This window comes from Lotus japonicus, chromosome 2 (assembly GCF_012489685.1).
Source record: "Lotus japonicus ecotype B-129 chromosome 2, LjGifu_v1.2".
NCBI lineage: Eukaryota > Viridiplantae > Streptophyta > Magnoliopsida > Fabales > Fabaceae > Lotus > Lotus japonicus.
Window position 1 is genome coordinate 21306631 of NC_080042.1, and position 70707 is coordinate 21377337.

Genomic DNA, 70707 nt, shown 5'->3' on the forward strand with positions numbered 1-70707 from the left:
ACGACCGTAGGCGAGAAGACCGCCAATATGACGACCTTCGCCACAGTGACCGGCGAGATGGGGACCGGCGGGAAATCAGGAAAAGGATGCACAGGCGATTGAGGAGCGAAGCTCAAATAAGACTTTCATGCACAGCCTAGGACCGCCAGCAAGAACCATAAACACCATTGCTGGAGGATTTGGCGGCGGGGGCGACACCCAAGCGGCGAGAAAAAGGTACGTGCGGGCGGCGAACTCTGTCCATGAGATTCCTTTTGGATTTGAGCATCCAGACATTACAATTTCGATGGCGGACTTCGACGGAGTTAAACACCACAAGGACGATCCGATAGTGGTCCAGCTGAGGGTAAACAGTTTTAATGCCAGGCGAGTGCTTCTAGACCAGGGAATTTCAGCTGATATCATTTATGGGGATGCGTTCGACAAGTTGGGGTTGTCCGACAGCGATTTGACACCTTATGCAGGAATGCTTGTAGGTTTTGCCGGCGAGCAGGTCATGGCTTAGGGCTATATCGCGGCAGTCGATCATCATTGTTACGAGATCGAAACGCCATATGACAATGTTACGAGATCGAAACGCCATATTACAATAATTGCCTGGATCTGTACAAAAAGAAAAGCGCGGCAGTCGGTCATCATTGTTAAACGCCATATGACAATGTAGACCCAAGGGGCGAGGGGCGGCTAAACAAACCCACACCGATCGAAGAAACTAAGGCGTTACAGTTTGGTGATCGAGTGTTAAAGATCGGAACCAAGCTTTCTAGCGAACAGGAGGGGCGCCTGGGAAAGTTGCTCGGTGAAAATTTAGACCTCTTCGCGTGGATCTATAAAGACATGCCTGGAATAGACCCAAATTTCATCTGCCACCGACTCGCGCTGAATCCTAACATTAAGCCGGTCTCACAGCTTCGGCGTCGCATGGGTGGCGACAAAGGAAAGGCGGCACTACTGGAAGTCGACAAACTCCTAGCCGCAGAATTTATCAAAGAGGTCAAGTATCCAACATGGCTGGCAAATTTCGTAATGGTGAAAAAGGCGAATGGGAAGTGGCGAATGTGCGTAGACTATACTGATCTCAATACACTACCACAAAAAAGGGCTTGGGTAGCGGTTATGTTCAATGTTGGGTAGCGGTTAAGTGGGTGATGCTAAACTCAGCGTTGCTAAAATTGGGTAGCGGTTCTGAACCGCTACTCAATTAAAAAGATGGGTAGCGGTTCCGCGACCGCTTCGCATTAAAAGATAGGTAGTGGTTTTCAACCGCTACGCATATAGGCATAAAACCGCTACCCATCTTTTTTTTTTTTGCAGGAACCGCTGCCTTACTCTATTTTTTTTTTTATAAAAAAAGCAGGCAAATGAATCAGAACCCAATTAACCCTTGATACCCAATGTGAAATATAACAGTAAGATCGAAAACTAAATAAAGAACAACTCAATATCCATATAATTGTGCTGAAACCGAAAAATTAAAAATTGTGCACCAAAACAACAAATTCAATCTGATATCCAAATACACTTGTTTTGTTTACAAAAAGAACAAATCCATCCCTAAGTTATACCTAGCTAAAAGATTTTGAATGGAGGAATCACGTTTATTCTTCAAAGACATGTGACCCTGCAATACAAATTAGAGACAAAATTACAAACAACATTCCTCATGACTGGATGTCAGTATAGGCAACATGTGTATCAATTCATTTACCTCTGCTTCTATTTGTAGCTTGCTAATCTCCCAGATGGAATCATCTTCTTAAGGAAAGAACTTTGGGTGTCATTCATCTCTCTTTCCAACTTGCTTATTTTGTAACATTGCAACATTGCAATCCTTTCTTTAAACTTGGTCTTGCAATTCATCAACTCTTCATCAGTGTCTAATCAATACAAGAAGCAGAAAAAAGCATGAGAAACATACAAATATAACTAGCAATTCATAGAAAACTACAAACCTAATACAGATCTAAAACTACAATAAAGCTATATTAATAAGTCACCTGCAACAATACTTAAAACTATAATCCTAATAAACAAAATGACATAGTCAGTAAGACAAGAGCCTGCCACCTAAATGTTTCCTAGCCAACACAACAGAGTCTTCAAATAGCCATAAAATGAAGCCAAATAATGCCAAAAGCAGGAACGAGAATAAGACAGCAACTACAAATTCCCTACATTCCAATGACTAAGCAACCTCCCAAGGAACTCAAAGCTTTTCAATGTAGCACTCCACTGTTGAAACTCACTAGACATGAATCTTTACTCATGAGGCTCAAATCTGCTATAAAATCCAAATAGCAGTCAACTAACATCTCAGCATTAAATTCTCCAAATCCCCAATAAGGGCTTCCCAATTTGGAATCAACATATTAAGACAGTAACAAAATGTAAGAAGAAACCTCACATAGAGACAGCCAAACGAGCCAACCCAGAAAACAGGACCAGCTATGGGGGTATCCACCCAACAGTCATCGTTATATGTTAAAATTACTCAGGGAACTTAATGGGTTTCTTACTCTAGAAAAAGTATATCATTCATATAAAGAGCAATTGAAATCCTTCCCCATAACATGTTCTAATTAGATTTTTGGGACTTGCAAGCACTAGTAAAATAACAGTAACGATAAAGTATATTTTATAAAATGGGAAACAAAACACATGTTAAGAGATATTTGATTAAGTTACATCTATTTCAGGTTAGCCTTAATTATCACATCTTATTTTTCACACATTCATCACAAACTAAGTTCAAAAAGCCTCTTACAATTTTAGTTCACTTCTGCCTCATGTTGTACAATTTTCCAAAAAAACACAAAAAAAAAGAACTGAAATAGTAACAAATCTGCCAAACGAAACATCATCTAAGGTGCAAAATATTTGAGATATGAATTCAAATAATCAATACTCTAATAACATTAAAGAGAGAAAAATAAACAAATCAGAGTTCAGTTAACGAAACAAAGCCATGTCCATTTGAGTCCACAATCCAATCCAATATAATTTACACCACAACTGACCTTTTTTTTCAGCATCATTCTGTGAATAAAAAAAAACAAGAAATCGCAAATGAGATAGATTAATGCAATGACTAATTAGCTTTTGTGAAGAAAACACTGAGTTGAGTGAATTTTTTTGACTAATCAAGCATAACCAAACTGGAACCCGAGCTCAATTAGTCATGGAATCAATTGCAAACAAAGCCAAATTATATCAGAATTTTGACCTTCAACAGATATATTCTTCTTGTTTTCATTAGCACAATCAGAAGAAATCCTTAAAAATCAATATAGTCAGGACCCAAGTCAATGAATTGGAAACAAATAAGTAGGTGATCTAGGCACATAAACAAATCATAAGAACAGAATTTATAGCAGCAAGAGCTAGCATGTCAGTACAAGAAATACAATCAAATTTTCGATTTCGATTTATCATGATGCTGAAACTGAGCTTCACCGAATTCAATTCAATAGCCCAATCAACAAAATGAAAATGATACCTGTAATCGGTGAAGCTGATTTGGCTATGGGGAATCATGGTGCAGAAGAGAATTGAAGTGTTGTGAGCCGGTGACGAAGCAGCAGAACGGAACCAAGGCTCGGCGAAGAGAGAGAGACGACGTAGAACTAGGGCTCCCTGAGATGCGGCGCGGAACTACGACTCTCTAGATGCAGAGACGGTGATGGCAACGAGGAAGGGTTGAGATCAGGATCGTGAAAGTAGGAAGATTGGTGAGTAACAGAAGCAGCGTCGAGCCCCAGTAAAAAAAGAAGGTAAGATGAAAGAAAAGGGAGATGTCACCTGCAGAACTTGCGCCCATGTCGAGCACCAAGCACTGCCAGAAGGGGAGCAGTAGTCAGTCAAGGCTTGTGGTTCAGATGCGGAGACGGTTACGGCAGGGAGCAAGGGTTATTGCGTTCACGACAGAGGGAAAGGGAAAAGGATTTCCCAGGTAGGGTTTTGATAAATTAGGGAAAAAAAGGTTCAATTTGGGTAGCGGTTAATGTAAGCGCTACCTAGCACCGAGAAATTTTACTTGGGTAGCGGTTTCACTATAAGATTGATTTTTTCTTTTCTTTTTTAATGTTACAATAGTTGCTTTCCATATTTTTTTTTCTATAAAAAGCTTGGGTAGCGGTAAACAGTGAACCGCTACCCCATAGCCGCTGCCCAATGCCCTTTTTGTGGTAGTGATAAGGTCTGCCCAAAAGATTCTTATCCCATTCCCAGCATCGATAAATTGGTCGATGGTGCCTCTGGGAACGAGTTACTCAGCTTGATGGACGCCTATTCGGGGTATCATCAAATTCGGATGCACCCGTTAGACGAAGACAAGACAGCGTTCATGAAAACCAGGGTTAACTATTGCTACTGAACCATGCCTTTTGGTTTGAAAAATGCTGGTGCTACTTATCAAAGGTTGATGGATAGGTCTTTGCTAAACAGATCGGAAAAAACATGGAGGTCTACGGAGACGATTTGATAGTAAAATCAGCTTTGGGGGTGGACCATCACCAAGACCTATCAGAGGCGTTCGCAGAAATCTGCAAGCACAACATGCGACTCAACCCAGAGAAATGCGCGTTTGGCATACTGGCCGGGACGTTTTTGGGCTTCATGATCACTTCGAGAGGAATTGAGATCAACCGTGACAAGTGCAAGGCGATTCAGCAAATGAAAAGTCCAACCACGGCGAAGGAAGTACAACGTCTGACGGGGCGGGTGGCGGCTCTATCAAGATTCTTCCCCCGGTCAGGCGACAGGTCAGCTCCTTTTTACAGGTGTCTTAGGAAAAATGCTATGTTCGAGTGGACGGCGGAGTGTGAAGAGGCTTTCACTCGTTTGAAAGAGCTCATATCAACCCCGCCGGTTCTGTCTCGCCTAGAGCAAGGGTCCCCACTCCACTTATATTTCTCCATAAGCGCCAACGCGATTAGCCCCGTCATCCTTCAAGAGATCAACGGCGAGCAGAAGATAGTGTACTTTGTAAGTCACACCTTACAAGGCGCGGAAGTCAGGTATCAAAAGATCGAGAAAGCAGCGTTGGCGGTCTTGGTAACGGCTCGCCGACTAAGGCCTTATTTCCAAAGTTTTCCAGTAAGGGTGCGAACGGATCTGCCGTTGAGACAGGTTCTGCTAAAGCCCGATTTGTTCGGAAGGTTGGTCGCATGGTCTGTAGAGCTGTCATAATATGGGTTACAATATGACAAGCGTGGGACTATGAGCGCTCAGTCACTGGTGGATTTTTTTGTGGAATTAACTCCTGATTCCGGTGAACAGGTGAGTACTCAATGGACCCTGTTCGTTGATGGCTCCTCCAATAGCAGCGGCAGCGGCGCGGGAGTTACGCTTGAGGGGCCGGGGGAGTTCGCCCTGGAGCAATCTTTGAAGTTTGAATTTTAGGCTACAAACAATCAGGCGGAGTATGTGGCTTTAATCGTCGGGCTCAAGTTGGCGATCGAAGTTAAAATCGAAAATTTGCTTATTAGGACAGACTAGCAGTTGGTGGCGAGCCAGGTAACGGGGGCCTTCCAAGTAAAGGAGCCCAATTTGATCAAATACTTAGAGCGTGTGAGGTATCTCATGGCCCGACTTCGAGAAGTTGTTGTGGAGCATGTCCCTAGGACACAGAACCAAAGAGCGGACGCCCTGGCCAAGTTAGCAAGCACTCGGAAGCCGGGAAACAATCGGAGCGTGATACAAGAGACACTAGCACACCCCAGCATCGAGGGAGAGCTGGTGGGTTGTGTAGTGTGTGAGCCACCTGGATGGAACCTATACGCGACATACTCGCTGGAGACCCAGCCAAGGTCGAACAATACACGAAGGAGCAAAGGAGAGAGGCCAGCCACTACATGCTCGTCGACGGCCACTTGTTCCGGCGGGGATTCTCATCGCCCCTGCTGAGGTGTTTGCCCCCGGAGAAATATGAGGCCATCATGTTTGAGGTTCACGAGGGGGTCTGTTCTAGTCACATAGGAGGAAGGTCTTTGGCGGGCAAGGTGTTGAGAGCACGATTTTACTGGCCAACGTTAAGGAAGGATTGCACGGAATATGCACGGAGGTGCAACAAGTGTCAGGTATTCGCTGATCTGATAAAGGCCCCGCCGGAACAGTTGACAACTATAAGCGCTCCTTGGTCGTTCGCCATGTGGGGAGTGGATTTGGTCGGATCTTTTCCAGTTGCTAGGTCACAAATGAAGTTTATCCTCGTGGCGGTTGATTACTTTACAAAATGTATTGAGGCGGAGCCGCTTGCCAAGATTACTTCGGCGAAAATTTTTAATTTTTACTGGCGACGGATAATCTGCAGATTTGGAGTACCACGGACGTTAGTATCTGACAACGGGACCCAATTCACGAGCAAGCAAACACGAGAATTCTACAAGGAGATGGGAATTCAAATGAGGTTCGCCTCAATGGAACACCCGCAAACAACGGGCAGGTAGAGTCAGCTAACAAGGTAATTTTGCGAGGTTTGAAGCGGCGGCTGGATGAAGCTAGTGGAGCATGGCTGGATGAGCTCCCAGTAGTTTTATGGTCTTACAACACCACCGAGGGAAACTTCATTCAGAATGACTTACGGGCGGATGCTATGCTACCTGTGGAGATCGATAACTTGTCTTGGAGAACTGCGTCGCGCCTGGAGGGCGAGAATCAGGCTAATATGGCGATGAAGCTTGATCTGCTATTCGAGACTCGGGAAGAAGCCCGTGTACGAGAGACAGCGAGTCGCAGGCAAATATGATTCGAAGGTTCCCCCCAGGGCGATGAAGGTGGGAGACTTGGTCCTTAAATGGCGAACAGGCACTACAGGAAACAAGTTGAGCCCAAACTGGGAAGGACCCTACAGAGTTGCAAAGGTTCTAGGCAAAGGAGCTTACCATCTCGAAGAGCTGGACGGAAGGCGGGTGCCGCGTTCATGGAATGTTGCAAGCCTCCGCTATTACTACAGTTAGTCAAGAAGAGGACAATTTTCTTTTTTGATGAATAAAGGCGTGCTCTTTTTCTCCCAAAGTGGAGTTTTTTAATGAGGCGCCATAAACAGAAATGTAATGGAATATTGAAGTATAAATAGCATGATATTTTCAGATTTCTTGGTGTCAAAATCGCCATCTCCGGTCGCCGACGCTAAAGCTAAAGTACTAAATTGTGGTAGGCTGCTCGATGGGACAAGCTTGATCCCCAAAGAAGCTGGCTGGAACCCTAAAGGAGGCGATTCCATAACGACCTTTGACGTCTGGGAATCGCCCCAGGGAGTCCGATGCAGTCGCCGAACACATTTAACGACGCATAGGGTAAGTCTTCCCAGAATACGGGCGAGCTCCACGGGCTAGGCAAAAGTCTTGGGCGCCCAATTGGCCATTGGGTCCCATGCATCGTAAGCCCCGCGTGGGCAAAGCCCCGGGCAAAGTCCTCAAAAATAGAGGTCGTTTTTCCCTAAGGGGGTGGCGTTTTAAAAGCCCAGGAAAGAAAAACCAAGCACGAAGCTCTAGCCAATAAACCATGCGCTTATGTCGTTAAAATGTAAAACTACCCGAAAAGGCGTGCAGGAAATGATAGGCGAACATCTGTTAATGCCGGGATTAATTAAAGCGATGAAGTTAAATTCGAAAAACCCCGACGGGCGAGGCTACACAATAAAAAGACAAAGGCATAAAGAGCGACAATATCACGGCGCAAGGAAAAGATGTAACGCCCCGATTTCTCGAGTGTCACACAGTAACCAATCACATTTATTTTCACAAAGAATTTTCGCCGTTCATTTAATTAATCTTCAATTAATGACAAAAACTCAATTATTGCGAAACTCTTGAAACTTTACGAACGAATTTGCGGAATAAATAAATCATGCATTTCTGATTAAAAATAACCTTTAATTAAAACGAGGAAAATAATCCAAAAACATAACTCCGAATCCGAGGGCGAAGCCCTATACCAAAATACATAAATGATCTCTAAACAGAAATAAATAAGGTTCCAACAATTACGTAAAATAAAGGCAAAATCCGATGTAGCTCTCATAGGACACTCCAACACATGAAGATCTCGACTCTACTCCTCATCATCGCTAGAAATGTATATGATCTCCGAAGTCTCGGTAACTCGACTCTTCCATGGATAAGTTGGTTCCCCCTCAGATCCCAAAAGCCATCCACATTGCCTCTTCCTAGGCGGTCTTTCTTCAGTGGCATCCGTAACAGGCTCCAGTGCGGGCATTTCTACATAGTCACCAACTGGGCTAGCTTCCTTGGGCTCTGGTGGAGAGGACTCCGCATCCTCCTTCTCCTCTATCAACGGTGACTCAGCTGTAGTCTCTTCTGAAGGATCCTCTTCCTCCTCGTCCTCCAAGGACTCGAGCGGCTTCTCCACGGTAGTCTAATCAAATCTAGCACGAGGGTGAGGCAACATGTAGTGTGGTTTCAGTGTTCTTCTGCTATCTTAAAATGATGTCCCTTCCCTTACGTTCAGATTGATGTTAGTAGATCAAAACACATATATATTAGAGCATGAGTTTTTAGTTGAAAAATTAGAGAGTTTGTCTTGAGTGCGAGGAGAGGACTTGTGCTTAATTCAAGTAGCGGGAGTGATCGAGTTGGAGAAAGAGCAAGTTTCGCGTTACAAAACTAGACGAAGCACAGGTAAGGGCAACTTACTTGCTAGATAATGCTTTAGGCGTCGATAATTTCGACTTGTATATTGCTTATATTGATTGTTCTGGGGTTTTCGCCAAATATTTATTTTTGAGGCTTCGACCGTCTTCATGATTATGTTGAGCTAAATTACATCGTATTGTTCATGTAAGGCCCTTGATAATTTTGTATACATCCTGTTGGATTGTATTAACTCAAATTAATGATATTTATGCAAATGCGGAGTGTGGGAAACAATAGGTTATGTCATGTGGTGACAGGGTTTTCTTAGAAGAATTTTGGGTAGGCTCTGACCAGGGATCTGAGCTATAGCCGTGTTGAGTTTCGAGACTTTTCCCGGGGACGACACTTGGGGTTATTGGGAACTTTTGAATAGTTAGGATTCTGAAACAAAAAGATAAATGAAACCTTGACTTTATCAATCAATTCCATAATGAACTAACTCAAAGGGGAACGTTTTAAGTAATAATCAGAACATTCTGAAAAAGACTTAGGAGTTGCAAATGTTTTGGAAAAGGGAAAAGTCGACGATCCGAGTGCTAAGGGAGTGCAAATAGCACCTTCCTTTGCTCATTGAGCAGTTTGTTTGCTACCCAAAGGATAAGCATGAGTGACTGGAGAAGCCACTGAGTGCGGTTAGCACTCTTGCTTTTAAAAGCTTTTGTTGATGAATCGACGTCTACCTTCGAGTGTTTTTTTGAGACAATACTCTTAACTAGACATTTGGCGTGGTGAGGACGATATTTTGGTTGGCTAATCATATTGCACCATGCACACATTTTGAGGTCAAATGCGATGGGATGTCGGGCCTCGGTGAAGCCGTAAACGGTCATAAGATCGGGTATTCACATGAGAAGAACACCAAAAGTATTTCTTCGGCATAGCAAACGGAAATGGTTAACCCAGGTGGGTTAGGACTGATCCGACTATGCCAGGGATAGTAAGCGACACCCGAGCGGAAATGGTTAAACTCAAGGCCTGTGTTAGGACTGACTCGATGGTGCCCAGCCCATATTTTTCGGAGCATGTTTTTAGCATAACATTGCACTTCATACCATGCACCTAGTTATATTATGGTTTGATATTGATGAATATTGTTAACTGTAACATGATGACTTGATAATTATATGCTTATGATAAGCCTTATTGAACCTATGTATCTATCCCCTTTATCTTGTACCTGTTGTTTGTAATATACTTTATTCTGTGAGTTGACCCTCGCACCTGCCTTGTTTGTATGTTTGTGTTTGGGCGGTCGGCAAACTGCCAGATGAGCCTGAACGGTTGGTTCGAGACGGCCCACCACACGGGGCGGAACCGATACGAGATGCTTGATAGGCTCGACCCCACTGCTTCGGTGATCGACCCCGCCGGTCACCGAGCACAGTACACGGGGAGAGTCATTGAGGAGCGAACAAATGAGCATGGACACTTGACTAGGGGAGTGCTACGACGGATGACGCTGAGCTTCAACCTACCACCATCAGTGAGCAGTGGACCCGGCTCCGGTGTGCCGCCACCTTCATCACCTCCATCTTCCGAGGAGGAAGAGGACCCCGTAGAGGATCTTTCTACCTTTGGTGCACCTCACGGACAGACCCCTCAGGCCGTCGTCAACCCAGTGGACATTCCTTCCACCTCGAGGCTCGTAGAGCCGAAGAGGGAGCCAGTCGTCGCATCTCCTTCTCAGCTCTGTGCATCATCTTCCTCACGTGGCTACCGCGTGGAACCTTTGGTACGCATGGAGGAGAGGCTTGTACGATCTGAGGTGATTGACGTGGAGACTGGCGTGGCTAGGGCTCAGTTCAGGGTGGCGAGACGCGAGGTCGTAGACTTGGACGCAGATGTGATTACCGTGGAGGACTCCGTCACAGAGGAGATTACACCAGCGAGGAGGAGGAGGAGGGTAGGCAGACCTGCTTCTTTGAGTGATTGGGTAGGTGTTTTAGTCGTAGCTCTGATTAGTCGTGTCTGTATTTTGGGGCAGGGTAGGTCCTCGACTTTTTGTGTGGTTCCATGCGATGGGAACCACAGGGAGTAGTCGGACGTAGGAGGTCAGGAGGAGGCCATTTTGGGCTAACTCTCCCACTTTTGAGAACTTGTACTTATGACTTTATCACTCTGATCACTAGGCTTGTACATATTGCCTCCGAGCTCACTCTTGTAACTTTTGCTACTTATGGTTACAACGGGACTGTATATATATTGTACATTAGTTTATGTTGCGAAATCTTGGGTTGAGTCTTTTATTTTAAAAGGAAAAGAAAACAAAAAATAAATTTACTTGCATTTTCTGCTTAATTTATTTATGGTTACTAAAGTGACCCTCGAGAAATCGGGGTGTTACACTTCTCATCTTTCTCGGACTTGTGGACTTGTGGACTTGTAGACTTGTGGTCTGGGGAACTTGCGGGCCTTCGGCGGTTTTTCATTAGAACGCCGTGTTGGCGACCTATAATTCTTTTTCATTAAGAACGCCATGTTGGCGACCTATAATTAAAGCATGCCGTGTTGACGACCTTTAATTCTTTCTCATTAAGAACGCCATGTTGGCGACCTATAATTAAAGCATGTGTAAAAAAACAAATAAGCTTAACAGAGCAAGGGAATTCTTAAAGACACATTCGACTTTGCCTTTCAAAGCCTGGTGTCTTGTGGACTCCTGGACCGGGCGAGCCCTATAGGGGCAACGCCCGGGGGTCGGCCGCCAGTTGGTGGGGTGCTTGGCCACTTCGTAGGGCATGTGTGCGGCCCAAGTGGCCCATCCCAAGGCAAGTTAGTTATGCGGGGCCCATACCCTCCAGCACTATAAATAGGTAGCGGTTATCTATTGTAAGGGCTTTTGACTCAATTGCTAAATAAACAAGTGAAATTCAGAGAATCTCTCCTCCGACTCTCTCTTCTTCTCTCCGTCTTTAAGCATTCATTCTTCTCCACCCGCGGCCGCCACCAAGTCGTTGTTGCGGTTGTCTCCGGCGATGAGTAGTCTAGGAGTAATTTTATTAACCCTTAATTAGCATTTAATTTCTTATTTGAATTATAGATTGATTTACCTTTATTTGAATTCAAATTCTATCTCCATCTCTGTCGAGGTTGACGGTGCACAAAGAAGAAGCAAGGTTTGTATTTCCATGAAGCAAGGATTGTTCCCTATATGTTCTGTTGAATTAATGCACCTCTATGAGTTGTTCTTAAGAATTACAACTACTGGTTGTGATTTTATTTTATGATTTCTATTTTCAGGGGTATGTTGTCAGTGCTCTAGCTTGCCAGTGGCAGAAGAAGGCTGAGATTAAGCATGGGTTGGACACATGTATTGTTTTTATCATTACTGTTTATATATAGCATGAGATTTTGCACATGTGAGGAATTACCGATCTTTTTGCCATCATCTTAATCATATGCCCTGTATTCCATTACTCAACCTTTTTCCCTTTTAGAGCTTCTTTGTTCTCATATCATTTTAGTTGGTTCAGGATCTGGTCTGCATATATATTTCCTGTATTTGGGTCCTCACATAGCCCTGTCTACAATAAAAGGAATGCATTATAGTCGAAATTAATTATTTCACCATCTCTTTTTTTATCAAGAATTTAAGGTTTTCGTCCATGAGTCACTGAATTAAGGTATCAAGTGAAGTATTTTACCACCTGCAATTTGCAGCCTATCATATTGCATAATTGATTAATTCAGATAGAATATCTATCATACAGAATCAGACACCACATAAGAAAAATCCTGTAATGGGAGCCTAGCACATCATATTTTTGTCCATCAAGTATTTATGGTTTCATATAGATTTTTAAGGATAAAAGTATGTTCACAGTCATTTCACCTTTACCCCAATGAAAAAGATTGATAAAGAAAAATGGGAGATATAATTGATGCTGGAGTTAATATTCCTTTTTTTCATGTGATTTTATTTTTTTTTATTTTCAGGTTCTCTTATTAAAAGAGTGTGGTAGGAAAAGCTCCCTGGATAACCAAAGTTCAGAGTTTTAAGATAAGCCACATTGAGCTCTTCCCAACTCCTTTTCATGGATATGCAGGTTTGATATGTTTGCTTTATTTTTTGACATTAGATCATAAGTTTGATTAGATCATAAAATTGGAATAGAAGAGAAGTGATGTAACTGCATAATAATGATTATTGTGAAGATTTATGATACATGTCCAAACCTGTAGCACATCTGGTAGGATATAGATTGCTGCAAATGCATCATTGACCTTGCTTTTACAATCATTCTCTTTTTCCCATTTTTTCTATGTGTAATGCTTGGTTTAGTGATTGGAAATTATGAATGACAACTACAAGGCTTGATTCTAAAGGCACTCCTCATCCAAGCTATAAGCTTTTCAGAAGCAATCTCTTTGTAAACAATATCTTTTAAACAGTTGTTTAGTTTACCTTTAGGAGATCAAGGTTGATCGGATCCTAGAGAAGACAAAGAGAGTGAATCTTAGTGTGAGCTAAGTCAGTGTATTGTTAGTCACTTGTAGGTTTCAAGTGCAGTTGTAACAAATCTCTGATTAGTGAATTGCCTTCATTCTAAGAAGGAAGAAATCACCTTCACGGGTGGACTGGACTAGCTTGAGTGATTCATCAAGTGAACCAGGATAAAATCCTTGTGTGCTTTTCTCATCTCTTATCTTAAGCACTTTACTTGTGTCTCGAAAAATTTGTTAAAATCTTAAGTTATAAGTTTTATTCTGAAAACGCTATTCAAACCCCCCTCTTTCTATCGTTTTCATACCTTTAGTTGCTAGTTCACAGATTTGTTAGTCACCGAGCAACGTGTGCTAGTGCAGTTGTAACAATCTTTGATTAGCGAATTACCTTCATTCTACGAAGGAAGGAATTACCTTAACGGGTGGTGTAAGACCCGAAATTTAATAGACCGCTTATTTACTTAATTTCTTTAAATTAAGGTAACCCGTATTATTTTTTAATTATTTTTGATTGAATATTATTCACGCCACGACGGCGGGAAATACCTTAAGGAATACTTTCCTTACAATCATTTAATCGCGTGTTTATATTTATTATTTCTATATTATTTTCTTAACTCGAATCTAATCGCGATTCGGGAAAATTAATTAAGTAGTAATTAATTTCAATATTTTGATTTTATAAAGTTATTTAAAAGTAAGGATTTAATTATAATTATTTTTTTGTGTATTATTTTATTTTTAATCTTAATATTTTCTACTCTTTATTTATCACTTTCTTTAATGAAAAGATAACCTGCTCTAACAGGTCACCTTTATTATTTACCTATGTTAGCCTATCAAGCATCAAAAAGGAATATTCTTTATTCCTTTTCTTTCCCAACCACTCATTCAAAATATTTATTTTTCCTCTTATCCTCACCCCACATTCAAATTTCTGATCACACTCTCTCTCCACGTAGGACCCACCCCACCAATCAGAATTCAATACTCTCTCTCCCCCAATTCACTCTCATTCACGCTCTCTCCCCTTCCACAATCGACATCTCCCTCTCACTTTCTTTTTCTTCTCCATTTTTCTGCTCCTCCATTTTACACACACCACCTCCTTCTCCTCTCATGGCCGCCGCCACCCAAGGCCAAGCCGCCACCACAGCGAGCCTTCTCCTCTGCTCACGCGAACCACCACTTCCATGCCTCTTCACCGCGAACGCACCACCACCATAGGTGACCGCCGCCGCCTCTCCTCAGTTCTCCAGCAAGCATGGCGGCCACAACCGACATCACCCACTCCCAGCGCCATGAACGGCGCCACCAACGCAAGGACAAGAGAGAAAACGAAACCCTAAAAAAACCGCCACCTTCCAACTCCGATCTCCGGCGAACCACTGAGTTTTTGGAGAAACCAACCACACCATGGAACTCCCCTCGACGTGCGCTGCACAACCCCTAAAGAAATTTCTGATTCCGACAACCTTCGTCGGGTACCGCCGCCGGCCACCGTGACCACCGTCTTCTCCGGCCAACCTTCGCCGGAGATGTCACTGAACTCAGAACCAGGATGCTCTCCTCCTCCTCTTGCTGAATTGATTATCAATTTTGGTTAAGAGATTAATCCTCCCTTCCAATTTCTGCTTTTCCCTTTTCAAAACCCTAATTCCTTTTCCCTCTATCAACTTCTAATTCCCATTCTGTGTTATACACCACTGTTGCTCAGAGCTTGATGGTCCTCAGAGGAAGGCAGAAGCTGCTGTTAGAGAGGATGAAGAAGCAATACAGAACCTTAGCCATGAGGCTTAAGGTAGAAAGGGATATATTTTTCTGTTTTGGGTATGTTTTAATTCTTGTAGGGGCTGAAAATGTTTTTGAAAATGTAAGGGTATTGGAGATGGTTAATCTCTGGTTAGTTTTGTTGTTTATGTATTGATTACCTCTGGATGAGCATGGGTTCGATATTAGATTAGGAGAAGTTATGCTGTTGTTGTCCTGTGATTATAGTAGCCGCTGTTCTGTCAAATACGTAGGTTTAATGACCGAATTTGAAGTAGTCTTCATAAGAATTGTAGCATTTTCTGTTAGCAAACTTTTGCCACTGGTTTCATGTAATTTCGATTTCTCTAGCTCAAGTTATACGCATTTTAGTGAGCACGGGTTAAGCTGTCCCGTTTCTCACGAACTGCTGTAGTATTCGATTTATCCTGAATTTTGTACTTCGAATTTGGCCTTGAAAATTTATGAGGATTTACAAAACCTGTAGATGAAATCAGGATAAAAATATTAGATTTTTCGGAGTTTATTTGACGTATTTAAAAATTAGCTAAAGTCGGTGTACATTTGATGTTTGTTTTGACAAAATCACTTATTTCAAGCGAAAAGTGTTGTTTATGGAAAAGTTTGAGAAAACCTTTCATTTTAAAATTGTATTACAATGTTTGGTGTAGGAAAACATCTTTCGAAACTTACTTACGCATGTTGTTTATTCGTTTATGAAAATCAAGAACGTTCGAGTCTTTACGCACATTTATTCGTTAAAAAGCGATTGCGAAAAGTTTTGAAAGTCGAACGAGTTTTTTTGAGTGTTATAGAATAAGTGTTCGCATTTGAGGTTTTGGGTAGGTTCCGGTGCATTGCTTTCCTATGGTTACCAGTGTGGAAATCAGGGGGAGTATATCGGATCTATGGAGTCATTGCATAGTGGGTCCGTTGTTGGATCTTATTTTATTTGTCCTGTCTTTTACGTTGTGCCTTAGTCAAGGCCAGATGTAAATTATTACGGTTGGGAGTATGCATTACATGTTTTAGAAACACTTTGAAAAGGAAAAAAAATATATACTCACATTTATAAATCACTTTTGGAAAAGAGTGCATATTTACTTTAACATGTTACTACCGTGTCACTCGAAAATCGGGGTGTTACATTGTGGTATCAGAGCTATGGTTGCGATAACTAGAGCTTGTTGGGGAATAGGTCTTCTGTTCTAGGTTGTGTGAACTCTGTAATCGATCAATTGAGTTTTGATCGATTGACTGAGTGTTACTTTATAGATCGTTTGAATTGTTTCCTAAGGAAACAATGTGTAGTTATTAGGGTATCATTGAGGGTTGCTTGCTGAGAGCAATCCTGTTGACTGCTTGTTTTCTTTCTTTAGCGTAGCATAAAGCTTCTTGCTTACTGTCACTGCTTTGAGCACTGACTGCTTGCTTTGACTTGGTGGTTACTGCTTCCACCAAGACTTTAACCGTTATTGTTAGTTTCCTGCACTGCCATGTGATATTTCAAACAGAGATTGTTGTGCTTCCGATAGTAATAGGGTTTAGAGAAGTTTTCTAAGTCTTGAAGTTTGTCTTAGACGAGTACGAGTTAGTAAGAAGAGATAGATGATAAGGAATGAATCATAGTGGAATGTAATATGAGTTTTAGAAGTGAGATGTAAAAGTTATGTAATCTATAAGGTGAAATTGTTAGAGATTGAATAGATTAAGAGATGATCTCCGTTCAGATGTGACTACTTGATGCGATAGACTCATTGGCCTTACTAGTAGGTTTTTCTGAATTTTCCTCGCCAAGATATTGAGCCTGATCAACTTGATATCGAGGGGGTGATATTTGGAATTACAACTGGCATGGACTATGATAGGAGGATTGAATAGATTTGATCGATGATTAGTCGAGTTGATATGTAAGTTATGTTAAGCACTTGATTGTAGAGGATTAAGATTTAAATCTTTGGAAGTTGATGATCGTCGTATAGTCATTAAATGGTTAGTTCGCATGAGAGGTAAACTAAGCCAAGCGATTCAACGTTGGAGAGTCTTAGGTATTCCTTCGAAAGCTATGAAGCTATAGGTTATGTGATTTTGTGCTAATTTTACTAAGAGACTAGACTTAGTGGTTACCGCCTAGTTAGACTCTAGAGGTGTAAGTGTTGATCAAGGAAAGATTCTAGATGTTGGGGAAACATGTTAAGTTGGCAACTGAGAGTTACTAAGTTGAATTGAAACCTTAGGGATTAAGACTGACCTTGAGAGTTGAGGATTTAGTATGAATAAGAGATTTAATGGTTTTAGTAATAACGATAGCAATTAAATCTTAGAAGCTTAAAGATCTGAAGATGAGTTCCAGGTTAAGCCCTTTGAGGTATAGTATATGGTTTGATCTTAAAGGGAATGAATTCTGAGTTGTATAGAGAGTTCAGACTTAAGAAAAGTTTTTATTTGATCCGTGACTAGGTAGAAGATTGATTGTGTTGTTTGAATGATGATAGTTTCGAATAAAGAGATGACAATGATGGATTGTTTGATATTAATATGATGATTTGCTTTTAAGCTGTTGATCGAATGTTTTTGGATATAAGATAGTTGGCCGATGAGCCATGCGATGAGATTTGAATGGTACTAGCATGATGATTTATGGACGTGTTTATTATGGTTCAGCTGTTTTTGTGAGAGCATGACGACACTATCAGGTCGTTCATGTAAGCGATGGAGTTAGGATTTGGATTTCAGTGCCTAGCGCACTAGCATAAGCGAGGTATCTAGGTTTATTTGGAGATGATTGCTAGATATATAAGCGTTGTCGTTGTTTTGTATGTCACCTTCGAGGTGAATTTGTTCGACGTCTCCCAGGTTTTGGGATGCGTGCCGACGCAACTTTTAAGTTTGAAGAAAAAGTGAGGGAATGATGTTCCTGAACCTTCTCTGACTTCGTGTTTCGAGGACGAAACTCCCTTTTAGGAGGGTAGTATTGTAAGACCCGAAATTTAATAGACCGCTTATTTACTTAATTTCTTTAAATTAAGGTAACCCGTATTATTTTTTAATTATTTTTGATTGAATATTATTCACGCCACGACGGCGGGAAATACCTTAAGGAATACTTTCCTTACAATCATTTAATCGCGTGTTTATATTTATTATTTCTATATTATTTTTTTAACTCGAATCTAATCGTGATTCGGGAAAATTAATTAAGTAGTAATTAATTTCAATGTTTTGATTTTATAAAGTTATTTAAAAGTAAGGATTTAATTATAATTATTTTTGTGTGTATTATTTTATTTTTAATCTTAATAATTTCTACTCTTTATTTATCTCTTTCTTTAATGAAGAGATGGCCTGCTCTAACAGGTCACCTTTGTTATTTACCTATGTTAGCCTATCAAGCATCACAAAGGAATATTCTTTATTCATTTTCTTTCCTAACCACTCATTCAAAATATCTATTTTTCCTCTCATCCTCACCACACATTCAAATTTCTAATCACACTCTCTCTCCACGTGGGCCCCAGCCCACCAATCAGAATTCAATACTCTCTCTCCCCCAATTCACTCTCATTCACGCTCTCTCCCCTTCCACTCTCGACATCTCCCTCTCACTTTCTTTTTCTTTTCCATTTTTCTGCTCCTCCATTTTCCTCTGCAACCCTAAGCCACACACCACCTCCTTCTCCTCTCATGGTCGCTGCCACCCAAGGCCAAGCCGCCACCACAGCGAGCCTTCTCCCTGCTCACGCGAACCACCACTTCCATGCCTCTTCACCGCCACTTATGCTTATATATAGCTTATTTTCAATTTATTTCAATAAGTTTTTTAAAATAGCTTATGAATAAGCACTTATATCATAAGCGCTTATGGTCGCGCTTATGACCATAAACTCTTAATTAAGCTGTTTTCCCAAACGAGGCTTAAATGAAAGAAGTTAGTGGGAGAGATAAATGGGATGAAGAAATAAATAAAAAATAATAAAATAATAGGTGAGGGATAGTGGGAGAGAGAAATGAAATGAAGAGATGAATAAAAACTAATTAAATAATAGTGGATGGATAGTGTGTGTGTGTGTGTGTGCGTGCGTGCGTGTGCGTGTGTGTGGAAATTTTTAATTTTTCATTTAACACACAATTAAAACTCTTATTCTTATTCTTGTTCTTCCCCGGATTTTATTCTTTATCGTCAATCTTCATATTCTCTAGTTCAGATTCAAACGTGGTCGTTTTCAAAACCCTGAAGCTGCAACTATGGATTTGGCATCCAATCTCGGTGGCAAGATTGACAAAGCTGAAGTTCTTTCTGCGGTGGAAAAGTGTGTCTTTCTCTCTTTAGCTCGTTTCTTTTCAAAATACATTGTGATTTTAAACTTCGTTTCTTAGTTTTGCTGATCGTTTGTGTTACTTACTCACTTCACTCATTGTCTTTTTTCCCCTCAGTTTCAATCACGCAGTGTAAGAGTTGTGTGAGTGATGATGTTTAACAAAACAAAACAAAATGTTTGCAATTGTTTTTTGGCTTAATCCTCATATTAGTCCCTGTCTTTGTCTCGCCGTCTGAGGTAGGTCCCTGACCGGAAAAATTTGTGAAAAACGTCCTCATCAATGCAAAACGTTTGGAGCAGGTCCTCGCCGGAGCCTAGAGCTCCGGCAAGTGATGAAGTGGCACGCTGACTGTGTTAATGATGCTTACGTGGATTTTTAAAAAAATTAAAAATTAAAAATAAATAACAAATCAGAAGTTTTAATTTAATTAACAAAAATAAAAATAACTAACAAAACTAACCCTAATTTAATTAATAGAAATTAAATTAAATTAAAAACCTAAATCCAAACAAAAATACGGTGAAATTGAAAAACCTAAATCAACATCTCCTTCTTCACCATCTTCATCTTTTCCATCTCATCATCTTCATCCCTTTCAACCTATGTCTCTTCCTTTCTTCCTCCACACACCTTCTCTGCGGATCTCTCTTTCTTCCCTTTTTTCTTTCTGGCTCCAATTTCAAGTTTCTGGGTGGTGGTGGCTCGGTGGCTGGGTTTGGGTGGTGGTGGAGGTGGTGGCTCAGTTTGGGTGGTATTAGTGGTGGCTGGAGGTTGAGTGACGTTCGCGGTTGGGTTTGGGTAGTGATGAACCCAGATCTGGTAAAGGAGGAACAGAGGCGATCTCTCTCGATCTCTTCCTCTTCTCTTCTGTGGCTGAAACGACGAGGGGATTCAGAGATTGAGCACCGGATCTACCCTTCTTCCCTACGATTCAAGCTTTTTCTTCTTCTTTTGGCTTCAATCAATGTTTTTCTAGGTTGAGTTTTTATGGATTGAGATTGGAGGCTAAGGTGGATCGCTGGTTCTGAGGTTGAAGGTGGCTTGGCTGTTGTTGGGTCTTGGAGCTATAGTTTTGGGGTTTTAATCATTGAGGTTGGGGATTGGGGTGGGGTTGAGGTTGAGGTTGCAGGTGGATGGGGGTGAGGTTGCTGGTTGGGGTGTTGATGTCATTGGGTTTAGGGTTGGTGTTTGTGTTCTGGGTTGATGATGTTTCTGGGTTGGTGATGTTTGTGTTCTAGGTTGCAGGTTGGGGTGGTGTTGGGGTGTTGATGTAGCATGCTTAAGGTATGACATTATCCCCAATTCCAAATCTGTTCATCTTACATCCCCAAATTGGAAATCATCCCCGTATTCAAATTTGGCATATAGAGATTGAAGGAATTGAATGTGAAGAGAGTGAAAGGGAGTGATTGACATTGGGGGGGGGGGGGGGGATTATAAATGTTTAATTAGTTTTAGGTTAATTATGTTAATTATCATATGTGTAAATTAATTTTATTAAATTTTTTTTTTGGGTGCCATGTCAGCTTCATTTACACAGTCAGCACGCTACATCATCACTCGCTGGAGCTCCAAGCTCTGGCAGGGACTGGCTCCAAACGTTTTTTAAAGAGAGGGATTTAATCCACAAATTTTTCCGGTCAGGGACCTGGTTCAGACGGCGACACAAAGACAGGGACTAATATGAGGATTAAGCCTTGTTTTTTCATGAAAATGCTAATTATTATTCATTTTTGTTATTCATTTCCTCATTGAATCTGACGGTTATTCATTTCTGGTGAAGAAATTTGATGGAGATGGAGATGAAGATGAATATGAAGAATTATGTGTTTTTTATAATTTAAATGAAAAAAGAAAAAAAATCAACATGGGCTTATTAAATGACGTGGTAGCCACACGTGAGACGCCGAAGCTCCGGCGTTGACCAATTCGGCTTGAGGGACTAAAACCAACCATTTCCCCAAAGGTTGGGGACGATCGCCCACATTTAAGCCAGCGAGGGACTAAAACCAAAAGGGGTGTAAAGGTTAGGGACCAAAAACTTAATTAAGCCTTAAACTAAACTAGTTATAAGCCGATTTTCTTTTCCTTCTTTTCTCATGTATTAAGGGTTGGTATACCGCTTGTGCTTCCTTTTAATACAATTATTTGCTTATAAAAAAATGTAGCCTTATGACATCGTACGTTTTTCAATAAATGAATAGTGTTTTTGTCTTAAATTTTTTTTCTTCCTCTTCCTCTGTCCTTTCTTCTTTGGTAAAAACTACCATACCACAGTTGTATCATACCTTAGTGACATGTACCAATTAAAATAGGTTTGACTGTTAGTTTTGACTTTCTTTTGTTCTTTTTTTTTTTATATCTAAAAAAGAAAAATACATAAATGATAATTAAAATTGTCAGGTTGGGTTAAGTTAACCTAGTGTGGTTAACATTTATGATGATTTTGAATATCAACATTGCTATGGAAAATTGAGTTTTTTGTATTTTTCAGAAGAGGGTTATTAGAAGGAGAGTTAGGGTTCATCTTCTGGGGTCATCTTGACGGCGGCGGCGGTCGTTATTTGCACGGCGGTGACGAACGGTTCATGTGGACCAAGGGTTCATCGCGACCAAGGGTTCTTTGATAGTCGCGACCAAGGGTTCATCGTCGGCGACCAAGGGTTCATCGGCGGCGACCAAGGGTTCATCGGCGGTGACTTTGTCTTCTACCATTTTCAGCGTGAGCGTCGTAGGTCCCAAAACCATATTTAGTCTATCAGAAATTTGTTTCCATTTTCTTGCATCTTGTAGTTCTATCTGTTCCATCGTTGAACACAGTTTAGGGTTCGATATTTTTGCCCCTTGCATATGCTATAAGTTGATTGTGTTATTAGTTTGTTGAAATTTTGTTTCTTTGTGGTTTTCACTGATTTAGGGGTTCTGATTAGTGCGGTATTATCCTTTCAATTGAATGAATTATGGTTTTGGGGGATGTTTTAATTTGGGTGAAATGAATTTTCCATTATTGTAAAAAACGAAGTGTTCCTCAATTTGATAGGGTTTAGGGAAAGTAAGAGGCATGAGGAAGAAGACCAGATGCATATAGGTCATCTGCTATTTACAAATTTTAATTCTTAATTGCAAAGTTGTTTGTTTGTGATCAAAATTTCTTTGTTTGTTGAGTTCATTGATTTAGAGTTTTTGATTAGTTTGGGATTTTATTTCCACATGAATGAATTCTGGTTTTGAGGTGTCCATTCCTTTCCATTGTTGATATAACTTATTATGGCTCAATCTCATAGGTAATGGAATGTAAATCGCAAAAGCAAGAAGAACAGGTCCATATAGCTGATGAGATGGTTGTTGGTAATGGAAGTAACGAAGAATCTGGTCCAATGAAATTTAATGGGGAGGAAGATGGTTATGAGTTGAAAGAGGATGAATTGCCACCTGTGGATGAAGTTCGTATGAAATCTTCATATCGGCAATCAAGCGAGGTTGAGAAAGCACAGGTTAATAGCCTTAAGGAACATGGGGTTTGTACTTGCAATATATTGGGGTTGATGCTAAGGCAGGAAGGTTGTCAAGAAGGTTTTGGTTTTTTTAAGAAGGATATGTACAATCATATTAACAAGAATAATTTGGTAAGGGTCGGTAACGGCGAAGCAGTTGCTGCTTCATCATATGTAGATGAAGATGAAGATGAAGATATAGATGAAGATGTAGATGAAGGTGAAGACGGTGGACAATGAAGGGATGCTGGACTAAAAGCTGAATAAGATGCTGATTTAATGAAGTCCCTTTTTTTTTCTTATTAAGTTTTTGAATTCATTTTCTTTTGTACGCTGATATTAGGATTTAATTTTAGTAATGTACTTTTGGTCCGTCTAAGGCATGTTGCTGCCAATTTTGGATGATTTGGGTTGTTAAGTTTTGATAGAAATTTGTGTTGATAAATGGCCTTTGCTTGGTTATTTTGATTTATCTAATGTCTATGGTTGTCTATATTTTTTTGGTTAAAAAAAAGATGGAATTTCCATTTTTTCTTTGTTGAACCCAATTGGTGTACGTGAATGAATTTGGACAAGATCAAAGTCAGTCAAATCCTGAACACAAAAAATGTAGTTGGGTGTTGAACACAAAACCACATTCAGTGCATTTAATAGCAATAAAAGGTGCCTAAAAAAATGTAGTTGGGTGTTGAACCCAAGACCCGTGAGAATTTAAACAAAGCACAAACCGCTGAAGTATGATGACAATTTTGTACTTAATACTATAACATTTGTATTAGTAATGCCCTAAGTCGTATTTAAGATGAAAAAATGAAAGGAAAATGCACGGATCCAGATTCGAACCATGGCCAATTGATTAATCTGCAGCCACAAATACCATTAGGATATAGGTAAAGACAATTAAAATTTTGCAAATCAATATATAATATCTTTTAAACCTTGCGTTAAAACATTTAAGTTTAAGGCATTAGATTAAGGGCATCAACCATAACTTCTTACCGTTCCATTCCCTTATTGCTTATTGGATCTAAGTTTAAGGGATGAACCTTTCCCTCACATCTTAAAAGGGCTTAGTTTGAGGCATGAACCCTAACTTCCTATGATCCCCCTCCATGAGTGCTTAGTAATGGTTAGCTTAAGACATCAACCCTAACTTGTTATGATACCCTAAATACCCCTTCGTCCCTTATAGTCGTAATCAACCCTAAACTACCTTGACTACATTTGCCGTAGTGGTTATTCATGGTTAGTTTAGGGCATCAACCCTAACTTCCTTGAGTGGTCTGTTAATGGATAACTTAAGGTATCAACCCTAACTTCTAATGATACCCTAACTAACTCTTCGTCCCTTTATGTTTAACTGATTAGTCGCCATTAGTTTTGGGTATCAACCCTAACTTCCTTTTTATTTTTTTGTAGTGCTTAGTCGGTGTTAGTTTTAGCCATTAACAGTAGTTATAATTAACTTTTTTTTTGAAGTGAATTATTATCAACTTAAAATGTATAAAGAATTATTTAATTTAAGAATATTTAATATTTTAGATTTTTATCACAGTTATAATATTTGGTTATTTTTTTATGTGTAACAAGTATATTTCAAAAGTATATTTGTTTATTTTCAAATTATTATATTGATTTGATGCTAAATTAGTGGACACTTTCAGAATTAACATTAATGAGGAGAGGGAAAGTATCACGTTTGTATTCTGTGAAGAAGGAAAGGCACCAGAGGGAATTAGAGAGACACAATTCAAGGCAAAAATTTTTAGTGGATTTAGGGTTAACCTCTTGTCACAAGCGGCGGCCGGCGTATTTGATAATCGGAAGCGGCGGCGGTGGCGTTTGTTTGGTTCTTTAAGGGCTGAGTTTTGGCTATCTAATTGGTAAGTTCAAAACTAGTTTTCCCTTTTGCGTTTCAGTTCATGTTAATCTTCTTTCCATCCTTTTACTCATGGTATTGGATTATTTGAGTTTCTCTGTGTTTCCCCGTTTTCGTTTCATTGATTGTATCGTGAGTTAGGGTTTTGGATTGTGATGGTTTTCCTTTATTGTTTTTTGGGTTGATGGTTTCTTCCTGTGGCAATTAAATTTGAAACTATGAAAATAATTCACCAGTTTAAGAACTATGAAGTTGTTAAGCTAAATACTCTTGTGGTTTGTGAATCTTATAGGTAATGGAAACTATATTTGAGGAAGAAGACCAGGTCCAGAAATCTGATGATATGGTTGATGATGATGGAAGTAATCAAGTATCTGGCGGACCTGAAACTGATGGGGAGGATGATGATGCTGAGTATGTGAAGAATATTTTAGAGTTGACAGATGATGACGTAATGGGTCTTGAATTTGATTCGGAGGAAGAAGCAGTAAAGTTTTATGAACGATATGGGCAATGTTTTGGTTTTGGGGTAAGGAAGGATAATGTGTATCGTGGACCCAAGGGTTGTGTTGTTACACGTCAATTAGTTTGCAGTAAAGAGGGGGCAAGGCACAAGAAATACATGGAACGTGGTGATCGGGTTAGAGCTCCAAAGCCAATTACAAGAGTCTCATGTCCGGCCAGATTTCGCGTTCGTTATGAAAGAAACTCAGGTAAGTGGAAAGTAACTCTTTTTGAGAAGTCTCACAATCATGAATTGACTCCGGTTGACAAAGTACATCTGATTTCTTCATTTCGCCAAATAAGTGAGTCTGACAAGGCCCAGATTAATAGCCTTAAGATCCACGGTGTTCGGACATGTAATATAATGGGGTTGATGTTAGGGCAGAAAGGTGGTCATGAATCTTTGGGCTTTACTAAGAAGGATCTGTACAATCATATTGACAAGGAGAAGCGGATAAGAGTTGGGAACGGTGATGCAGTTGCTGCTTTATCCTATTTTGAGGCAAAGTCTGAGAGTGATCCTATGTTTTTTTCTAAGTATACTAAAACTGTTGATGAAAATTTGAAAGACCTGTTTTGGAGTGATGGAGTAAGCAGATTAGATTATCATGCATTTGGTGATGTTGTTGCTTTTGACAGTACATATAAAAGGAACAAGTACAACAAGCCTCTTGTTATTTTCTGTGGCTATAATCATCATGGGCAAACAACAATTTTTGCATGCGCTTTGCTAACAGATGAGTCGGCTAATACATATAAGTGGGTTTTGGAAACTTTTGTTGAATGTATGTTTCAGAAGCATCCGAAAGCAGTTGTTACTGATGGTTGTTTGGCTATGAAAGAAGCCATTCGGTGTATCTTTCCTAATGCCCGTCATAGGTTGTGTTCATGGCACATTCAACAAACTGCAATTGAAAAGTTAAAGCATTCAGAGTTTCTGGATGAATTTTCAGGGCTGATTTATGCTAAAATGAATGCAGAAAAATTGGAGAGATTGTGGGCTGAAGCTGTTGAAAAGTATGATCTTGCTAATAATGAGTGGGTGAGATATATGTATGGGTTGAAGACAATGTGGGCGGCGGCTTATATGAAGGATCTATTCTTCGCAGGCATAAGAACCACTTCAATGTGCGAAGGGATTAACTCATTTATCAAGAGTTATGTGCAGTGTAAAAACAGTTTGATTGATTTTATCCACAATTTTGAAAGGGATGTCAAGGAGTACCGACACAATGAGTTGGTAGCAGATTTTACAACTATGTACACGGAGCCTGTGCTAACAACTCCACTCCGTGAAATTGAAATTGGCTTTTCCAAGCTTTTGACAAGGAAGATGTTTGAAGAAGTGAAATCTCAGATTCAACGTGTGGGTGGCTTAGAAATTACTCAAAGGGCAGAGGTAAATGGTGTGGTCATGTTGAGGATGCATAAGTTTTTGTATGAGCGGCGTGAATACGTTGTTTTATATGATAAGCATTCTGTGAAATTGTATGTGATTGTGGAAACTTTGAGTATTGTGGTATTCCTTGCTCCCACATCATATGTGCGATGAGAAAAGAAAGGGTTGATGAAATTCCTCCTAGTCTTATATGTAAACGCTGGTCAAGGAATGCTAAAGTTGAAATCATGCATCATATTAATAATTCTGTTGCTGAAAATGATGCCAAGAAATTAGCTATGCTGCGCAGGGGTGTGTTGTCAGCTGCTTGCAACATACTGAACGCAGTAGCTTGTGAAAATGTTAATGACTTTTCTGAGGTTATTGTGGATATTTACAAGCTGGCTGAAAAGGTCCAAAGGCGCCGGGCAGGAAACTCTCGACTACGCATTGGTCCATTTTTGATTGGTGATCCCGCTGTGGTTACTACAAGGGGCCGCAAGAAGAATGTTGGGAAGAAAAAAAGGCTATGTGGTAGATGCAGGATGAGTGGGCATACAATCCGCAAGTGCACACAATTGCCTCACCCAGATGGTTCTCTTGATGTTGATACGTGTTGTTACTTTTGGTTGTCTGCATTTTTTCAAAAACAACCTAATGTCGAAGCAGATGTTGTAACATCGTGCTGTCACATTTGTTCTGCGGATCTGCTGTGTGTTTGGCTGATTTTTCTAGAAGCTTTGGATGGATTTCGTGATAATCAAGTTAAGGTTATTGAAGAAGCTTCTATTTGTTATCTGGAATATAATATAGTGGAATCAAATCTGTTGAAGAAGATTTGATTTGGTTTAAATTGTGAAAGATGTTATCTTTTGTTCAAATCTTATTTGATAAGATTTGTTACTGGTTTAAAAGATTTGTTCCAGATCTGTTTTATGGACTCTATTTTCGTGCAAGCCCATTGAAGATCAAGACCAGAAGAAAGCCTATTTAAGGAGGCTTAACCCTAGTTGCAAAGTGTGCCTTGGGCACCCAAGGATTGGGTTTTTAGGGTTTTGTTTTGTGAGTCCTTGTTCTGTTATTTTGTACACCTCTCTACTGCCTCCATTGATAATCATATGGCTTAGAGTTGGTTTGTTTAGTTGAGTTGTAATCTCTTCAAATTGTTGTTTGATCATGAGATCTATCTTTCAATCTCTTGTAAGGGATCGGTCACTGTGGCAGTGATCATTAGGAGTTAGGGGAAGTTTCCTCATAGCTTAGAGGAGAAGGGCTAAGCTAGATTCACTTAAGTAATAGTGGTAGACATTGAAGAGGCTCTATACTAAGGGGGAGTACTTAGGTATAGGAGGGACTTTCATGTGACCTGAGAGCTATTATTTGATAGTGAATTGACTCCTGGATTGGTATCCTCTAGATGTAGGTGATGTTGCACCGAACTGGGTTAACAATTCCCTGTGTTTTTTTCGTTGATTTAATTTATGTACTGTTGTGCAATTGTCGAACCGATTGTCCCAACATCGCGTTCGACATCTGTCCTGTGCGAGAACCAGAATTTCAATTGGTATCAGAGCAGGCACCCTATTCTGTTGGGTGAGCTCCAGGGAATATATTCTGGTTTCATGGACAACGCCAAGGAAGAGGGATCAATAAATAGATCTGATCTTGTGATCTCATGTATCTACTGCTGTTTATAATGTGTCTCTGATATGCAACCCGATGATGTGCACCGTTTGAGGGGGAGTTCTGCTGCTGAGAGGGAGTTATGTTTATCTTCTCTGAATCTCAAGTTGTTTTAGACAAAATTTGACAAAGGGGGAGATTGTTGTTACTTTTGGTTGTCTGCATTTTTTCAAAAACAACCTAATGTCGAAGCAGATGTTGTAACATCGTGCTGTCACATTTGTTCTGCGGATCTGCTGTGTGTTTGGCTGATTTTTCTAGAAGCTTTGGATGGATTTCGTGATAATCAAGTTAAGGTTATTGAAGAAGCTTCTATTTGTTATCTGGAATATAATATAGTGGAATCAAATCTGTTGAAGAAGATTTGATTTGGTTTAAATTGTGAAAGATGTTATCTTTTGTTCAAATCTTATTTGATAAGATTTGTTACTAGTTTAAAAGATTTGTTCCAGATCTGTTTTATGGACTCTATTTTCGTGCAAGCCCATTGAAGATCAAGACCAGAAGAAAGCCTATTTAAGGAGGCTTAACCCTAGTTGCAAAGTGTGCCTTGGGCACCCAAGGATTGGGTTTTTAGGGTTTTGTTTTGTGAGTCCTTGTTCTGTTATTTTGTACACCTCTCTACTGCCTCCATTGATAATCATATGGCTTAGAGTTGGTTTGTTTAGTTGAGTTGTAATCTCTTCAAATTGTTGTTTGATCATGAGATCTATCTTTCAATCTCTTGTAAGGGATCGGTCACTGTGGCAGTGATCATTAGGAGTTAGGGGAAGTTTCCTCATAGCTTAGAGGAGAAGGGCTAAGCTAGATTCACTTAAGTAATAGTGGTAGACATTGAAGAGGCTCTATACTAAGGGGGAGTACTTAGGTATAGGAGGGACTTTCATGTGACCTGAGAGCTATTATTTGATAGTGAATTGACTCCTGGATTGGTATCCTCCAGATGTAGGTGATGTTGCACCGAACTAGGTTAACAATTCCCTGTGTTTTTTTCGTTGATTTAATTTATGTACTGTTGTGCAATTGTCGAACCGATTGTCCCAACATCGCGTTCGACATCTGTCCTGTGCGAGAACCAGAATTTCAATACGGGTGATTCCTCTGTTGAGTTTGGCGAGGACGATAGTGTGCAGGATCAGGTAGCTGTCTTGATGTCATTATGTTGTATTTTAATATTTGTTTCAGTGCTTTAAACATATTTTTTTTATTAACTCTGCAGGTTGATGGTCTTATGCTGGATAATGGAAGGAAGCGGAAAGTTCGTTCAACAAAAAACACGCCAAATGCAAAAGGGAAAACAGCAACGCCAAACAGGAGAACTGGAACACCGAGAGGGAAAAATGCCACACCAAACAAAATCTCTTCAACAGCAAATGGGAAAGCCAAGGTAGTTATTCATTTTGTACATATAGATGTGTTGTTGTGAATGATAATGTAAATGATAATGTAAGAAGAATATTTGTACTTGCTGTTTTTTTTTATTCAGATTACATTGATTTTACTTAACTCTTAATTTGGATGTTAATGTAATAGCATTTGAGAGATGATCATGCTACAGAAGCTGGTGGAGTTCAGCATTATTCGCATTATCCAATGAATATGGCAAATGAATTTGCAATGTTCCCTCAATTTCCTGAAAACGGAAATTACCAATCATACCCTGGTATAGGTATTTCAGAACCAGGTTCTTCTTCCACAATTCCTAAGGTAAGCGAGCATGCATTTCTATTAATTTTTTTAAAGTAATTCCCGTTTTCAAATCATGTAATATGGTTGTTTGTGTGTCATAGTTTATGAGTTATTTGAATGAAGTTGAACGGAATGCGATGGTTGCACGGGTTGAAGTTGGTAGAGGCGAAGATGAAGAAGAAGATGAAAGTGAAGATGAAGATGGAGATGAAGATGAAGGCGAGGAGTAGAATTTAAATGAACAAGAAATCATTGTCCAAGAAGTCAATTTGTCTCTGTTTTTTGTTTTTTTTATGACATGTTTATGTTAATTTTGTTAGAAATGCACTTGGTGTGCTAAGGCATGTATGCCAGATTTTGTTGATTCCAGACATGGTTAAATGGAGTTGAGAGATTTATAAAATTAATTTATGAAATTTATGTCAGGTCTTGTCTTTTTATAATTTAACAAAAATTAAGTCCTTCACCCAAGCTGTACGAATTAAACGTCTATGGTGATAAATGTCCAAAAAAATTATGGTATTGGGTGTTGAACACGAGACCTGACTGTACTAGAACCAAGAAGTTTCCACTGAACTAAATTGCTTAACTGTGATGTATAGTTCCAACAATTGTATTAGTAATGAACTGTCTTCGAAATAGAAAAACTAAAACAAATACATGAAAAAATGCGCTCAGCAGGATTTGAACCTTGGACATGAGGCACATTGGCAGTAGCTGGTTCATTATTGTAAGTCACAGAATTTTGATTGCTTATGGGTTCCTTGAATCATATATTTTATGCACAGGATGTGCTGAACACAGTCACAGAATTACAAAAAGATGTTCGATCATTAATGCAAGCAGTGGGTTTTTTAGCTCAAACTTGGTACACCAGCTCATCGAAAGATCCTGAACTATCTGATGAGGAGTTGTTTACGAACAAATCAAAGTACTCTTTAAGAGCTACTGCAACTGAAGAAATAATGCTGAAATTTGTGCAATCTACGCCCAATGACAAAGGAAAACAGAAATGTGTAGGTGGCTTGGTAAAGAAATTGTTTTCTCCATCTGAGTTTCAGACTCTAGGCAGTGGATTCAAATCTGCAACTCCTCCATCAAATCAAAATGATAAGACATCTTTATCTGGTCCAGCTGCTACAATAGATCCCATTTACATTCCCGTTGTAAGTATTTTTTTTTAAATAAGTATGAACACATTGCTTCAAGTTCCTGATTCATTGTTTATTGTTATAATAGTGGTTGAAAAGCATATTTGGACCAGCTGTCTTTGAAAACCTTGACTACACTGATATTGCAGTGGCTTCTTACATATTTAAGAGGTGCAATGATGGAAGTGTAGATAGGTAAAAAGTAGCAATTTTAATTACAATCTTCTTATGTATGTAATATAGTTTATTTGTGTTAATCACTTTGTACCATATGTTTATTGTTTCTTCATTGTTTATGACAGCAAGGAATCACTTATAATTCCTGTAATCAACCATGTTAATGGAACCCGTGGGGTATTGCAAACTCTGATGCCAAAGTGCAAAGTTGATCAAGAGGTGAGAGTGAACACGACATCTTCAACAAATTCTTATCATTAAATATTTTTTGTCCTCATTTCTCACCAAAAATTTTAATATTTTTTAATGTAGGTTATCAACTTGTTTGCCATAATGTTGACTCACTCTGAAAGGGATATGAACAGAATTCCTAAGTTTTGGTTCTTACCAACCTACTTTTCCGTGAGTCTAATATTTATGGAATGTATGTTATCATCTTGCATGGCATGTTTATGACATAATTTTAAATTATTTTACAGCAATTCATTATGGGCTGGACCACCCACCCTCAAAGCATGATCACCAATCAACAGAGGACCTACATGGGGAAGATTGAGATGTTGTCAAAGGTATAATCATTACAATAATTTCTACCTTAGACTGATTAATTCTCAAATTGTTTAACTGATTTTAATGTTATTCCTTAGGTGTTTGTGCCCTTGAATGACAACGGTAAGCATTGGTACCTACTTGTGTTTGACTTTGAAAATGAAGAAATTGTATACTTGGACTCCTTCCCAGAAGAAGATAGGTTGGAATATAGGATCTTCAACGCCAAGCTGGTGGTAAGGCACAAGTAACTTTCAATTCATTATTCTTTTTAATTACTTGTTCATTATGCTCCTAATCAATTTAAAATTATATTGCTTAGGCATTATACATGGAGAAAATGTTCAGAGATCCATCATTCTATGACATGGATGAAACAGTGAGGCCTCGTGTTTCTCAGTTTAAGGTTGTCGTGCCCCAAGGATTGCCAGTGCAGAAATCTGACTCGTGAGTATATGTTATATTTGTTTTTTGACTGGAATTACATTATAGGGTTCCTACATCATATAAAATGTGGTTGGTTTTTTTGTGTAGAAATGATTGCGGGGTGTGGGTAGCATGCTGGATGAACGAATTGGGAAAAGATGGATACAATATTAAGGTAACCTAAGTTATAAATTCAGGTGCACGATTTGTATATTTTTTTACAAATGATAGCAATTGTAAAAGTTTCTCTTATGTTTTGCAGATTGACAATAGCACACGCTTGAAGTTTGCATTGAAGTTGGCTTTACACAAGTACAACGAAAATCAGGAAATTCTCATGCAAAAGGCTTATGAGTTCTATGGAAATATGGTGAAGGCTACACTGGTCAGGAACAAGTGTCTTCCTTGAGTGAAGGAATGCTTATATGGAACTATCCATATTATTTACCTTCTTATTATTCTGTTTGTATTAGTCATGGACCAATTGTTTGGCCTATTTGGAGAATTGTTTTGATTGGATGTGTTTTGCATTTTGGACTGGTGTGTTTTGGCCTGTTTGTACCCACCTTTTGACCTGTTTTCAGTTTTGTTGTTTTACTCAGTTGTGGACAAGTTATTTTGGCATGTTGTGCCCTATTAAGACTGCTTGCGTTTTTTAATATTTCAGTAATGGTGTTTGACTTTCATATCATTCAAGTTATTTTTGCATATGCTTCCATGGCTTTGTTTAAGTCTTTAAATTTTTGATACCCCTTTGTTTAAGTATTTACATTTTTTATCCCAAGTTAGTCAAGCTTTCTACTACACATGATTTTTTCATAAGGTTAAATAAGGTACTCTCCCACCTTGAGTAAAACGGTTTTTAAATCATGTAATTAACTCATTTCTACTATTTCTACTAACTTTAACAAAATTGGAAACAAAGATTCAAAGCCTTCCTAAAATATGAAGTTTTTATTAATCACTGCCAAATTATGGTAGTTGAAAATGGAAGTTTTTTTTCACATCACTGCCAAATTATGGTAGTTGAAATAGGAAGTATTTATTCAAATCAATGCCAAATTATGGTAGTTGAAATAGGAAGTTTTTATTCAAATCAATGCCAAATCCCAGAGAACCCCATTCCCATTCAAATCAATGCCAAATTATGGAACTTTTTTTGAAACTAATTTGAAAATGCCAAATCAATTCAAAGACAATGATAAAACCAATTTCTACAAAACCAAGTACTTAATAACGGAACTTAATTTGAAACAATGCCAAATCAATTCAAAGACAATGACAAAACCAATTGCTACAAAACCAAGTACTTAATAACGGAAGTACAAACATCCTTCAATTGACCAACATCCTTTATAACAAAAGTACCATATAGCAAAAAAAAAAAAAAAAATTTAACCCATCTTAATTGCAACCAGGACAACGAGTACAAACACCCAAGTACCCACAATGATTTTGATGTAAGCTTGTTCCCTCCTCCTACCCTCCGCAAGCAAAACTTCAACCGCACTCGCATCAATCGTGTTTCTGTTAACTTGTGGTTGTGGATTAGAACTGTTAACAGGTTGATTGTTCACCCCTTCAATAGGACCTTCTGCCCAATCAAAGTAATCACAACCCTACAATTTTATATCATTAGATTAGCACAGATAATTATATAAGTTTACATGCATCCATGTATGATTGATAAAAATGAATTTTTTACCCCATAAGAACATTGGTAAAATGTTCTCCCATAATTAACCCTAGTCCATGCTGTCCTAATTGAGGGATAAAGACCGCACTTGCAACGTCTCGCATCATTAGCAACGCTTGCAGATCTTGGGGATGAATAAGATTGGGATGCCATTTAAAAACTACACAATAGACAAACATTTTAAAAATCAAAACATGATAATGATCAAAATAAAACACAGTATCAAACAAAACACATGTAGCAACCAGTAGGTAGCAAACAAAACAAGTTCAAAGTTAAAAAACACAAAGATCTGAATCCAGTATCAAACAAAACACATATGTAGCAACCAATAGCTACCAAACCAAATTCATTTTCTAATTCCCATTCCCATTCCCATTCCCATTACGGCGCTGAATCCTGACATGAAGAAAGTTGTTCATTTCATTAGCCTTGAAGTGGAGCTTGTCGCCTTTAACTAGGTGGTAGTCACTGACAAACTGATAAAAGTCTTCTCCTAGATGACAATCTGTCAATTGACCGTCTCTCTTCCTCCACAACAGCGAGCATAAATACCTTTTGCCATCACCTTCCTTCATGAGAACAAAACGTCCCCAGTTGTGCTCACTAAGGTACTCACGAACAACTGACCTCGGCAAGGGCTGATTAAACAAAATAAGAAAAATTACCAAATTAAATTAAATATATAAACAAATTTAAGTAATATAAATTGAAAGTGAAAGAGAATGATGACTGATTGCTTACCAAGGTTTGATTCTTTTTTGCAACAGAGCCACTGATAACCTTAACAAATTTATAATATTGTCGTCCATTAACCTGGACATACCCAGCCTCTGCCTCTGCCTCTGCCCGAGCAACATCATCTTCATCATCCTCAGAGTCAGAACTCAATTCAACAATTTCTGGACCCGGTTCTTCATATTCCTCCTTAACAGGAAGTGGATATGGAAACTCATTCTTATTTTCATCAAAAATACCAATTTTAAATCTATTCTCCCCTTCATAATCAAATACCAAGTCATGGTTCTTTTTCAGACCATAGAACCTGACAAGGGTAGGCACAACATCCCAGAGAACCCCTCCTAAACATCCAACCACAACACAAATTTTCACACAGTTCCCACATGGATCAATAAGCTGAACTTCATTCTTAAGAGAGGACTTCTTACTTTCATAAAAATATCTAGGGATATCCATGTGTTCCTCACTCAGATTAATAGGAATTGTAAAAGTTTTCCGGAATGTGCCACGCGAACTACCACCATGTTCCATTTCTACTAAGAAAATACAGTTTCAATGTAAGCAATGGAAGTCATTTTCATATCTACAAACAGGGTACAACTCCAACACAAACTCAAGCCCAAAAAACAGAGCATGAAAAGTTACATATAAACATACAATAACAAAAACTATTATTGACTTGCAATAAACATATAATCACAAGAACTATTATTTGTCAATTTATAAAAGTTACATTTAATCACAAAGGGAGAGATCAGAGGTATTCTTAGCCCAAATATGAAGAAAAAAAACTTCTTTTCATGAGCACTTTTTCAGGGGCACTTTTGCAACCACAATTTTCAGTACATGCAACTAACAAAACAAGAACAACCACATGCCCACATACCCAGGTTTCACGTTCTAATTAAAATGATATCAACAACAAAATTAACAATGTCAGGACATGCAACCAAAATTAGCCCCAATTTCAAAAGGTTGACCACGATTACAGAACAAATCATTACATGCAACCAACAAGTACTCAGGTATAAACCCACTAACCTTAAACCGTGAAAAGTATGACCACGAACGGCGACGGTGACGGCGACAATGAACCCCGACGGCGTCAACGAAGAACAACCCTGTTCTTGTTTCTGAACCTGCAAAATACAATGCTTCATGATCAATACAAAGTCCAAACAAAGCCGTTCAATCACTCACGGAAGAAGAAACATCAAAATAGCAGTAGAATGTTGGTGGAAGAGAACGAACGGAGGAAGAGAACGGAGAAGGAGGAAGAGATTGAAAGGAAAAGCACTTACAGTGTTGCAAACGCGCCACCGGAAGAAGGAATTGACGGAAGACGAAACGGAAGAGGAGCCCGAAATGCAGAAGTGAGTAGAAGAACAATGAAACGGCAGTTTTGGAAGAGTGTAGAAGAAGAATGGAAAAGATTGATTTTCAAATTCTTGGGAATTAAAACTCTATTAATGAAATCTGACTAGGGTTGGTTAACCCATGGTTAACTCAATAAAAAATTATTACTTTTACATTAAAAATCAATAAACCTAAAAATCAAATAATAAACTACACCACTTATATCCTATTGGTCCATGTCAGCTATTGTATCATACCCACAAAAATTCTTGTGGTATGGTAGCAAGCACCTTCTTCTTTACTATCACACTACATATCATGCATGAGGAATCAAGATCAACGAGTGGGGTTAAAGAAGATAGACTATTTCAAGGAAAAATATATATATAGAATGAGGAGGCATGTGCATAGAAAGACAATGAAATCATTGAATTAGACCAACATTAACTGCATTCCCTTTCCATCGTACAACCGAGATAGTCAATTTCATCGCCATTTTTGAAAAGTAAAAGGCAGAGGTTGTCATTAAGTCAATAAAGTCGATCCTTAAGGTAAATAAGATCAAACTGTATATTAATTTAATTGTTATAAATATATTATATAAGGTAATTAACCGCAGGGGAAGCAAATTAAGCTGCATATAATTGCATTTCTCATTCTTAATTGCTTTTGCTTAATAAAGTGATTAATCAGCAGCGAGAGCCCTTCCTGCAGTTGAGTGTACCAGCAGTGACAGTGATGGAGCCAACAAGAGAAGATGGTCTTGCACTGAGACTTGATGCCCTTGCATACATAGAAGAAGCACCAGCACCAGATGACCTGAAGAATGCTCCATTCAAGAACAAGTCCCCTTCTGATCTCCAGTTCCAGCTCTTCCATTCACTATCCGGTGCATCCTCATGCTTTGTTACCTCTTTGCTGAACCTGTTATCTGGTGCAAGAAACCTGTTCCCCTGGCTGTTGATAGTAGGGTTAGCACTCCCACCAATTGCATACATTTCCCAGTGTGTGTAGTCATTGTTCACCACATGAAAGTATCCATGTCTACACCTGCATGTACATATAAGAGCATTCAAATGATGGTTTCTTATTCTTTTAATAAAAAATTAACCGCCCTGATTTTATTAGGGACATTGCATTGACTTTACTAAGGATTATTTTTATGGCATTAATATTAACACTCGGCTAACTCTATTATTATTATTGGTACCCTGCATGCTTTTCTCTGTTTTTACTCATGATTTTGTGTTGCTGCTACTGTGTAATGGGTGGTGGACAACACTATAGGATGATAGAGCTGCAATTCTTATCCCACTGGTGTGCTTCTTTATGTTCATTGGCCATTTGGCCTGGTATATTATTCTCCTTTGAAGAACTTCATATAGGTTATATCTCGATTGGCTATGATCCTTTGTGGCTCGAGAGCTTCACTGTGCCCTGCTGTTGCAGCTGCCATCCTAGCTCTTCGTTTTGCTATTGCCCGCCCCGGCCTGACTCTGTTTTCGCTACTGTTTCTATTGTGTTTTCTGTTTTGCTTTCTGCTTTTGCTATACTTTCTGTTGTCTTTTCTTCTTATTGTTGTTGTCTTTTCATAGTTCACTTGGGGGAACTTTGTTCTCAAGAGTTTCTCGTATATATTTGTTTTCACTTTTAAAAACAAAATGAAAGAGAAGATTTCAGTACATTTTCTAAAATTAATTGGAGCTAGAAATGGTAAGCTTTAATAGCAATTTAGCCTAAAATCATCAGCTTATTTTCAATTTACAATTTCAATTTTTGAGATATTTAATTTATGATGTGGTATAGAGTCTTTATAACAAAATTGTTTAGATTTAAGCACAGATCATTTTTTTATTGCCCAAGCTTCAATTCAATCTCAATATTCATATGATTTTGAGTAAGAGGTGTGAGGTGTAGAGATGTTAACAAAATAATTTTGTATGATTTCACTCTGGGACATCAAACTTTAAGGATAGAAATATGTCTCTTTCTATTTGTCTTTCTGTCATATTCACATGAATGAGGTGTAAAAAGTGTGAAAGTCATTTGAGGTATCAAATATCATTATTCGTAAGAAAAAGTAATGTGAACATATATACAAATAATATTTAAATAATTAAGATTAATATCATATTATATTCAAATATTAAAGCAGTAAGAAAAAGTAATGTGAACATATATACAAATAATATTTAAATAATTAAGATTAATATCATATTATATTCAAATATTAAAGCAAAGGAAACTCATAAATTTTTACACCTATGTATAATATTGACATTCAATAAACCCAAAGTAGTTAATTATAAATGAATCTCTACGGTGTTTGAATGTCAAGGTATCACTACTAAAGAAAAAAGTGATGGCCTTAGAATGTATATGTACCTTGGCATTCTTTGGACAAGGCCTTCACCAAAATGATTAAAGGCTATAGTGGCCTGCATGTCCTTGTCTTGTGTGTAAGAGTCACTGTGTCCCAAAAGCATGACTTTGTCATGATGGGTCATGTAGTTATTGGAGATAGTGATAGCCGTGGATCCATGGATGGCATCAATGAGACCATCACGGCAATTAGATAAAGAGCAATGATCAACCCACACATGCTTTGAGTTAAATATAGAAATACCATCTCCATCTGACACAGTCCAAAACCCAGAATGGTGTGGGGAATCTCTTATATCGGTGTTCCCAGTGGGCTTGCAATCATGGATGTTAATCCCATGGATGATGATATTGCTCACATAATGAATGGTAATGCATCCCCCACCAGCAATGTGAACACTAGCACCCCTTCCATCAATTGTCTTGAAGGAGTTCACTAGAAGCTCTTGTTTCAAGTTAATCACCATGTCTCTCTTAAAGATGATCCATAGTGGCTCGTCTTGTATGGCGCCGTACCTCAGTGTCCCTGGCCTCGGGTTCACGGGGTCGTCGTCACCGGAGTCAGTGACGACGTAGATTTGACCATTTTTTCCTCCCAAGGCATCCTTGCCAAACCCAATGGCGCAATCTGCTAGCCTTTGCCGGTTGTTCTCCCAATTAGGGTCACATCGCCAGCAGTCATCAATGGGATTACCGGTTCCACATGATAAATAACCCAAGTTTCTTCTTGAGGCGTTGATGCTTCTGCAATATGAAATTGAAAATGTGTGACCATATGCAATTTTTTCGAAAGAACATATTCTTTTTTGGACCCATAGTGCAAGACACTCAATCTCATTTATTTAAAGTAAGTACCCTTCATACTATATGTGAAAAATAATCCATTTATTTTTTACATCTCAAGATAAAATAAAAACAAAATTATTAGTCAAGTTATCTAAATCACTCAACATAAATATTAGATGATATATTTTATCATAAATTTTGGATGATTTAGACAACTTTATCAGGTTAAAGCACAAAGGGTACGAAAACTCCCTGTAATTTATTGCTTACCCGAGAAAAGTTCTTAAATATATGATTTTGTTGAATTTGTCATCTAAGTAAAACTCTAAACTCACATTTGCATTTATACAAAAGAAGAGGAAGAAATAGAAAATGGTGCATAAAGTATCTTCAGGTATATATATATGTATATTATCATGAATGAAACAAAATGACTCTTTCAAATATCTCACATTTTGATAGGTAACATGCATATAGTTTGCTGGATTTTAAGGTTAATTTCATTATCTAATCAATGAATAATGTAGGTAGAATAAGCTAGCGAACATAATACAAATTAAGAGGTAAAAGCTTCTATAGTTATTACCTCTGTACTTCTTGGACAACCAACTCAGGATCTCGAACTGCAGAGGAGGAAACAAAATTTGGTGTTAGAAGAGAAAGGGAGAAAAGAACAAGGAAGCATGAAAGAGGAGTCATTTTTAGTCGTGGCTCTTCTCTTTCTTAATGAGTAACTGAAATTAAGGTGAGAGGTGAGTGGGGGACTAATGGGGTGAGTGGGGTGTTCTTATAGAAGGAAAAAGCCGAGAGTGATGGCGTGATTAATATTAGCAAAGTGGCGTAATTTCAGGTTTTAGTTCACAAGTGCTTTACGTTCTAGACTTCTAGTCCTTGTTTGTACAGGTAGGAATATTTATAGTTTGAAACCGTTATATTAGCCTCCTATGGAACTCAACTTTTCAAGCCCCAAAGTCAAATTCGTTGACTTATGTGGATGAACCCATGTGGTAAACAGTGAATATAGGCATTAGGCAGAATCTCCCACTATATTTTAATTTAAAATTAAATTTAATACTCTTTTCCTTGATTAATTACCTTTACATCTTGTTTCTTACAAGATTTCTTTTCATTTATCATATATCATTTTTTTGGAAAACTTAAAAATGTTGTTTGTGTTTTAAACAACAGTCATGCCCCCCATATAATGACCAATAGGAAGATGATATGATGTCATGTCATCTCTTTGACCAGTCAATTTTATATCCTAAATTTTAGTCCTTAAACTTTTTAAATTTTGCATTTTAGCCTCAAGTTTTTGTATATTTTAATTATTTTTGTAATTAAAAAAAACGAATTAAATTTAAAATAAGATTCTATTTCCTCTGTAACAAAAAAAGAAAACTTAAAATCAGATTTTAGAAGAATTCATGAACCCTAATTCATCTTCTAGTGAACCATCGGAAAAAAAAAAATTCATCATCTTGCTCTCTTCAGCGGCAGCCTCGCCGGTGGTGGCTCGACCGCCGCGATTCCTTCCTTTGCACCACAGTGTTCCAGCTTCATTTTGAGCACGGGCCTCCTCCCTCGTTCCAGATTCCTTCCTTTGAACCGCAAGTCCACCTCCGCCCCAAACACATCATCCGCTGCAAGCCCTCTCCCTCGTCGCCGCAAGCCTCATTTATTGCACCTTCGCCACAAGCTCCTTTTGATCTGACTAAAATCACCTCCTCCGCCGTCGCAAGCACCTCCGCTGCAAGCCGTAAGTGTGTATTTGGAGATGAAGAGACTGCAGGAGTTAGAAGAAGCAGACTTATTTTTTCTTGAAATACCCTGTCAATGATTTTTCATTCGTATGGGCAGACCTTCAATTGTGAGTGTCTTTCTCTTTCGTCTTCTGTATTCTCCTTGTAGAGTCCCAAATCTCAAGTATAGTAGTAGTAGATGTTAAATGGAGTAAGATCTAAAAGCAATTTTTTATTTTTGCATAGATCAAGAATAACACCGATTGGTTGGATGTTCAACTTATTATCATTTGAGACATTTATTTAAGCTGCTAAATCTTTAAGAATTAGGACTTGGTTAGGGGAAAACTGAGTGGGTATTGGGTTTTCAGTTTTGATTGTTACTTGTTCCTTTCCCTAATGTGATATTTTGAACCTTTTCTTGTACTGTTAAGTTAAGTGTGGAGTAAGATGCGACTCCTGTAACTTGTATTTTACTTAGCTATGTCTACAGAAGATGAAGTATGAGAATGTGGGATATATATGCACTATCAGAGAAAGGGAATATATTCTCATAGAAAATCACATGTCTAATTATAGTGTTCTGAACAACTCTAGTTGGTATTTTCATATTATCTTTTGCTTTTGTTTGTGATTCTGTTATTTTAGATTACGCAAAGCTCATGTCTTGGTCTATGCAATCCAAGGAACTGTAGCTGAGGTAAACATAGAACTTGTCTCTATGGTGCTTAATGTTGTCGTCAAGTTGTTGCTCACTATTAGCCAAAGTACTGTTAGAACTCTATCTAATATATACGTTTGAGGCTTTTTTTGTAGTACGATCACCATGATCTAAATTACTTTCCCCCTTTATGGTATTGTAATTTTTCTTTTAACTGTCTTGTTTGCATTTATTTTTTTCTGTAGCTATCCAAGTGTGCGGCCTTTTATACTGTGGACTATAGGATTCTTGTGAAATTTTTGTTGATCTGCAGGACTAAAAATATTTCAGTATACTGAGAAATTTCTTGAGCATTTGAGGTTTACATTATTTTTGTTTGTAACAACTAACAAATATCAGATTATGACCTGAAGCCTTAAGGATGTTTGGTCCGCCTGATAGCCCTGCATTTAGGTTTATTGAGATTTGAGGCAGTCATCTTTTGAACTATTGATAGGTTGGATGGGATGAATCAACAGCTGGTGAGCGCCCGAGCAGAGTTTCAATTTGGGAAATTGAACCAGTAGTGACTCCTTTCTATCACTACACCAGAAATTGCATTTTACAGCGCTTATTTTTTCGATTTTACAATGCTTAAGAAGCGCTGTAGAACGTACCGCTTTAGTACTGTCAAGCGCTTTTCTAAAAAAGCGTTGTAGAACATGGCATGTTCTACAACGCTTTTGTAAAAGAAGCGGTTTAGTAAATGCATATACTAAAGCGAATTTTAGAAAGAAGCGCTTTAATAAGTCCTTCTACTAAGCACTTCAATTATGAAACGCTTTCATATACGTGTTTACTACAACGTTCCCATCAAAAAGCGTTTTAATATAAGTGCATACTAAAACATTCCTATACAGAAGCGCTGTAGCACTTGTTAAACATATATATATATTTATGGGCGGTCTGAAGACATATTCTGGGGACTCAAGACCCAGGAAGTTCTATTTCCTTTAACTAGAATCACTACCACCACAAATTTACTTGCTTCACCAATACAATACAAAGAAAAACACCCTTACAAGACTTCCCAATGTGCCCCTGTTACCATTAAAATAAAGAAATGAAAATTGTAACATTCTAGCTAACATGAGAATTATCTATTGAAAAAGAACATAAGTCCATTTTTACACATCAACACATAACAATTCATAACGCATACCAGATGAATATCAACAGAAAGTCCATTTTTATCGCAGCAACTGGCAAACAAGGCTATCTGCCTGTTCAACAAAGATGTACGTTGATGTTTACAACTCCAAAATGAAATAATTTAATACTAACTGATTCAAAATTCAGAAGATCACCTCAATTAAGGTAAGACAAAAAAAGCCCAATGAAAGGTGGATAAATAGATCTGAGTGAAATTAAAATGAGAACATAGCTTGAATGGGAAAGAGAACTAAACAAGATATGAAATGGATAGATTGACTCCCACACGTTGAGTATTCACATCATATTAGCATATAATTGGAAATAGATGCAAGAGGATGTATCCACAAAACACTTTATACCATGATAAATATATAGAAAAAATGCATTCACACAAGACACTATGCCTTTTCATTGTCTAATAAGAACTAGATATGGAAGAAGAGGAGGGAGATTATCAACGTAGGTGGCTATGCACTCGGGATTACCGAATCTGTAATGCAATTAGAGGATATAACTGATTACTCTTTTTTTGCAGGGGGTAATAAAATAAGACATCCATCAATAAAAGGATAGGATTGTAACAGAATTGTAGGAAAGAGATCTACCTAAAAAAAGAATACAAAAGTAAAATAAAAAACATCAATAGGGCAGAGCTATGCATTTATGAGCATATCCCTAAAAATACCATGAAGTAGAATCCAAATGCTTAATACTATCCAAAAGAAGTTTTCATCGAACACTTAGTGAAGGTACTGTAATTATGCTACAAACAATCCATATTAACAGCAGCATTGCTGCAAATTTTTTGCCCTTTTACTTCAACCAAAAACCAGCAAACTGATCACGAATTGGACCTAGAACACAGCCAACACTCCACTATTCAATGACTTGGCACATAACACTCTCCGAAGATCCAACAGAACTATGCTATAAATAAAAAGATGCAGAGCACCACCGTTGAGAGCATTGTATTTGCTCTGAAGGCAGTTGGGGAGAGTTACGAGGGCTTGGATAATCTCTTGGATACTTTTGAATCCATGTTTGGAGATCAAAGACAGTGTAAAGATGATAGAATGAGCAAACTCTCTCCCAATTGTGGCCTTTTCTTCTTTAGATTGAACAACTTGAAGAAGTTACTTAAACCCAAAATACAAAACTATTTTGTAATCAATTTTGAACCATGAAACTTCAAAGAGTTTTTAACTTCATGCTCCCCCAAAACTCAGAGAATCTTGTTTCTCGTGCTTGCTCGTGTCAACATAGAGCCAAGGGACATTTCAAACAAGCATCAAGATGGAACTTCTATTATCACAGAAACCTCAGTAGAAAGAGACAGTGTCAAAGATATCTAGCTCCAGCGGCTTAATGATGTAAAAAGAAGTTGATTATTAACAAACACGGAGAAACAAATTCTAGGAAAGGATAAAGGACAATGATTTCATGTGCTGGAATTCAAGACACATATATATTTGTTATTAGAACTTAATTTGTTCTTCACATGCTTATCAAAAAAAAAAAACGTGTTCTTCACATCTTTATAAAATTGTTGCGATGACATAGATGTCATTGGATGCTCAAACCTGATTTTATGTGTTGATGCACCCTGGATGAAACCAGTTTTAGTACTTTGGGACAGAGACGGGTGACACATAAGTGTTTCACTAAATGCTTAATAAATCCACTTTTCAGTATTAAAAAAAAAGATGCAGAGATTAGACAAGAACAACTGCATAACATGTATATCAAGTCATTGGTATTAATTTTGCTAAGAACAACTGTTTAAATAAAAGAGGTGGGCAAAGAGGGAGTTCTGGACTTACAAATAGATAATAGAATTGTATTGAGAGTTAGCAATTTAAAGAAAATATTGCAGCAGAACGCCTCAAAGGAGAGACCAACAGTTATCAATGATGTGCTTCTGCATTTGGTGAGAGAGGCAGGGCTCAGGTCAGGTGAGAGAGGCAGGGCTCAGGTCAGGTGTTTAGTCTCCTTGATGGAGGTTCTGAGAAATCACCAATCAAGCTTGATTGTTCTCAGGTTCATTTTCCAGAAGCTTGCGTGAGGCAGTAGACATCGTGGCTTCGGTGAGGAGCTTCCTGCAAGAGAGAAATTATGAATCGAAGGGAACAAATATGAGGGAAATCTTGAATCAAGAATAAGAGGCCAAAAATCAACCGGCAAGCTGATCTATACTCCTCCGTTGCAGCGTTAGGGTTGGGGCCTTTGCAGGAGGAGCCGAGGAGGAGTGATGGGTTGTCAGGACTGTGGTAACCACAGCCACCACTCCCTTCCTCTCCCATGGCTGCTCCACCATCACCTCCTCCTCCTTCTTGACCGTCACCACCTCCTTCCTTCCTTCTAAATCGCCTCCACCACGCTCCTCTTCCAGCCACCGCCACGCACCTCGTCGGATCTGTTGTGTCGCCGCCACACTCCACTCCTCCTTCTTGGTCGCGTCCTCTCTCTGCTCCTCTCGTGCCACCACGACACTCCGTTCTCCCTCGCGAGGTTCCGATCCGCCACTATTTCTCCTCTCACGCGCCGCCACGTCCGTCGCTGTTGTTCCTCCACGGGAATCCGTTCTGGTTCGCTTCCCCTTTCCCCTCTGAATCTCTATGTTTTGTTGCTGGTTTAGATGTGAGACTTGTTGGAACAAGAAATATGGGGGCGTAAATCTGGAAAGAATGAAGGTTTGGGGGGGTTTTTGGAACCAACCTGCAAATGAGGGAGAGTGGAGGTGCGGGATGTGAGAGAACGTGTATACCAATTTTTTATTTTTAAAAAAATGAAGTTTTTCTAAAGCGCTTTATTTATGTGAGGCGTTGTAAGGACACACTTTCTTTAAAGCGTGTTTGATATAGAAACATTGTAAAGACTTTTTATCTTGTACGGGATCATTATTAACACGCTCTTTGATATGGAGCGTTGTAGATAATCTTATATTTTATAGCGTTTTTCAAATATAAGCGCTTTAGCAGACACATGCGTAACTGTTAAAGCGTTTGACATAATAAACGCTTTAAAAGAGGCGCTTTAGTAAGTAATTTCTGGCGTAGTGTATATTTGTCCACCTCCATTTTTTAGGCCTAAGTTTCCCAGACAACCAGGAATGCCAGGTAGCACGAGTCACACCTTGACTAGTTCAGTTTTCATTGAAGATTTCTTGCTTGGATATATTTTGTTTTTATGAACAATTCATTTATATCTGTACCCTAACCTTCCCTCCAAGTTGATTTGCATGCTCCACAATGTTGCGCTGCATGTACGTGCACTCCCCACTTGTTATATGGCTCTTATGCATTAATGAAAACTTGTGATTTTTTTTACTATTTTATGTATTATGCAGTTTTCTTATGTGGAAATGTGTACATGTATATTGATTTACTTGTGTGCTTTCTACCAGGCTGATCCTGAAACTGACGAGGTCTATGCACAAATGACCCTTCAGCCTGTAAACAAAGTAGGTTACCTTGTTACTCTGAGACTTCGCATATTGTATTCAGAATTTACTTCCCGCCTTTTTATGAAGATCCTCTCAAGCTAATGGTGTGTAACTATATCAAAGATTGTTTAATTTGCCTTTTCTGCAGTATGATAAGGATGCAATACTGGCATCAGACATGGGTCTCAAACAAAACCGACAACCTGCAGAGTTCTTTTGCAAAACTCTTACAGCTAGTGATACAAGCACTCATGGTGGATTTTCTGTGCCTCGAAGAGCAGCTGAGAAAATATTCCCCCCCTTGGTGAGTATACAACATTCTCATTGCCTTCTCTGTTGCAAGAATTGGAAGATGTTTTCGTGATGCATCAGGGTTTTCCCTATATATCCTGACCATTAGTGTGTTTGATAGGATTATTCTATGCAACCTCCCGCTCAGGAGCTTGTTGCCAAAGATTTGCACGACACTACATGGTCCTTTAGACATATTTATCGGGGTATTGCCACTTCTTTGTATTCTTGATTAATTGCCATCTTTTTTTATCACATAGTAAAATCATAGTCTAGTGTTTTCTAAACCTCCCGGACTTGTATTATCTTGTTAGTTAGCTACCTCATTTTTCTTGGACTAAATCATGTGCCTAAAGTTCCCCTAAAGAAAAAAAATGATATTAGAATAATCTTATTAGTGGTTTTAACCAAATTATGAATATAGAAGCTGTTTAATTGATGTTTGGCAAAATTTGAATGCTAAAATTGCTAGCACATCGGCTACAGGTCAACCAAAGAGGCATCTGTTGACTACTGGTTGGAGTGTATTTGTCAGCACAAAAAGACTATTTGCTGGAGATTCTGTTCTTTTTATCAGGTAAAATATATATCTTTTTATGTGGGAATTTCAGGAATATTTTGAAACCTTGTTGCTGAATAATTTATTTAAATTTTTTTTGGGGTTATTTTTAGAGATGAAAAACAGCAACTTCTTTTAGGCATAAGGCGTGCTAATAGACAGCAACCAGCACTTTCTTCATCAGTAATATCCAGTGACAGCATGCACATTGGCATTCTTGCTGCAGCAGCTCATGCTGCTGCAAATAACAGCCCATTTACTATATTTTACAATCCAAGGTACTATTTGGCATGTAAGAATGGCATCCATTGAATATTTGTGACAGTCTCTTACAAAAATCTGTCAATTTAACAGGGCCAGCCCCTCAGAATTCGTTATTCCATTGGCCAAGTTTAACAAAGCCATGTACACTCAAGTTTCTCTAGGGATGAGATTTAGGATGATGTTCGAAACAGAGGAGTCTGGAGTACGCAGACATATGGGTACAATCACTGGGATTAGTGACTTGGATTCTGCCCGATGGAAAAGTTCACAGTGGCGCAATCTTCAGGTATTATTAAACCGCTCTTATTTTTACTTTGTAGCTTTGTGTTTTTATACTTCACCAAAAAGAAAGAGATGTATTGTTTGGATAACTGTTTGAGTATTTTCGTGGTGCTCGTAATTTCTCTTGAGTCACTAGTTCATTATTTAACAAAATGTTTCATGTTTCCTTAGATTTGAGTATCTTATAACATTCATTATGGACCTACGGTCTATGCCCTTCCATGAGCATGTGTCCCCCATGGTCATAGTGTGCACCTTACAGTAGTAACACCAATCTCTTTTTTGGTTTATTGAGATTTGAGGCAGTCATCTTTTGAACTATTGATAGGTTGGATGGGATGAATCAACAGCTGGTTAGCGCCCGAGCAGAGTTTCAATTTGGGAAATTGAACCAGTAGTGACTCCTTTCTATATTTGTCCACCTCCATTTTTTAGGCCTAAGTTTCCCAGACAACCAGGAATGCCAGGTAGCACGAGTCACACCTTGACTAGTTCAGTTTTCATTGAAGATTTCTTGCTTGGATATATTTTGTTTTTATGAACAATTCATTTATATCTGAATTTTCCAAATCCATTTCCAGGAATCGGGTGTAGAGGGGGGGAGCTGGGAAGAAGATTTCATTGAAGATTTCTTGCTTGGATATATTTTGTAACAACTAACAAATATCAGATTATGACCTGAAGCCTTAAGGATGTTTGGTCCGCCTGATAGCCCTACATTTACTTACATTGGATACATGCGGGCCTTGGGTTGATATCAATTCATAATTTTAATAATCTACAAGTTAGATCCTTTTTTCTTGTCATATTCTTGGTGGTGTGTACTGTTGCACATATGATTTTCAGGCAGGATTCAGAATTACATAATTGTGTATGTTTTGCAAAAAGAAAATGAACTTTCATAAAGCTCATACTAGATGTTACTTTAATGCATTTATTGAATATTATGATCAGTGTTTATTGGTGTCAATTGTATGACTGTGAAGATTTATCTTGCTAATAGGAAACATGGGGTGCCGATAAAGAAATCAGACACCATCAAATGGCATAAATTGCAGGTATCAACAAATATACTTTATCTACGGAACATTTGTGCACATAACCAAAGTAGTAAATCAACATTGAGTGTTCTGAATTTTCTGATCTATCGAGGTGTGTAGTTTGGTTGAAGGGAGTGTGGTATCTGCTCTATTATTTTGATGGGTCTTGTTGTACTTTTTCCTTCTCATTTCTTTTAGTTTTGCTCTTGCTGTTAATGGGATTCCATGTTGCAGCAATTGTCTTTTCTTTTATTGATGATTCTGAACTCTTTATTTGTATTCCATATTGCAGCAATTGTCCTTTCTGAAATCACAGTGTGAGTATCACTATATGTGATGCGGTAGGGGATGGGATCAACACAAAAGCATTTCAGAATGTCATCTTCTACCTCAACTCATGCAAAAGATATTCACTTTTACGAGTCATATAATGCCATCAGATTAAAGAGACTTCTCCTGGAAGGGGTGGTTATGTTATAAACATCTTGATTGAAGTTTCAAGATTGAAAGTGCAAAGCTAATGTGTGAAGATTATTATGTAGAATAGGTTGAATATGAATTATCAATTATGTACTCTTACTGAATATGTACTATTGAACTTCAGTAGTTGAACGATGATGTAACAAGTTTTGATTGCAATAAAACGAGACTTGAAATCTAATTCTTTGTCAACTTTAGTACTCCAAACTATGAACTTTTAAAGAAGCTTCACTGTTGCATGAAAACAGTTTTCCAGTTATACCTTATGCCACAAGAATGATTGATTTGTATGACAACTTTATTTTCTAATAAGAAAACGTGTGGGCAACATCTCATGCCCAAGCAGCTTCATCAGTTGTTTTAAGAGTGTGATGTGATATAAGTTTTCTTTCTTTTTTAGTGATTGTAGGCATATTTAGTAGGGACTGCTGAAGCTATTTTTCAAGGTTAGATTGAGACGGAAAAACATTAAATACTTCTAACAATATAGAACTATCAAATAGCTCATCAACCACTCATTTTAATGGAGAACAACTCTGCTTTTCTATACAGTAGAAACTATCACAATTTCTACTTGCTCCTCTAAAATTTATTGGCATTTTATCCAAGGCTTAGTAGTATTTACAAATTAAAGAATCTGGTTTAACAGAAGTTCCTACTGTTATAAAAAATACTTAGCCTGAGTAAAAAAATGCTTAGCCACAAATAGAGGGCGGGGACTTGAAGTAGTCCACAGTGTTATAGTTCGATCCTGACTACCAATTGCAATAATATTGTAAGGCTGCAGCTCTTTTCTTCCAGTCTTGGAGGTACCAATTGGTCCACCCAATTGCACAGACTTCACTTCCTGAGCATTAGAGATATTCCTTCTAAACATAGAATGGTTGAACTTCACTTCCTCAACTCCTTTTTTGTCAAAATCAATCATGCATTTAATCCTTGAGGAACTGCGCGCATGTTAAATATTAGCATTAAAAACTATTTAAGCATGTTGACCTTACATGCACACGGGTGCTTGTAGATATCACAAGCAAAGGAAGCACAGAGCCAAGGATACATGCTATCTTTATTGATATTGGAAACATTCCCCCCTTTCGTATTGCTCAACAAGAATGATAAATAACAGAGAAACAGAAGTACTTCACAAAAGAAGAAAAAAGAACTAATAACTAACTAGTTTAAAATCCATTCAAAAACAGAAGTCCATACAAACATGTACTGGAAGTGTCCAAAATAAAGCAAGGAAAATTCAACTCATTCAAAACTCTCCATAGTTCAAACAAATTCAAATTTGTGCATAGTTCAAAGAAATTCAAAATTGTCAATAGTTCCGTTTTCCCCTATTATTGCTATTCTCTTTCTGATATTTGTCCCAGAATGTATGAGCTGAAGACATAAGTTGTTCAATTATTTCGTTGTGATCCAGGAGGACTAACTCCACTGCAATCCTAAATCTGGTCTCTTTAGTCACCTACAATTTTACAACAATAATGATGAATAAGTCTGGTTAAGAAAATTTAAATCACATGCTTCAAGAAGAACATATACATATATATATATATATATATATATATATATATATATATATATATATATACCTTAATCCTGCAATCTTTCATCCATTGATTATTCAACATCCAGGTAGCAACCCAAACGCCGCAGTCATTCCTGTCAAGAGGGAATGCATAGTGAAGTGATGCATACAAACATTAAATTAGAAAGTGTAGAATATAAAGGGAGATGATAATTTCTTACGAGTCATTTGCTTGTTTTCCAACATTGTCTGGCCGGATGTAATTAAACTCACAAAGTCCCAACTCTTTCTTACATTCGCTTTGAAATTCATCTCTTAATAACATTTCATCCAGAATTATAACCTGCACATAAAGCATGGTTAGATTGATGTATGCAAGTAGATAGTACGAATGAAATAGTTACTTACCAATTTCTGGACATTTCTCTTCCTAGCAATGTCTCTTGATGGACATGGGAGAGAGTCCAGAATATAGACCGTACGTTTGGGTATGTCAATCATAGCTAGGTACCAGTGCTTAGCTTCATCATTAATTGGAATAAAAATCTACAAGCACAAACAAATTGTAAGTTGTAAGTTAGATAGCAATGTTTATTTTTATCATTATTGGGCATAGCTAGATACCTTTTCCACTTTGTCAATTCTTCCCATGTGGGAATCCTTGTACCAGGATTAGATCAGCTTTTTCTTTATCTCCATTATTCATCAGTAAAATTTGCTGTGATTAAAAATAAAGTTGTTAAACATGTGTTTTTTTGAAGATAAATACCACAAAATATCAGCATGCCAATCGGACCAGACAGAGGAATATACCAAATCCAGTAAATTTTCCTACAGCCAATTCAAAGAAACATGTACGTTGACTATTTTGTTTAATTTAACATCATTGACAAAGCTTAAGGGAAATTACCGAAAATATTGTGGGTAAGTACCACGGTAATTCTTTGTCACCCAAGCACCTATCTTGTTTAGTAAGCATTGACACTACTACATTTAGTACCTGCACATGAGTCTAAAATATAAGCTATCTTATATAAAAGATAATGAATAACAAATTGAATAACTCTTACATCTTGGTCTACCCAAGCCATAGGTTGTAGTGTTTTAAGCCCTTTTCTATCTACGCTGAACTTTTTATCTGTTGTTCGAACAAGAACTTCACTCCTGCAACACCCAAACACAATGAAGTTTTAAATATTTGTATATATATATAAATATAAATAATAATAGCTTGAATATAAAACGAAAAATACCCCTTTAATCCAGTATAGTTGCTATCCGCATAAATATAAGCTCCTACTGCAGCCTCAACCTGATTCAGAATAATGTTTTCCGGAGGCCTATATATGACAGGGAACCACTGTACATACATGTACATACATATGTTAGATTCAAGAATTGTTTATAAAAATTATAAAATAAAACACACTTAAAGCTCACCTCCGGAATTTTTACTCCACCCTTTAAACCGATATTTATTCCATACACTGGCTCATGGGTAGAGTACAAATCTATGATCTCATCAGATTCGGGATCAAATAACTTCCTCCCTATTATTGTACCTCCAGCATGTTTTTTGCTATTATTTGTGTGAAGCGGCAAAGAATAGGAATTCCGTTCTTCTAGTGGTGTAATGATAGTAGAATCTCGATAACCAGATGTCAGTGGGCTATCTTGGAAAACAGTCATGGCCAATTTGTTAACAACACGCATCAGATATTCCACGGAAGATTTCACGGCTGACATTTCCTTCACCAAATGGTGGACGCCACTATTGTCTTTCATTTCTTCAGGTTTGTTAAAACGTTCCTGGGCACTGAAATAAATAAATAAATGTAGACAATGAATGTTAGTTCTGAATGTAAACTGGAAACACATTTCAAAAGATTAAAAATGTTTGAGTTCTAAATTAATGTAGACAAGGAACTCACCTGGAAGATATATCAATCACGTCATTCACGTGTGCGGGTTGCAGTTTTCTCTTGGTCTCCTGCCTTGGAGTTGGAGTTGTCCTTTGGCGTTTGTTTGGGATCCGACTCTTATTAGTTTTCCCATTACCCGCCATAGTGGAAACTCAAATTGAAATAGATGGATGCAAATACCTTCAACCCTGAGAACCGTATGGTGTAGGTACATATAAGCCATGGATTAGGGTTGTAAAAATTGGAAAGATTGAGGAAATTATAAATTTCCCTAGCAGCAGCCGATATCTACGGCAAAAAACAGGAAAGATTGATCTGAAAGAGAATTGGATTTGATCGAGATTAAGAGGATGACAGAATAAAGATGAAAAGTGTAAGTGGGTTTGTGATTGCACAGACGATACTCACTGGATTGATTTTTTGATTTTTTTAACGAAAATCATTCTACTTTTAAGTTTTAAGAGGATATGAGTTTCAAAAGAAAGAAAAGGATAGAATCAATTTATGCTGTCAATTTATCTATATATCGGTTACTTTTTTTATTTTTGAAGATGATTGAATGTTACTAGTTTTTAACCCGTGCCTTGCACGGGGAATTTAATTTTAGATTTATTTTTTTTAATTTTTATTAATCAATTAATATCTTTTTTTATTTATTCTATATAGGTATTTGGTTTATTTTTCTTTTTTGCACATTTGTGGTGTAGGTTATTTATTTTTGCAAAGTAATGTGTTTAAAGATCGAAAACACATTTAAATTGACGTATGCACGAAGATTTGCAAACATAAAATGATTTATTGAATATTTTAGTAACATGATCAATATACGAAAAAAAAAGTCAAAATGTTTGAAAGTGACCACCGAGGTCAATTTACCAAAAAAAAAAAAAACAAATTCTCAACGTAGGTAAAGACATAAAAGTGAAAGTTTAACACAAAAGCTATTTATTTGCAAACAATCTTAAGGAAATGCAACTAAATCTTTGAAACCTTGATCTTTTTCAACATTTCTACACCTTTACTTCCAACAACTTCTGTTATGGAACTATCGTCTGAACGACGTTTAATAGGTGTGTTGGAGTCTTCAACTATAGCTGGAGGTGTGTTTTGTTTACCATTTTTAGTGATTGTCTGCAAAACAAACCTATTTTATAATAGTGATGACCAATGTCTAAACCAAACCTATTTTACAATAGTGATGACCAATACCTCAGTCAGAGATTTTACATTTGAATCGGAAATATCAGAAATCATGATGTAGATATAAATAACCATTATGAATTTAAAACGTGTATCAAAATCTTTTTTTTCCTATTATAACGTTATGAATTTAAAGCAATTAAATTCAATGAAAAAGTATAAGAGTTTATGGTCTAATTAAAATGATATTTTATCTCATTATTCATGTGTTGTTAATTTTCCATAATAGGTGATTATTAAATTAGTTTAATAAGTATTTAAGTTTGTAGTTAGTGTTTAAAAATCTCTAACTCCATGAATTTTTTATTTAAAACGCATTTTTGTTTAGTGTAATCCTAACATTATATGTTTATTTACTAATTTAGTAGTTTATTCATGAATACTAAGTTAATAATATAATAAGTAATTGTTTTATTTAATTAAAACGTTGAATGAAAATCAATGTCTGTTTTTTTTAATAAAAAAAAGTCTAATAAATTAAATTAAAAGTGATGAGAACATACTGATCTGCAAGTAACCAAATTTTTAATACTTGTGCTTGGGAAAAGCGTCAGGAACTCATCTTTTTCAGTAACGTTTAATCTTTCAATCATAACGTTCATTACTTGAGTATGAAATGCGTCACACTCAAATAATCTTCGAAGAAACAAAAATTATGTTGTTATTTGTCATCTAAATTTGTTCAAAGTAATATGAAATCCATAGTACATACATACCTTTCTCTATAGAACACTGCTTGTGGAATGTCAGGATTGAACATTACTTTAGTGCAGTTTAACCCAGCAGTTAGTTTATGTACCCCTGGAAAAAAAATTAGCAATCGATCATAAGTTTAAGTTTAAACATGTTGATTTATTATATAGAAGTTTATGTTTGTTTGTTGCTTAAAATAATTAAATGTACCTTGATGAATAATTACAACTCTGAGCAATATGATAATCACAACATGTTTGTTGTCCTTTTGAATTTAGAGGTGCATCCAATTCGTCGACAAATTGGCTGTATAAAAAACATTTAATTTTTTTGCTGGAAAAAAATTAAATAAAAGTTGTTAACTTTCTTCTGTAGGAATTTATAGAAATTAATAATAGTAATTTTTTTATTGATAAAAGCAAATTTACCATTGAGATTCAAGTTCAATGTCTCTGCTCTACGTATGGACTCTATTCCGCTCAAATCCGTTGTAATTTATGATGTGCGTTACTTCGCCCATAACATCTGTTTTAATGGTAATGTCAATACATGAAAGTGTTGATGTATTTGAAGTTATTTAAATGAAGGTAAATATTTACATACCAATTAAGAACCGCTCGTCAAAGTCAGGATTTAGAATTTCTTGCACGTTGTCAAATATCATATCACGCACAGGAAACACATCTTTATTATATGGAACCATCCTTGTTCTACTTTGCAAGTGTATCTTGTAGATATGCCTAGATGCACTAAGACCTCGGAAATTATGTCATACCCAGAATATTCAAAACGGTATACCAAACCTTCCGTGATTCTGTTGGCAAAACGTTCATGAAGGTTACGCATACACTCTGCATGGATTGTTTGACCTTAGAAATGAAGGAGTTTCATATGAATTTATGTCCGTGAATTAAATTAAAATACAATTACATATTTAATAATAGCAAAATTGTTTCTGGTTTACATGCTTTTCGATCCATCAACAACAGATTATAGAACGAACCATCGTGTCCTTCCTCATCTTCTTCCTCCTCTTCTTCAGCAAACCACACCCTTATTACTCGAACGACAATAGTCCAATCATGTGCTAAAGGAGTCAGTTGGTCAAGTAGGCTATAATTCAGATTCATGATGCAATAAAGTTTTGGAGATGAAAACTAACGTCTGTTGATTTTGGATATATAGACTTATTGCTCTTCTGTGATTCCTAATTGATTTTGTTTTGATTTATTATTATTTTTTGTTGAAGCTTGAATTTTTATTAGTATAAGTTGAGTTTTTTTAAAAATTTAATGCGTTATTCAATTTTTTACTTGATCCGAATTTTTAATTTATGTATGTAGGTTTTATTTACTTAATTAACGCACATAATTTTGTATAATTAATGTATATAATCAAGTAATTGTAATTTAGGAATTATTACTAAGTTGTTGCTTGACTTTTTAAAAATAAATCGATGTAATTAATGTACTTAATTGTGATGGATGAATTTTGAAATTAAATCAATGTTATTAATTTTGTTTTTTTAATTATAATTTAAAAGTATTTTAATTCGATTTTCCTAAATAGCAGTCAACGGTTTTAAGGAAAGATATTTTTACGGAATATTTGTTAAAAATAATTAAATGTAATTAAGGCAGTTAGACTATTTTGTTATTTTGAATTTAATGTACTTTATCACGTTATTAATGCAATAAATTTGGTATTTTTTAATAAATATGATTTTTTTACGCATTAAAGGTTGAAAAATACCTTTATTTAAATTTTAATTTTTTAAATGCCAAAAAATACCTTTATTTTTTTAATGCGCTTGATTATTTATCGACTTGAAGTTAATGCAGAAAAAAAAATCATTAAATGCGTGACTAAAACACATAAATGTGTGTGATTATTTAAGGAATAAAAGTGAATGTAGGAAAAAGTCATCAAAATGCATTTATTAATTTGTAATGTGAGAATTTATGATTTTTAATCACTCCTTTAATTAATTAATTTATTATTAAATTCGTAGTGTAATATGTTTCAATATGATTGTTCAACAATATTTTTGGACAATTAGTAAAGAAGCAAAACGTATAAAGAAAACCAATAAATTTGTGATGCCTCATAAATTTTACCGTCATACAAATTTGATAAAATTCATAATTATTTAGGTTAGACTGATCGGAAATTGACGTCTTTCAAACTTAAACGGGTAACCTGAGACTGATGGAACCATGTCCATTCTTGGAATGAAAATGTCTTCTCCAATGTTGGTTCATGTTATTATAGTGACCTTTATAACATTTGTTCCAAGATCAGCCACTATTAGCCGCGTTCCATTGCATAAACCGGCTGCTTGATCTGTATTTCTCAATAGCATTATGAGAACACCTTCCTTCAATATAATTTTGTGATTTGGTATTCTTGAGCATGTAATATCATTTAAGAATTATGTAGTAAACCACTCTGATTGTAGTTCAGTGTCCTCGTCAGATTTTCAAGTGCTATCTGAGGTTAAGTACTCTGTTGTATTACCTGGTAGTAAATCAAGCATAAAATAATTAACCTTCTCAACACATTCCAATGTAGGACACAATATGCATCGTTCTTAAAAAAACTTCTCAGTCTTCATGTTATGCACCAAATTGGGATATGCAAAATCAACCAGGTCAAGAAGTGGATTTTCACTATCCTGTATCAAAAGATCTTCAAGAATTTCAATATCTGATTCACCACGCTCATTTGATTCGAAATCACCATAATCAAAAGATCTTCTGTTGCAAGCTCTGGTGAACCTGTTGTGCGTAATCTCATGTTTTTAGTGAGCTTTAAAAATTTACAGTATTTCCAAAGATCAGAAGAATTTACTGTAGCAGATACAATGCCTTGTCTTCCACCTTTTGGAATGACTGGAAGAATTTGTCTGAAGTCACCACCAAGAACTACAACTTTACCGCCAAATGGTTTGTCCATGTTGCTTTCATCTTCTTGTCTCATGATATCGCGCAAAGTCCTATCAAGTGCCTGAAAACAATTCTTATTTAACATATGAGCTTCATCCCAAAAGATCTTGGCACGGATCAGTAAATTTTCCCTTAAACTACCTTGTTTGATGTTGCAAGTAGTTGTTTCATCGGTTTGCAATGGAATGCAAAATCTGGAATGGGCTGTTCTACGACCCGGCAACAACAAAGAAGCTATACCACTTGAAGCAACATTCAGAACAATCATACCCATTGAACGGATGGCTGCAGATAATGTATTCCAGACAAATTTTTTGCCAGTTCCTCCATACTAAAAGAAAAATCTGCCACTATCAGACAACATTGATTGCATTATGTTGTCATATACAGCCTTCTGTTCTGCTGTCATCATTGTTAGATAGGATGCATGTTTATTTGTCATTTCTTCTTTGTTATAGTTAAGCTCATCTACTATGAACTTGTTTTGAAACTGTTCCACATCATAAAAAATTGGATAGGGCAGACAACTATGTTCCTTTAGAGATTTGCCATTTCTTTGAAGTATTTGCTCTATCTCAGCCAAACACAAATTTTGTAATTGATCATCTTCAATATTTAGTCCTGAAAAAATCATCAAAGTCGATTTTTAATACCCCATAAAATTTGAAATTTATCATTTATTCATTTTAAAATTAGTAGCTGCGTGTAAATATTAGTACAGTAAGAAGTAATGTAGTAAAAAATTAATAGTATAATTAAAATTGTTATTTTGTAATGAATAGGATATAGTTTTTACTGTTTTTTGCACAGTCTAAAAATAATCAATGAATAAAAATTAAAGTTTTTAAAAGACCGTCCCTAATGTTTTAAATATGGTAATATTTATAAAAAAAGGACATGAACGCGAGTATTAAATAGGGTAATATTTATAAAAAAGGAAATAACACGGTTTTTTAAAACGAAAAGAATATAACAGTATATATGTATTTATAATTTTGAATTAAAAGCATTAAAATTTGAGTGTTAAAACCTTTTTTTAAAGCGTTAAAGAATATTCGAAATTAAAGTTCTGATCATTGACTAACATTAATGTATTTTAAACACAATAAATAGGTGTGGAAAATACGTTTCTTTTTAATGAACGAAAATTTGTTGTCAATGTTTGTACTCCCTTTGTTCCTAAATCACTGAAACTATTTTTACCTGAATTTTGTTCATAATTATCTGCCACTTTACAAAGTTCAAGAGAACATTAATTATACTTTACCAATTGTACCCTTCATTTATTGGTGGTAGGAATATTGAAATGTTAAGTGGACTCTTAACCATGTGGAAAGCCTCAGCTTTTTCCCTGATTCGAACTTTCAAGAGGGATAGGTATGTATTCATAGTTGCCAGAGATGTTGTTCTGAATGTAAATTTGCTGATTGGTAACATCTATGGACCAAGTATCGAAGGAGAAAGAGAGATATTCTTTGCTGAGCTGGGAACCTTTCTTAGCAACTGGCAGGAAGGGTATGTTTTGGGGGGAGACTTCAATGCGACCTTGAACGCAGAGGATAGGAGTGGAGGATTGGGTGGTCTTGAACTCTCTTTTGGAAGTTTTGTGAATGAATGCAGATTGATTGATTTACCCCTCCAAAATTCAGAGTTTACATGGTTTAGTCCGAGAAATGGAGGGGTATGGAGCAGAATTGACAGATGGTTACTCAATGAGGTAGCTTGGTCATCTCTAGAGGAAGCCATTCAACGTGTGGAAAATTGGGGACTCTCAGATCACAGAGCAGTTTCTCTGGTTATAGGGCATTTCAGTTCGGGTCCAAAGCCATTTATGTTCTATAATAATTGGCTTCTGGACAAGGATTTTGAGAGAATGGTACAAGAATGGTGGAGCACAAATGCAGTACAGGGGTGGACAGGTTATGTATTGCAGAAAAAATTGAAGGATTTGAAAGTTAAAATCAAAGAATGGAAAGGACACTCGCATGCACATGAGGAGGAAAAAATCAAGGAGCTAGAAGGGGAATTACAAAGTGTGATGGAGAGATTAGAAGAGGAAGGTGTGACAGAGGAGCTGAGACTTAAAAGGACTCAGATAATCAGTGGATTATGGGAAGGTTATAAGAAAGAAGAATCCAAATGGCTCCAAAAATCAAGAGTGAGATGGCTGAAAGAGGGAGATAAAAATACAACTTTCTTCCACTTTGTAAGCAAAACAAGGAGATCAAGAAACTACATCCACAGGTTGAGAGTAAGGGGGCAGGAGATTAATGATCCTACAACAATAAAAGAGGCCATAAGAGAGCACTTTAATTCCTTTTTCACACGTGAGGAATTGATCAGACCAAAAGTACGATGTCCAAACATGAGGAAGCTATCTACGAGGGAGAAAACTGCCTTAGAGGAAGAATTCACTGAGAATGAAATATGGGATGTGCTCAAGAACTGTGATGGTAACAAAGCACCCGGACCCGATGGGTTCAACTTTAATTTTTTCAAACATTTCTGGGCTCTAATCAAAGGTGATGTGTGCAAGTTTTTTGCGGAATTTCATGCTAACGGGAAGCTTGTGAGAGGACTGAATGCATCCTTCATCTCCCTGATTCCTAAAACTAGTCTTCCACAAGAGGTAGCCAAAATTGATATCTGAAAATCAGTTTGCATTTACTCCGGGGAGACAAATAACCGATTGTATTCTAATTGCTGCAGAGGTGGTGGATTATCTAAACAAGAGTAAAAAGGGTGGATATCTACTAAAAATAGACTTTGCTAAAGCCTATGATACAGTAGAATGGAAATTTCTACTTGATTTGTTAGCAGAAATGAACTTTGGAGATAAGTGGAGGTTGTGGATTAAAAGCTGTATAACAACAGCCTCACTAGCAATTTTGGTCAATGGCTCACCATCCTTGTTCTTCGACATTGAAAAGGGGTTGAGGCAGGGAGATCCTCTCTCCCCTCTGCTCTTTAACATTTGTGCAAATGGACTCTCCTGCATGTTGAATCAACTACTTGGAGAATCTGGGATCAATCTATTTAGTGGTGTGAAAATGGGAGATGCAGAGGCTCTAAATCATCTCCAATTTGCAGATGATACATTATTATTCTGTGAAAAGGATGAAAGACAGTTAGAACTTTTGTGTCATGCCTTGTTCTCCTTCCTCTTTGCATCGGGTTTGAGACTCAACATGGCAAAATCAGTTCTCATCGGTTGCAATGTGGATTCTAATGAAGTTGCAAGGGTTGCACTAAACTATGGGTGGACAGTGGGATCTCTACCGATTACTTATTTGGGTGCACCATTAGGTGGCAACCCAAGAAGAATTTCCTTCTGGGCACCAATGCTGGATAATTTGAGAAAGAAAAGGAGATCGTACAACTCAAAATTCATCTCTTTGAGTGGACGAGTGGTTATACTAAAGGCAGCATTAAATTCTATACCGGTCTACTGGATGAGTTTGTTCAAAGCGCCAAAGGGTGTTATATTGGAAGTGGAAAGAATATTCAGAGCTTTCCTGTGGGGGAGGGAAGACAGGGGAAATAAAATGGTGTGGATCCCATGGGAGATGGTATGAAAATCCAAGGAAAAAGGTGGACTCGGGCTAGGTCATTTAGAGTGGAAAAACAAGGCCCTTCTGCTGAAGTGGGCATGGCGGTATGGCACAGAAGTGAGCAGCTTATGGAGAAGATTGATTGCTGGGAAATATAAGTGGGAGAACAGAATTCTTTTTCTTCATACAGTGTTGGAAGACAATAGGTCTTTGTCAGCAATCTTAAATGACATATCATCTGTGCTGAAGGAGGACTCTATGATATCAATAGGATTTAAAGAGCAATTGATGTGTGGAATAGGCGATGGAAAGAACATCAGATTTTGGATGGATCATTGGAGTGGAGATAAAGCACTAAGCCTTCAATTCCCAAGACTTTTTGCCAATGCAACCTGCAAAACAGCTTTCATAGCGGAGATAGGATTGTTTGTAAGAAATAAATGGGTGTGGGATATCCCTTTTAGAAGGAACTTCTTTGGCTGGGAGTTGGAAGCATACAATGAGTTCCTTAATCTCATTAATACTCAGATTCCAGCAGCAGATTCAAGTGACTTTATAATATGGTGCGGTAGTGAAAATGGCTTCTTTTCAGTAAGAAACTTATGTAAGTGGGTTGATGACAACTTGACTGAAAATGTAGAATTTTCTGTCCCAGAAAAGATCAGAAAATTGATTCCCCCCAAGGTATGCTTACTGTTTTGGCAAGCTTGCCATAATAAATTGGCAACGAAAATGAATCTATGGAGGAGAGGAGTAATTGATGTTGATCAGAGGTCATGTTCCTTCTGTAATGGAGCAGAGGAGACAAATGATCACCTCTTTGTCTCTTGCCCGAGGGTTAATATATTATGGACCAATATCTTCAGAAAAGGAGGCGTTTCTTGGGCAGGTCCTAACACCTTGGTGGCACTTCAGGAAGAATGGAATAATATACAGTCAGGTATGGACAACACTATCTGGAAATTAATTCCCTACTATCTTATTTGGTCTCTGTAACACCCCGATTTCGGTGGCGTCACTTTAGTAACCAAATGAAAAACTTAATGCGGAAAAACGTGAATATTTTTTTTTCGATAATAGAACCAAAGACTGAAAGAAATAAACTCCCAACAAAAGATAACAGAACTAATGCATAATATAAATACAGCCCCCGCTGTAAGTAGCAAACCACGTCACGAGTAAACCTCCAGTGACGGAAAGTAGTTGAAAGTAACGCCCGTAGGCAAATGTAAAATCCAAAAGGAAGGTCAAGTGTTCGCAACACTATCCCTCAAAAATGAGAATAAGTTAGCCCAAAGGGTCTGAAAGAATACCTCCTAAGTCCAACCAATTTTCTGTGATTCCCGTAAAGAAACCACACAAAAAGCTATAGGCGGGAAACTACCCTGTCCCCAAAGAAAATGATGACGGTCAGAGCTAAGACTCTACTCCTACACTAATTCTATCTCGAGGAGCTCACACCAGCACTCAAACCTACGTGCTAGCATGATCGCCGTCCGAATCTGAATCCATAACGATCAAGTCTATGTACACCATCCGTCCTCCTCTCGCTACCGCGATGCGCTCCTATCCTGGCATCTCGAACCTAGTTCCCCCCCGAAGGGTGAACCATCGTGAATCAGTCCGCCATAGACATCTGACAAAGGGCGTTTGTCCGCCAAAGCACACACAGAAGACGCGAGGGTCAACTCCAAAGAATTATGTAAATAATACCACCAATAGATATAGATAAGAGAATAGCCACTTAGGCTTATAGCTAGGGATAACATCCTAGGGTTGTATATTTCACAATGAATATAAAAGACGAAACAATTAGCATGCATCAGATAAGATTAACAATTATCAATCACACTCAGCGATTCAATAAGTTATATCTAGAAAACTCGATAAGCAATATATCAACGAATATAGTTAAAGTGCATGATATGTCAATGCAACGTCAAATTCTACGGTTCCGGAAGAAGTAGGCTGGGCACGATCGAGTCGGTCCTAACACTAGCATTGTGTCGACCATAACCCTCGGGTGTCACTTACAACCTTGACATAGCCGGATCAGTCCTAACCCTGCGGGTCGACTTTTCCCTCCGCCATGCCCGACAATCAACAGGTCGATCCTAACCTCACGGTCGATCATATCCCCCGTCGATGTCCGAATTACCCGAAGGTATAAACAGTACCCGAAGGCATAAACTGTACCCGAAGGCATAAACTGTACCCGAAGGCATAAAGATATACTATACCCGAAGGTATATAGATATACTGTACCCGAAGGCATATACTGTACCCGAAGGCATATACTGTACCCGAAGGTATATAGATATACTGTACCCGAAGGCATAAACTGTACCCGAAGGCATAAACTTAACTCATGATGATTCCTCGAATCATCCGACTCATCTCCATCCGATGGTCAAAAACTGCTCAGCGAGCAAAGAGTATCGACATACTCGAAAACTATCAGTCTCCCGGCTTATCCCTCGGATAGCCCAACGACATAACTGCTCCCACAGCACAAGAGTATCAACATACTCAAAACTTCTCAACTTTCTCAACACTTGGATCCGACGACACTTCTCGTTTTCCAAAACTAAGATTTGATCCTAAGCTTGCATCCGAGATTGTTATCATTATTTAAAGGTTTAGAGGTTGTTTAATATCTTATGAATTTTCCTTGTAAAAATAGTTTCCTTTTAGTCTTATCGTATTTCCTACGAGTTTCAAAGATCCCATAATCCCAAGTAAATCCCAGAGAATGTCTCGATCCACTAAAACAATAACAAGGCCCGAACTCCGTTCGTCCCGTCAAACTTTCTCAAACTCTCAAAATAAAATCGGCATGACCTGCCCCTTATTCTCACTCCTCAGTATCACAAGTATTAGTGTAATAGCATAGTTAAATTAGCACAATCCAACAATCATAGCTCATATATCAACACAACCTAAGTTAACCACATAACACTTAGCATATAGGGCAGATATCACACATCCTAGATTAACCATTTAGCACATAGCATGTGATTCAAACTCAAAAGCAATTCAAGCGATAAATGATTATCAATTGTCAGCCGTAGCCTCAGAAAACATTTCTCAGTCAAACACAAATAAGTGCATAAACAATAAATCAAGTCGAATTCGTCGACACCTAAAGCATTAGCTAGTATTCAGTGAGAAGCCCTCACCTTAGCCAATTTCCATACTAAGGTGCAACTCCGATCCGATTACATCTTTATTTGCATATGTTGGCTCGATTCCTCCCATTGTGTAGCGTCGATGCAAGGTGCTTCCGTTCATTGTACGAAAATCAAGTTTCTGAAACTTGTCGGCGAAGAGTCACCAGAGAAAGTTGCGGCTCACGGGGTTGACGGAGGAACTGTCGCCAGAGACATAAAGGAAGGTTGTTCCTTCATCCTTTCGCGGCCAGAAACTCAACGGCGCTGTCCGTTTCCCCAAAGAGTCGACGGTTTGCCCAGAAAGTTCAGCCGAAGGTCGACGGTGGTTGTCGGGGTCGTCGAATAAAATGACCCAAATACGAAATTGAAGATAGGGTTTTGCTCTCCTCACGGCAAGGATCGTAGCAGTATCCTCTGTTTTTCCATCGGTCGCCGGAGTTGACCGGAAAGAGCTCCCGAAGGCGGCAGCGGCGGCGGTCGACGACGACGGAACGACGATCCGGAATATGGGTTTTGTTGTGGACACCGCAAGGGTTCCAACGGTACTAACCTCGCTGTGAACGGAGGTCCGAGCACACCGGAATCGAAGGTTGAAGTTTTGCGATGTCGACGGCGTCGTTGGTTCTGTTTCACGTTGTCTTCGTTGCTTCCATGGAGGTGGTTGTGGTGCTTTTGGCCATGGAGAAAGAAGCTTGTGGTGATGGCTGGTGTTTTGTTTTGGGTGGAGAAAAATGATCCATGGTGGTGGTTCCTTGGAGAAAATAAGAAGAAGCTTTGTGATGGCTTGTTTGTGGCTTGTGCGTGAAGGAGAAGGAGGGACGGTGGAGGCTGGATTCCTCATGGTTGTTACGGTCATGAGGAGGAGGAGTGGTGGTCTCGTGGTGGTTGTGGCACTCGGCCATGAGAAAAGAGGAGTGGCCGTGGAGGTGGTTGGCTTCCATGGTTGTTTCATGGTGGAAGATAAGAAGCTTGGTGATGGGGATGGAGTTGTGTAGCTGCTGCAAGTGAATGGAGAAGAAGATGATGGTTGGGGTGCTGCCATGGTGGTTCGTCCATGGTGAGAGGAAGAAGAAATGGTGATGGTGGCCAGCGGTGGCATCTCGTGGAGAGGGAGAAGGGGACGTGAGTGAGAGGTACCATGGTGGTGTGGGGGCTGCACAAGGAGGAAGAAAGAAGGAATGGGCGCTGGTGGGTGCACGTTGGAAAAAGAAAAGAATGGAGATAAAATTGATATATGTTGGTGGTGGTGTTTGCTGCAGCTTTTGGAAAATAAGCAGAAGAAGAAGTAGAAAGGAAAGGAGAAGGGACATAATATATATAGAAGAAGAAGTAGGAAATGGGTCAAGGAAGAAAAATGAAGAAAAAGTGTAATGAGAGAGAGAGATGTCGACAGAATGAGGATAGGATGGATAGATATTTAGTAAAGATATTTTCAAAAGATATTTTGTAAACCGGTACATATTTGTTTAGATATCGGAGGATTTAGCTCATAGAGTTAAGATAAAAATTTGAGAGTGATTTCCGATTCATCCTACTGATTCCAATGTATTCTAGACACGATATTCTCCCCGCTGAATCTTCTAATACTTCAAAGAAATATCGGTATGATTTTTGGTTTTCGAGGCTTGTTTTTAATGCTATATATAGAGGTTGGCAAAACGCGGGAAAATGAAAGTTTCGCGAATCTGATTTTCCTGGCTTAATTCTCCATGAATTCTAAGATAGGTTTTGGCGACATAATACCAAAACTCAACAGAGGTTTCCTTGTATTTTAGGTGGCTAACGCAAAGTCGGTGTAAAAACTATTTTACCCGATAAGTTACTTTTTGCATCGAATGTCGGAATAGAAAACTTCCTTCTGAAGAAAGATTGAAATCATCAAGAGAAATGGGTGTACGCGTGTAGAATCTTCATTTGAAGCTCTGAATAGAAAAAGTCTTCATCGTCGGGTGATTCTAGGGTTTTGAAATACCAGGGTTTTGGTTTCGGCAAACTTTCGATGATTGGAATCGGACGTTCGTAGATTCTAGAGTTTCGCCTCGAAACGATTGTGATATATGGAAAAAGAGAAGTTCTAACATTTCTCTGAAGATTTTTGGACTAAATTCCTACAGTGTTCCAAGGGTGGAACACAGTTTGATTTCCTAAGGTTCTTGTCCTAGGTTTTAAAACGAATATTAGTCGTGCTATAACTTAAATCGACTTCGATACAATCCTTTGACTTTTCCTGAACTTTCTCCTTCATAAATTTATTCCATTCGATAAACTCTTGTTCAGGTTTTCCCTTCACGATACGTCCAACCTAATCGTAAATGGAAATCTCTTCCACTTATTCTAAGCTTAAAACTTGGGTCTTACAGTCTCTGTGGTTGGAACGGAATAATATCATTTTCAAAGGCAAAGAGGCAAATTTTCAAGAGGTTGCAGACATGTATCTGATCAGACTAGCTTGGTGGATTAAGAGTGCTTGGATAACATGTCCCTTTGACATTGATCAAATATCAAGGAACTTGGAAAACATTCAGTTCCCTATGCCCCATCCCAATCCTAGACATGTTTCGTGGCTACCTCCTAACATCGGGTTGCTGAAATGCAATGTAGATGGAGCCTCAAAGGGCAACCCGGGGATCAGTGGGGTTGGAGGAGTTATTAGGGATTCAAGCAAGAAATTTCTGGGATACTTTGCAATTGGCATAGGGTTCGGTTGGGCTCATGAAGCTGAGGTAAAAGCAATACTATTTGGGCTGCAGTTTTGTCAACAATTTCTCTTCAACAATGTAATTCTTGAAAGCGACTCCACAGCGGCTATAGGATGGGTGGTATCAAGAGAAAAACGACCCTGGAAACTGCTCAATGAACTGAACCAGATTGATATTCTGATGAAGGAAATCAATGTCCTTGAAATTAGGCACACATATAGAGAAGGAAACTCGGTTGCTGATTTCTTGGCAAACACAGGTTGTGAAGGTTTCGATCCCCTTTGGGTTTTGCTGGAAGATAGAAGACCAAATTAACTCTCCTGCTTCTTATGCTTCTTTCGTTTCAATACCTTAAGGCACCTTGGTGCTCTGCGCTTGTAAATTGGCAGCTTGCTGGTTTTGCTAAGGCACAAGGCTTTTTGGTAGTGCCGGGTTGGGTTTTGCTAATAGCTTACTAGTGATGCTATAGCAATCTGATTGTATCATGCTTATTCAGTTTCAATAAATTTGATCTTTCAAAAAAAAAAAAAAATAAGAGAGATAAAGGGTATAATAGAAAGTTAAATAGTACTTTTAATAAAACAAGAACATTAATTATTATTTCTTAATACTTGTGCAACAACCTTAAAATGTCAGTTATATAGCAACGGAGGGAGTATTATGTATTGACTAATAATTAATGATTTTTAAAACCATTAAATAAGTGTATTAATGTTTTTTATCATTGACTAAAATTAGAATCTTGTAAATCAAATTAATGTAACGTATATGTAATTTCATTGACTAACAATAATGTATTTAATAAAATTAAATGACAATAAACATAATTTAAAATTAATTACACATGAATAAATGAGTTATATTGTATTTATAATTTTGAATTTAAATCATTAAAAATGATATTTAAAATCGTTTTTCTTAAAACGTAACAGGATAATCGAAATTAAATTTTTGACCATTGACTAACATTAATGTTTTTTTGAAAAGTCAAATAGGTGTGTAAAATACATTTATATTTAAGGAACAAATTTTTTTTAGCTAATGTTTTTATTATTAATTGACTAATAATTAAGGAATGTTAAAAGCATTAAATAGTGGTATTAATGTTTTCTATCATTGACTAAAATTTGAATGTTGTAAATCAAATTAATTTAATGTATACACAATTTCGTTGACTAACATTAATGTTTTTACTAACATTAAATGACGATCAATTATAAACACCATTTTAAATTAATTACACATCAATAAAGTTCTTTTTTTTTTGAAAAGCATGAATAAAGTTCTTTAATGTCTTTTATGATTTTAAATAAGAAAATTAATATAATTAAGTGGTTTATATAAGGAAATTGAAGGAAATTAATAGTTAATTTCGAAAATATTTTCCCCAAATAAATAGTTAATGCATTAAAATTTATTTTATTATTTTAAATTTATTTATTTAAAAAAAATGAAAATATCATTTATTTCATAAAGCATTTAATGTCTTTTATGATTTTAAATAAGGAAATTAATATAATTAAGTGATTTATATAAGGAAATTGAAGGAAATAAACAATTAATTTCGAAAATATTTTCCTTAAATAAATAGTCAATGCATTAAAATTTATTTAATTATTTTAAATTTATTTATTTGAAAAAAAAAAGAAAATAGCATTTATTTCATAAAACATTTAATGTCTTTTATGATTTTAAATAAGGAAATGCATATAATTAAGTGGTTTATATAAGGAAATTAAAGGAAATAAATATTTAATTTCGTAAATATTTTCCTCAAATAAAATTCTATGCATTAAAATTTATTTAATTATTTTAATTATCTTTATTAAAAAATGAAAATAGCAATTATTTCATAAAAAAATTGATGTCTTTTATCATTTTAAATAATGAAATTAATATAATTAAGTGGTTTATATAAGGAAATTGAAGGAAATACATAATTAATTTCGAAAATAATTTCCATAAATAAATAGTCAATTCATTAAAATTTATTTAATTATTTTAAATTTCCTTATTTAAAAAAACGAAAATAGCATTCATTTTATAAAGCATTTATTGTCTTTTATGATTTTAAATAAGGAAATTAATATAATTAAGGGATTTATATAAGGAAATTGAAGGAAATAAACAATTAATTTCGAAAATATTTTCCTTAAATGAATAGTCAATGCATTGAAATTTATTTAGTTATTTTAAGTTGTCAAAAAAAAATGAAAATAGCATTTATTTCATAAAGCATTTAATGTCTTTTATAATTTTAAATAATGAAATTAATATAATTAAGTGATTTATATAAGGAAATTGAAGGAAATAAATAATTAATTTTGAGAATATTTTCCATAAATAAATAGTCAATGCATTAAAATTTCTTAAATTATTTTAAATTTCCTATTTAAAAAAAACGAAAATAGCAATTATTTCATAAAGCATTTAATGTCTTTTATGATTTTAAATAAGGAAATTAATATAATTAAGTGGTTTATATAAGAAAATTGGCGGAAATAAATAATTAATTTCGAGAATATTTTTCATAAATAAATAGTCAATGTATTAAAATTTATGAAATTATTTTAAATTTCCTATGTAAAAAAAACGAAAAATAGCATTTATTTCATAAAGCATTTAATGTCTTTTATGATTTTAAATAAGGAAATTAATATAATTAAGTGGTTTATATAAGGAAATTGAAGGAAATAAATAATTAATTTCTAGAATATTTTCCATAAATAAATAGTCAATGCATTAAAATTTATTAAAATATTTTAAATTTCCTATTTAAAAAAAACGAAAATATCATTTATTTCATAAAGCATTTAATGTCTTTTATGATTTTAAATATGAAAATTAATATAATTAAGTGGTTTATAGAAGGAATTTGAAGAAAATAAACAATTAATTTTAAAAATATTTTCCTTAAATTAATTGTCAATGCATTAAAACTTATTTAATTATTTTAAATTTCCTTATTAAAAAAAACGAAAATAACATTTATTTCATAAAGCATTTAAAGTCTTTTATGATTTTAGTGATGAAGGCAAGGAAAAAATTGTACGTGTAAAACAAAGGAAAAACAAAGTAAATCATGAGAACAATTCCATAATGAAAAAATAACAATTAATCTTGGTTTTTATTTGATAAATAAAGTAAAGCATGAGAACAATCCTCTCATTTAGATTGAGAAAAGCAAAACAACGAAAAGATACCCAAGAAAAAACAACAACTGATTAAATTTTGGAATGAATAACAACTGACTAAATATTTTCATACACCACCTTAACTTCAATAATTCTATTTGCTATTCTTTCAAACCTAAAACAAACTATGTTACCCCCTCTAATTTCAATTAATTTGCAGAATTTTCTCCAACCAGATCCTATACGCGCATCAGTAGGTTTTGACGAAAGCAAGTTGCCGGGGATGTCATCTATTACACCAGTATGAAGTTGTACCGGAGATGTTCCAAAACTTAAAAAGAATGGAACGATCTGAGAAGGTATTAGCTGAAAAAAAAATGTGAAAACAATTATGAAATTGTAAAAATCATAATAAAACACATTGAAGTTAAAAAAATAAAGGAATACAAAAATTAAACTAACCAATTCGTATTGTGCACATTGACATGCAGTGAGGGTTAGTACCAACTGTGGATGTTTCCGTTCGTAAAAAACAACCACTTGAGATCCAAATCTATTTTTCCAAAAATATGGACGATCCCTAGTATCAGTGACCGGGACAAAAACCCGCAAGAAGTCAATGTCGTGTTCATGTGTAACCATAGAGAGGCCTCGATACTTGATCTGAGTAAAATTTTCTTTCCAAATTGAAACACAAAAAACGTTAACATTTTCCATTTTTTTGAAAAGAAACCAACAGTTTAGGGTATCAAAGTTAAAGTTGTATAGCCATCGTAGACCTATCCAACCATTAGTCAAGCGGCATTCACCATTTTGATGGTGA

The 70707-nt window shown here is 37.1% G+C and overlaps 7 protein-coding genes and 1 long non-coding RNA gene across 9 annotated transcripts; 2 read left to right on the plus strand and 6 right to left on the minus strand.

The window, feature by feature from the left end:
• The first annotated feature begins 24858 nt into the window (after window positions 1–24858).
• LOC130736217 (protein FAR1-RELATED SEQUENCE 5-like) lies at window positions 24859–26619 on the plus strand. The gene has a single exon (XM_057588060.1). The coding sequence runs from the start codon at window positions 24859–24861 to the stop codon at window positions 26617–26619; it is 1761 nt and encodes a 586-aa protein (XP_057444043.1).
• A 6895-nt stretch (window positions 26620–33514) lies between these two features.
• On the minus strand, window positions 33515–33969 carry LOC130737776 (uncharacterized). Its single transcript, XM_057589620.1, has 2 exons — window positions 33826–33969; window positions 33515–33739 (listed from the first exon to the last, which is right to left on the minus strand). Exons 1-2 carry the CDS (start codon window positions 33967–33969, stop codon window positions 33515–33517), a joined length of 369 nt encoding a protein of 122 aa, XP_057445603.1.
• LOC130737775 (uncharacterized) lies at window positions 33844–36311 on the minus strand. 2 transcript variants are annotated; one of them, XM_057589618.1, is made up of 4 exons: window positions 35859–36311; window positions 35599–35696; window positions 34561–35090; window positions 33844–34457 (listed from the first exon to the last, which is right to left on the minus strand). In XM_057589618.1, the coding sequence occupies exons 3-4, from the start codon at window positions 35086–35088 to the stop codon at window positions 34173–34175; spliced, it is 813 nt and encodes a 270-aa protein (XP_057445601.1). In that variant the 5' UTR covers window positions 35089–35090; window positions 35599–35696; window positions 35859–36311; the 3' UTR covers window positions 33844–34172. The 2 variants fall into 2 exon arrangements, with proteins under 2 accessions (XP_057445601.1, XP_057445602.1); XM_057589619.1 differs by having other exon boundaries at window positions 34561–35093.
• A 148-nt stretch (window positions 36312–36459) lies between these two features.
• Window positions 36460–39853, minus strand: LOC130737774 (pectate lyase-like). Its single transcript, XM_057589617.1, has 3 exons — window positions 39668–39853; window positions 38299–39039; window positions 36460–36963 (listed from the first exon to the last, which is right to left on the minus strand). The coding sequence occupies exons 1-3, from the start codon at window positions 39778–39780 to the stop codon at window positions 36603–36605; spliced, it is 1215 nt and encodes a 404-aa protein (XP_057445600.1). The 5' UTR covers window positions 39781–39853; the 3' UTR covers window positions 36460–36602.
• A 2557-nt stretch (window positions 39854–42410) lies between these two features.
• Window positions 42411–45464, minus strand: LOC130737777 (uncharacterized). The gene is made up of 3 exons (XR_009018943.1): window positions 44854–45464; window positions 44499–44774; window positions 42411–42746 (listed from the first exon to the last, which is right to left on the minus strand). It is a non-coding gene; the product is annotated as an uncharacterized LOC130737777 (long non-coding RNA).
• A 1291-nt stretch (window positions 45465–46755) lies between these two features.
• Window positions 46756–47983, plus strand: LOC130736218 (auxin response factor 16-like). Its single transcript, XM_057588061.1, has 5 exons — window positions 46756–46766; window positions 46836–46988; window positions 47084–47248; window positions 47325–47520; window positions 47845–47983. The coding sequence occupies exons 1-5, from the start codon at window positions 46756–46758 to the stop codon at window positions 47872–47874; spliced, it is 555 nt and encodes a 184-aa protein (XP_057444044.1). The 3' UTR covers window positions 47875–47983.
• A 2216-nt stretch (window positions 47984–50199) lies between these two features.
• On the minus strand, window positions 50200–52967 carry LOC130737778 (uncharacterized). Its single transcript, XM_057589621.1, has 10 exons — window positions 52502–52967; window positions 52011–52386; window positions 51824–51930; window positions 51641–51734; window positions 51481–51570; window positions 51195–51288; window positions 50979–51116; window positions 50792–50913; window positions 50635–50704; window positions 50200–50507 (listed from the first exon to the last, which is right to left on the minus strand). Exons 1-6 carry the CDS (start codon window positions 52633–52635, stop codon window positions 51208–51210), a joined length of 882 nt encoding a protein of 293 aa, XP_057445604.1. The 5' UTR covers window positions 52636–52967; the 3' UTR covers window positions 50200–50507; window positions 50635–50704; window positions 50792–50913; window positions 50979–51116; window positions 51195–51207.
• A 4097-nt stretch (window positions 52968–57064) lies between these two features.
• Window positions 57065–57604, minus strand: LOC130736220 (uncharacterized). The gene has a single exon (XM_057588062.1). It carries the CDS (start codon window positions 57602–57604, stop codon window positions 57065–57067), a length of 540 nt encoding a protein of 179 aa, XP_057444045.1.
• Window positions 57605–70707: the final 13103 nt, after the last annotated feature.

What these genes read in the sequence shown, in the direction of transcription:
- LOC130736217 (XM_057588060.1), top strand. Translation starts at nt 24,859, where the DNA reads ATGGAAACTATATTTGAGGAAGAAGACCAGGTCCAGAAATCTGATGAT.
- LOC130737776 (XM_057589620.1), bottom strand. Translation starts at nt 33,969, where the DNA reads ATGGCATCCCAATCTTATTCATCCCCAAGATCTGCAAGCGTTGCTAAT. An exon ending in TTTACCAATGTTCTTATGGG is followed by an intron (nt 33,740 to 33,825) that starts GTAAAAAATTCA and finishes ATAAAATTGTAG; the next exon opens with GGTTGTGATTACTTTGATTG.
- LOC130737775 (XM_057589618.1), bottom strand. Translation starts at nt 35,088, where the DNA reads ATGGAACATGGTGGTAGTTCGCGTGGCACATTCCGGAAAACTTTTACA. An exon ending in CAAAAAAGAATCAAACCTTG is followed by an intron (nt 34,458 to 34,560) that starts GTAAGCAATCAG and finishes TTGTTTAATCAG; the next exon opens with CCCTTGCCGAGGTCAGTTGT.
- LOC130737774 (XM_057589617.1), bottom strand. Translation starts at nt 39,780, where the DNA reads ATGACTCCTCTTTCATGCTTCCTTGTTCTTTTCTCCCTTTCTCTTCTA. An exon ending in GTTGTCCAAGAAGTACAGAG is followed by an intron (nt 39,040 to 39,667) that starts GTAATAACTATA and finishes TTCATATTGCAG; the next exon opens with AAGCATCAACGCCTCAAGAA. An exon ending in CTTGTCCAAAGAATGCCAAG is followed by an intron (nt 36,964 to 38,298) that starts GTACATATACAT and finishes ATGTACATGCAG; the next exon opens with GTGTAGACATGGATACTTTC.
- LOC130736218 (XM_057588061.1), top strand. An exon ending in GATTCTGTTCTTTTTATCAG is followed by an intron (nt 46,989 to 47,083) that starts GTAAAATATATA and finishes GGTTATTTTTAG; the next exon opens with AGATGAAAAACAGCAACTTC. An exon ending in CACAGTGGCGCAATCTTCAG is followed by an intron (nt 47,521 to 47,844) that starts GTATTATTAAAC and finishes AACTATTGATAG; the next exon opens with GTTGGATGGGATGAATCAAC.
- LOC130737778 (XM_057589621.1), bottom strand. Translation starts at nt 52,635, where the DNA reads ATGGCGGGTAATGGGAAAACTAATAAGAGTCGGATCCCAAACAAACGC. An exon ending in GTGGAGTAAAAATTCCGGAG is followed by an intron (nt 51,931 to 52,010) that starts GTGAGCTTTAAG and finishes ATGTATGTACAG; the next exon opens with TGGTTCCCTGTCATATATAG. An exon ending in AACTATACTGGATTAAAGGG is followed by an intron (nt 51,735 to 51,823) that starts GTATTTTTCGTT and finishes TGGGTGTTGCAG; the next exon opens with GAGTGAAGTTCTTGTTCGAA.
- LOC130736220 (XM_057588062.1), bottom strand. Translation starts at nt 57,604, where the DNA reads ATGGGTATGATTGTTCTGAATGTTGCTTCAAGTGGTATAGCTTCTTTG.